Raw genomic sequence first — 59566 nt, 5'->3', positions numbered from 1 at the left:
AACATTCCAATTCCACTAAAAAGCTCTCCACATTATCCATGGACTTTCAAATATTAATTGGTATCAATGGATGTTTCAACTAATTTTAAGCACAAATAAGGACCAACTTTTTTCTCGGAGCTAATGAATTCTGAAAATGATCAAGTACACAATGTAATATAGTAAATGTTGACTTGGATGCAATCGTGGAAACAAGTAAGGCCAACAAATCTCATGCAACCCTCGCAATATAGGATAGTTAGCCCCATTAAATTTCCAACAAGTCAAAAGAGGTGGTTTGGGCCTCACAATCATCTGTTAATTACTGATCTACCTCTGTTTTGGTAATGGTAGATCCCAAGATGGAGGATGCTTGATCTCAATCATTGTACCATTATATCTCAACATTGTCATTATCATCATCTATGATCGTAGATGTCAAAGGAGCATATGTTCTCGGCTAGTCGTGGGAGAACCGAATGTCACATTAAATTTTTTATGCAAATCTACTAATAATTGTCTCATAGTCGACACTAACTCTTCAATCTGAGTCTCATCATGAATTTTCTTTAAGTGAAAATTAAAAAGCCCTAACTTGCTACATAGATCAAGCACAACTGCAATTAACATAAACAAACTTAGCTTATTTAATGACCCCCAATATTTATTATATTTCCTTCTCGTACTTGTAGCTCTGCTCATCAAACAATGATTATCAATCTAACTCAACCTAATCAACTCTTTTTTGGAGTTGACAAATCTCCTGAAATCTTATGTTGGTTGTGACATAAAAAGACCCAAAAAATTTCATAGTCGCATCGTCTCTTACTCTTCCACTCTAGGAGGCCCCATATGTCCATTAGTAAAGTAAGATAGGAAATTGTAATCCTCACTTTCTATATGCTTGAAAGCCTTTTCAAACTTCTTAGCCGCCTCCAACATTATGTATGTTGAGTTTCATCGAGTAGGTATATTAAGAGACAACATTTTCTTACAATCAGTTTTCTCTTCTCTGCATATCTGCTAAATTTATCTAATCCTGCAGGGAATGAATGCACATAACTAACTGCATTTTGAACCATTGTGATGATATCATTACACTCATTCAAACTTTCATTCAGAATAAGGTTCAAAATATGAGTAAAATATCTCATGTGCATATATTATCCCCCCAACACATTCCCTATAAAACAATTTCTCAAATTTTCAATTCTAAGATAATTCGAGCTTGCGTTATTAATAGTTACAGCAAATGTCTTCTCATGAAGTGTGCGATTAAATGCATATAATTAAGATTTTGTATTGATATCTATCTATCAGTATTCAATGAAATTCTCATGCAAACAACTTTTTGAGCTTTCCTTTTTCCAATGCAAATAATTTCATATAAGATCTTGCAATCGTGATGCGACCTAAAACTTTAAATTGAGGTTTAATAGACCAACATAAATTCTTAAAACCTTGTCCTTCTATAACTCTAAATGACAACTCATTTATAGTTACCATCTCTTCAATTGCCAACCTCACAGACTTTTCACAAAATATGTGGGTTAAAAGAGTCGTCACTGTACTCTGAACATTATCTTCAACCCCTCCTCTAGTGTTGCCTCGCCAACCAACATATTTAGATACTTATTTAATGGCCCACGTTTATGAAGGTTTATTTTGCATGATTGAAGTTTTGTTTTTCTTTGGAAGCGTACATATTGCCATAATAGTTATCACTTAAACTTAGACTCATCCATAGGACAACCCTCTACCTTCTTAAAACAGTTCCAAACAAATGAAGGATCATTCCCTTCTCTTTCTTAGGAAGTGGACAATACTATGGGTAGGAGCACTTGAGTGTCCTAATATTTAGGTATCTCTCAAATCATCTTCCAAGTTTGTGGTCAGTTCATATGAGTCAATATCAATTGGAGTTGATGAAGAATCCATCTAATGTATGAAAGATAAAACTAATTACAAAACTCAAAAATAAAATAGAAAACAAAACAAAAACACATGTCCCAAACACAAGAATAGAAACCACAATTACATTGCGGCTAGTTTACAACATGGCAAACATCACAAATTTAAGACTCTAAAATATAGGTTTTAGTTCACTCATCTTTTCACAATTCACATCGCAACATATTCAATGAATAATAATCTAATTTTTCAATTTTTAATGCAAGAAAAGTACAGTAAACTAAATATGTAGATCACCCATAACAGGAAATAGGCTCTTGGTTATTGTTCACGAACCCAAATAGTTTCTCCAAGATTTTGAAATGCCTATATATAAATAGATAAACAAATTAATCCTCAAGTAATAGGGAAAATACAGATCAAAAGTAAGAGAAACTAAGTTTGACACTTACTAATTACAAGGATAGGCACAAGTGAAGAGCAATGGGACTGGCGAGGAGCAAGTGCAAGTTGTGTGACTGTCGGTCAACAAAACTATTACTGACCAATAGGTTCTCCACCAATTTCAACCGGTTCTAGAATCCTCTGGCCGATTCTGGTTGGTTTCAACCATTTTTATCTATTAATATTCACTCATAATCTTGACCAAGAAAGTATTAATTACAATGGGATTTGAAGGGTGAAGCGTTCAATATGGAAGACATTAAACAACTTGTTAAGACCCTAATAAAACTGAAAATGTTTGGCATTCCTTCAAAAAATGGAGAAGAGACATTCAACGAGATAATACATACAGGCACTGTGTTAAGTGCCCAAAGTCTTGGCTAAAAGTTGGCTCCGATAAGAAGGCCCATTAAATTGGGTTGCAGAAGTACTTAACTACCCAAGTTCAAAGTCCAAAATAAAAAGAGAAGCTCCTGAACGTGTGCACATGAGGTAATTAAAAGATGAGATTTGAAGAAAAACACATTAAATATAAAAAAAAAACATAAATTCCAATAATATCTTTTTAATAAATAGCATAATCATAGATAGGGAACTATACTACATGACTAGGGACCTTCCTAATTTTATTGTATAAATGTTTTATACCAATGATTGGACCATGCAAACTATAAATACTCTTTTTTATATATAAACGAAGAGATTATTCGATCTATTTCTATATCACTCATGATATCACTCATGATATATATATATATATATATATATATATATATAATCATTAGGACACCCAATTCAAATGCATATCCTATTTTTGCTCGGTAGGGTTATGAAAATCCACGAGAACCTATTGGCCGTAATGTATGTGTCAATTATCATTTAGCTAAATAAAATGATCAATTAATATATTTATTTTTACTCTCTATTCAAAATATATACCATCTCCAGCAATACCTTTAATAATCTCAATGACAAGAGCAAACATGTGAGTAACACTAATAAGAACACAATAATAAGAACTCCAATGCATATTTCTAACAACTCGTTTGTTTTCACAATTTCTCTTAACTCATCTCATCCCAAATTATTACAACTTTTTCAAATTCTCATACAAAATAAAATAAAGAATTCAAAATTTTCAAATCTCAAAACAAAAATAATATTAAAAAATATATTCTAATTATATTTTATTCAATTTTTAATTTTAATTTCAAGGCATCTCATCTCATCTGTAAAAACAAACTAGGTATAAGTGTTTTTAGATTTATTTTTTTATCCAAGCAACGACCAGTAGAAATCTCACTATTCTATAGTGCTTTACGAATCCCTAAAGTTCATCTCTCACGGAGTGTTTCAAAACAATTTCTTGATGCTCCAACAACAAAACACAATTAGCCAAGCTAAAACATTTTGTAATTTGTATGTGACTTTAGCAACAACTAATATTAGTTGAAGCTGACATACAGAGCAATGAACATAATATGTAGACATATTATTATTCAAAATAAGAATTTTAAGTCCATTTAACTCATCATGTATATTACTAGCTCCATCATATTTTGCTTTGATTAGGATATTACCTTAGTTAGGAGATCTCGCATTTATTTACTTCCTTATTTCACTTGACCTCTTTCCCTATAAATAGGTCTTCTTATTGCACATAACATTCATTAAGAAAATATAGAAGTCTCTTTCAAATTCTGTTTTACTTATTTTCTTCATAGTGTTAGAGTGAGCAACAATAGACTGCTTCTTATTACGTCAACAAATCAGAGAAGTCCCTAGTAAGGCCTGGTTTGGTTTCACAAAGCTTTCAAATCATCTCATTCTATATCATCTTGTCTCAACATCCAAATGTCATTCAAATATAAACATTTTTCAATTTCAAGTTTTCAAATTTTAAAATTTTAAATTTAATCATTACCTAATAATTACAAAATTTCCAATTTCCAAACAACACACAAAAAATATATCAACTTTTTCAAATTCCAAAACAAAAATTATATTAAAAAATTATTCTAACCCTCTTTTAACTTTAATTTTTTTATTCAACTTTTTCTCTTTCCTTTTTAAAAATCTCATAAAAATCTTAGCTCTAACCATTTCACAACTATTTACAAATTATCTCACGACTATTCATAGATTTCTTATCCTATCTCATATCATCTTATCTGTGTAACCAAATAAGACCTAAGAAGCAATAACTAGTTGTAGATTAACGATCAGTGGGATTTCAAGCCCAATCAACATCAAAATAACCTTCAAGCTCAAGAGATAAGTGTGAGGAAAAATGAAGTCCATGAAGTAGAGTTCCCTTAATGTAATTATGTAATGCAAGATACGAAGACGGTAAATCTTGTTAACCAAATGTACCTCATAGGAAATATCTAGTCGTGTGACGGTAAGATAAATAAGACTATCGACCAGCTGCCTATAGAGAGTAGCATTTGAAAAAGGCTAACCATTGGTGCAAGAAGCTTGACATTGGTCTTAAGAGGAGTGTTAATAGCCTTTCTATCAATCAAACTAGTCCAAGAAAGCAAATCAGAAGCATATTTAGATTGAAAGAGGTAATAACCGTTTGTGCCAGAAGTAACCTCAAGTCCAAGAAAGTAGTTGAGTCTGCCCAAGTCCTTCATTTTGAAATTCTAACTCAGAAATTTTTGAAAACTTTGTATCCAAAAATATCATTCCCGATATTAATCATGTCGTCAACATATAATAATACCAGCATTAGTGGTCCGCAAATAGTGCATAGTCATTTGAGGTGAGAACAAAATCTTGTTGAGTGACCATAGAACTGAATTTGACAAACTACGCAAAGGAGTTTGCTTTAGACCATAAAGTGCACAACGAAGACAATAGACTTTGTCAGGAGGATGCTTATAGCCAGGTGGAGGTTACATGTAAACTTCTTCAACAAGATCACCATTCAAAAAACATTCTTAACATCCATCTGAAATAATTGTCATTGATGAACTGCAGGAATTGCAAGCAAAGATCTAACAAAAGTAAGTCATGCAACATGTGCAAAAGTTTCCTCATAGTCAATACCGTATTCTTGCGCAAAACCCTTGGCAACAAGGTGAGCCTTGTATTGCTTATTTGCTCTATCTCCTTTGAAGACAAGATTGCTGATGTTTTCACAAAATATCATCTAGGGGTGGGCAGCAGGGCACCGCACCCCGCTTCCCCGCCCCCGCATGGCGGGTCAGGCAACCCCACAATGCAGGGCAAGACACTGGCAGGGCGAGGGGTAGTATGGCGCCAGCGGGGCCCCGCCCCGTCCCCTGCCCTGCACCCAATTTTTTTTTATATAAATATCTATTATTTTTGCTATATATTAATATATTAATATGTATTAAATAGAACTTTTATTTAATACTTTGTGTAACTTGTAGTGCAGTAGGGTAACCTTTTTATAAATTGCATTAACAATACAAGTCTTACACTTAAGCAATGTGAGACTAATGTATTACATTATAATTTACACAAAATATGTACCAGTAAATTTAAATTATAGTCATCTTTATAAATTTAAATTTACAATTTGAGTCTAAAAATGTGTTTTTGATTACTTCTGGACCTAGAATAATTTTTTAATCTAGTGGACTGTAGTCTATTATTGAAGTGGGTGGGGGGCGAGAGTGAAGACCCCACCCCCGGCCCATGCGGCCGGCGGGGGGGGGGGCTAGTGCATTTAGCACCCCTAATCTCATCCAATTGGTCGACTTCGTGATCTTGTTCAACTCAAGTTTGTTCGACTATCTAGAGTTTGAGGAGATGTTGATGTATACTACTTGGATTAGAATAGTACTTTGATTATGAGATCTTGTATTTCTATACTTCATTATTTCACTTGGCTTCTTTCCCTATAAATAGACAGTCTTAATGTACATAACATTCATTCAAAAAATATATGTCTCTTTCAAATTTTAGTTTTATTTATTTTCTTCAGTATTCAAACCAATCTATATATATTCAAAAAATGATCACGCCATGTTTTTTCAAATTGTGTTTTTGGAAAATCGTTGTTAAGTAGTTGACAATGTCATTTTTGAAGATATGCTCATTAAATTCAATCTCTATAATTAGGATGGTAATCAGAGATTTCTTCCTTAAGCAAGGATATCATGGCAAATTTGATTAAGTCTATCTCAATATGAGCTCATTTGGAACTTGATTGGAACTCAATAAGATCATAATTAGTCTCCATAATCCGCTGCAATTAATAATTTAGACGATTAAAATATAAATTATAGATATCGATCACACTCATTCAAAAAAAAAAAAAAAATTAGAAGAACTACATAAATATAAAATGAGTAATCCTACATACAGTTGTAGATTGTGTAAGCATCATGCAATCATTTAAAAAAAAGAGTAAAATCTATTATTAAAAAATTAGTTTTTTTTAAGTGGGTCCTGTATTTATTTTTTTTTAAAATGACTGCACCGCACTTACGTACTTACGACTACAACGATCATTTCTCATATAAAATATTACTTAAATAATTCAGTATTTTAGACGTGATCTTTTCTCTGTGTACCTACAAAATTTAATTTGATTTGTTAAAAGGGATAGGATTTTTTTGAGGGAAACTTATTGTTTGACTATTTTTTAGATAAATTTAAAAAATCCATTCTAAGGATTGAAAAGAACTTGCGATTTCAGCTTCAAGCTGTATATATAATCTCAAGACTTGAAATCCTAGATCTAAGTCCTCATGTTGGAACGTGACTTCTAAACAAATCTTTACAGAAGTTTGGGATAGCATGCAGAGATCGAAGAAGAAACTGTCAAAGAAATAGCACTTGATAAATATATTTATATCAGTTCACATTTACCAGGCACAAGTCCTGTAATTTAGGGTCGAATTCCACTTTGTTGCGTGTTGATGACGTGCCTAGTTTCAAACCCTACCGATTTTCCTAGACTATTGCAGACTAAACTTCCATGCAAATTTATATGTGAAAGAGATTATTATATTATTAAAATATATAACGACAAGTACATATTGAAGGATTTTTGGGGCGAAAGTTACCATAATTTTTGGGATAAATTTAGTAACTACTTTGACTTTTTACTAGGAAATGAAGACTAAGACATTAATGACTAGTGGCATTGGGCAAGCTGGGTGGTAATATATGATATAAACTGTGAATCTAATAGGAATACCACAACTTTAGTTATAAATGGGTTTAGGTTAAAATAGATTGATTAGATAAGACATGATTAATAAGTGGGTCAATTACATGTCAATTCATGAATATTTGATTTTCTTATATATTATTAATTAATTTTAGATATTGATCATAAAATATTTTATCGTAAATATTGTTGTAATTGTGTATTATTTATATAGTTATTCATGTATTCTATCTGAAATTATATTCATTAAGTCAAAATAAATATATGGGTAGGCTCAACCCCCATTTATATGAATTGGGTTAAATAGGTCGGGTTCAAGTTGACACAATAAAAGAAGTTCATTATTAAATGAGTATTGCTACTGGGTTATCAACTTACCGCTTAGATAGTCTTCTTGATATGGCACCACCACATAGTGCCATGTATTTTATTTAAAAAAAAATAAAAAAATATATACAAAAGAAAAAGGCATCTGAAAATACAAAAATATCAAGAAGATTGAAACTCTAAGTTCCATCTACTCCTTTTATGTTTGCATTTTTAATTTTTTTAATAAATCATATGACATCACATGGTGGTGTCACGTCAAGAGAGATATCTGAGCAGAAAGTTTCAGATGACCAAGTAACATTAGTCTTATTAAATAAGTTATAAGAGTCGTATGACATTACCTATTATTTATACGGGTCATGTTCGGATTTTAATATTTGACTCAATTAATTAAATAGGTTGTGTTTGTATTAACTCGTATAGTCTAATATTTATAACTTGATGTGCTACAAACCTGTCAATACGAATTTCCACCAATAGCATAGGAGCATTGGGCTGAAAAAGTGAAAGGTGAGGGGGCATATGTCCCGCTCGACCCCTCTTCCACCTTTGTGTGCATGTCACTTATTTTTCCTTTTTTGTTTTTTTGTTTTGTTTATTTTAACAATATGATTTTAATTAGAGGTAAATTTAAATTAAGAAAACTTTATTTACAATCCAAGGTAGATAACACATATAACAAAACGCTTCTATAGCATAATTTGATTTGAAATAAAGATCTTACAAACTAAATCTTAGAAGTAATATAGAATAAAACTTAAAACTAATGTTACCAAGCTGAGGACTAAACTAATAATTTTTAAGGTGTGTTTGGATGTTTAATTGAGTTGAGTTGAGTTGAGTTGATAAAATATTATTGTTTATTATTATTATTATTTTAGAATTTAAAAAAGTTGAATTGTTTATTATATTTTATGTTGAGATTTGAAAAAATTGTAATGACAATTTGAAAAAGTTGCAACGAGAGAGAATCATAAGGTAAAATGTGATTTTTCCATTTTATTATTGAGTAATGCTAGAGATAATCTATTATAGTAATGCACAATTTGTACTTACTGCAGACTATTTTTAATTAATTATTTTTAACACTCACTTATAGAGATGTATGATTTAGATGATGTCATATTATGTATACAAAATAGATACTTTCAATAATGACTCCTATCTATATTTATTCTTTATTATTATTGTTTTCCGGGTCGATATGTAAAACTCCCGAGGAAAAATTTGAAGAAAGCAGAGTCCGGACCCGTTCTATTTGGACAACTACTGGGAACGCTTCCGTTAATTACACTGGTCGATACCCATCAATCATCATGTAAACCATCCTAAAAGCCTTCAATACTTTAGCAGCGAGAATCGATTATTGGGTTTGCTAAATTGTTGGTAGGAATCGCGTTTGTGTTGGTTTTGTTGTGATTGAAAGCTTGAACAATCCAACGTTTACAGAAATTGATTCCTAAAATCTTAAAAGAGACAAGGTAAGGGTCTTCAGGTTCTTCTCCTTTATCTGAGACTCCTTGTTTGAGTGGTGATGGTGGTGGTGGAGGAGGAGGAACTGCTGCTTTATCATCTTCTGCTATATTGGCCACCAAAACTCCCAGGTATTCTTTCTTTCTTCAATGTACTTTGTCAATTTGTTTTCTCTAATTATTTATTTCTCTTTTCACTAGGAAGCTTGGTTATAGTAGAAATTAATTGTATATACTTCTTATTCATTTGCTAAGCTTTATCACTTTGTCGATATGTTGGGAAACTATTGATTTTTTTGGGTAATATATGCAAGTAATATGTTGGAAAACTATAGTTAGGAGGCACTGTTAATGCTAAAAAATAACAAGCATTAATAGTATTTGTTACAAGTTAATAATTTATGGGAAGGTTGAAGGTTGTTAATATATCGTTAAATAAGCAGTTATCCTAGTAAATTTTGTGAAAAGTGTTGTAATAACCATTAAGGTATCTTTCATTTTACAATTGTTTTGTTTTATAGTAATCCATGAAGGACTACTGTGAGGTTGTTTTGATGTCTGTTATAGCCATTTAATGCAACTTATTTAGCCAGAAACAAATATGGGATGGATACGGCCATCAAGTTTTAGCTATTATGTCTTCCCAACTATGGACATTGGAAAAGTTTAGGTCAGTTGAACCAATTGTCTAAACTATGTACTAGAAATTTGTGTAGTGGCTTTTTTCTTCTCGTTTGGACCTAGAATGTAACTGTCAAATGTTTCTTTTTCTATTTTTCTGTTTTCTCTTCAAAAATGGCATTTATTGTATGTCTGGTTGTTGAGTGGCATCACTATGGACGTGCCATAGCTTTGTGCTATTTCCTTTACTGTTGGGATTGTATTCATTTTTACACTGAAGCGACATATTCAACATTGGGCTTCCAAAATCTTCAAGAGATTGAAAGATAATTGATTCCTTTTCATCTTAAGCCAACTTCGGTGTTATGATTTACATCTAAACTATTCTACTGATTTTAGCTGTTTACCTCAGAAGGATAAGAATTCTCAGCTCCTATACAGGCCATCAGTCTCTCTTCAAAAATACATTAGCGATAGTACGGAATCTTTTTTTTTTCTGGGATGGTGGGAAGAAGAGAAGGGGGAGAGCAATTTGCCATTGATGATGCTAGAAATCTACTATTTTCCTTTTCCTCCTTGTTTATGGAGTCCTCTGTTGTGTTGGACAGAACTAAGAACTAGTAATGTGGTAATACATAGAGAGATTCCATTTACATCTTGTAAGCTACTATAACATATACTCTATATCTTTTCCTATATCGTCATTTTGATAATTGGAAAACAATAATCTGGTATGGTGGTTGTGATTCCCTAAATCTCAAAAGAGAAATGCTATACATCAGCCACTATTCACTCTTACACCCCACACCTATAGCTTTTTTTTAATTTTTTATTTTTTTTAGAGTGTGGGGTGTGGGGTAGTGAATAGTGGCTGATGAGAAGAATTTTTCATCTCAAAAATACTCCTTGTGAAACTCAAAACGGGTCGAGGTCTTGTGACTCAGCTCACGAGATAGTTTCTTCAGCTCCTTGGCCAAAACTGGCATCCCACAGTAGAAAACCCCTGCAAATTAAAAATTCTCTCCTTTAAACCACCTTAAGATCCTGAAGAGCATTCATGTGTATGTACCCTAGAGTCTAAACCATTCTGGTCTATGCGAGTCATTTGATCAAATTTGAGGGTTGCCTATCTGGGCAACACTGGCCAACTTAGTTGATAGTTTTGTTTTTTATAGGTAACATTAATTGATGACTAGATGAATAACATAATCTAAGAAGACATACAACTTTATAGAGCACATAAATTTAGTCACTTTTCAAATTATTTAACATAACCCTTTTATTGCCCAATTTAAATCTTTAATTTACTTAAGACCCCTAAATGGTGATGTATGGTGCAAAACATGTTGAATAATGATAAAAACACAACCATAACTATTTTACAACCCATTTTATAAAAATGTCCTCTACTTTCTTTTATTGGCACCGGGTGTCCAAGAACAAAGTCCTAACTAATCCCGGGAATGCATAGGCCCTCAGCAAAGAGTTTCCCTCTAGTGCACCTCGGGTAATTCAAGAGAAAATTCCTCCAGTCTAATGGCCCCTAGAAATTTTTTGCACCCAAGATGACTCAGACCTTAGACCTGGAGGGAGCACACCCCCAAGACCAAGGCTCTTACCACTTGAGGCAACTCCTAGGGGTTTGTCCTCCATTTTAAAACAAACTTGTAAAAAAGGGTTATGTCTATATCATTTTCCAAACATATCAGGCAATCCTAACCCAAAAGTCAACTTAGTGGTTTTCTTAATGGCGCATTTGGATGGATGGATTTCGGGAGGAGAATTCGGATGTAGGTCTTTAAAATCCAAATCCCTTATTTGGATCATAAATTAAAATTTGGATTGGGATTTGCATTGAAGCCAAATGGCTGTCAGCTAAGTTATTTTGTTAACCTGTGGCCCTGGTTCCACGCTCAAGAGTAAACTTCTTGGTTCTCATGAACAATACCATATCAGTATGTAATTAACAATTCTTCGTTTTGGTAGAGTATCTTTACCTACTGTTGCATATGGATGCTTTGACGCTATTTTAGTGAACACTTCTTTCCAATTAGGCCTAGCAAAGTGCGTCCTTACCTGCATCAAATCAATATGAACTTTTAGATGCATGATTTATAGTAGCTTCAGTTTTGGCAGTCCATCATCTGTTGGTTTGCAAGTGACAGGATGGTAGAGTTGTTAGCTTAATGGAAAAACTATGTTCAATGCAAGGGTAATAAAAATCTTACTCGGGTTCCAGATAGGATGTCGACCCCATGTTTGGCATGGTTGAGAGCCTGAACCATTGTGATCAGTGTTGACCTCGCATCGTACTCTTCATAAACACTGGTAAGATAGTTGTGCAGCTCAATTTGGCCCTGTCTCAGTAAATATAAGAAGGGAGACAACAATTACATCCCTCCTCATTTGAAATAATTCAAAACACAAATAATTCCGATGCTAAGTGATTAAAACTTCCATGATAAATATTACTGGAAGTTGTGGGAAGTGATTTTATTTCTAATTATTTATATGCATGTAATATTCATTACTTTGTAATCTATTTCAGCTACTTCGTCCATTACTCCTTTAAACCATTCAAAGGACCCTGGCTCCCTAGTAACCCAGTAGAAATGAGCATTTTTACACCTCTGCCACTTCCTCTTTCCACCCGGTGTCAAATTTGAAGAAGTAAAGCTATTCAGGCTTTCATCTGATCTGCTGGTTTCCGTGTTTGAATCCTAGGCCAACAGTACGTGAAAAGTCAAATTCTTGAAGAAAAAACAAAACAAAGAAAAGAGAAGTGATGTGCTTGAAGTAGAATTCTACCAGTTGTTCTTCTAATCTTGTATTGTGTAGAAGGTCTCTAAGGATGCTTATGAAAGGAGTAGCTCCAATCCCAAGTCCAACTAGGAGCAAGACGTCATAATTTTTGTAGTCCTGTGCTGGAGCCCCATATGGGCCATCAACAAGCACTCTGGGTTGGCTGCATCAATATACTAAGTAGAGTTGACATTTTTCTAAGTATTCTGTATTCCAATCTAGGAAAGTATAGTTTGAATACAGTACCCTCTTTGATCCATTTGCCCAAGCAGACTAAATCTGGCTCGACTACTGATAGATGTTAAATAATCGCTCTCAGTGAAAATTCGCTTCAATTCTTGCGTCCAGTCTCCAACTGTCCGAATGTGAACACTTAGGTGGTCATCTCCTGGTGCTGAAGTGATGGAAAATGGATGCCTGGAATGACAAAGGATTATTCGATGCTTAAAAGTGCAATAATGTTTTGCAGGAATGTAAGGTCTGAGGTGGAAGCTTAAAGTGAGTCAGAGCCAATCCTTACCATTCAAATGGGGAGATTAATGGGCATTGTAGAAATATGTACTGCCCACTTTTGTACTTAAATCCCTGAGGCTTCGACATGATTAAACTAAAAACATTTCCTGGCAGTACCGAAACCTGCAATGATCATGAAAGTCTCAAAACTTCAGGTTTTCTGCAAAAGTTGTTTGCAGACTTTCTACTGTATCATATTCTGCAGAAGCCTAACATCAGTTGTTTGTGAGGAAGAAAAGAAAATTCTTTCCCCTCAGCCCATGTAATAAGGTGGGAGTTTGAAAGTAACTGATCAATTACCTTCAATACTTTAACTGAATAATGCTCTGATCTACAAGTTCGCACAGTCCTCTCTGCTACGTAGAGCAGCAAAGGAACAGAGATGTACATCCATGTCTGAAATGTTAGCAAAACACTCAGTTCCAACACTACTGGTTAGAAATCTTCTTCCTTCTTGTACATTAAAAGATCCTCATTCCAAGGTTCTTACCGTTTTTTGGTTCCACTGGTGTGCCAAGAACAAGCAGGTTCCATGAACAAGTAGCAAAACATAAACAAGGCCGAGAAGATGATGAGAGTACCAAAATGCATTGAAGCCTGTCAATCTGTTGAACGGTGCAGGCAGCCTCACCACATTTCTTCGAAAGTGACTTGTTGCTAGAATGAAGGAGATGGCCATTAAAACCACCATAGAAATCCCAGTCACGCCTTCAACACCACTCAATAGGTCTTTGTACGTTGGCTTTTTGTTTCTGTCGAAATCTGTAGATATCAAGGCAAAATCTTCTGGAGATGAGTTTACAAGGCGAGGAAAGTCACATGCCAGATGGTTTCCTGCATGAAGGAACACTCCAATGGCTATAGCACATGCAATCATCTGTCAAGTTAAAATGAAGAGGGAAGTCAAAAATTACGTGCAACTGTTATGTTATAAGTGTTTGCCCTCTAGTTATGAGGAATACTACTCCTTATCTCAGATTTTATTATCTTTAGTCACACCAACTGATGTGACACATTTTAAGTGGCTTCGTAACTTAACCACTCGAATAAAAATTCATTTCATTAATTTTGTGTAACTTGGGGTGACAAAATTCGAGATCTTTTGGTTTGACTAGCTGCTAAGGTTGCAGGCTACTGCTGCTGGTCGAATTGCCCTAAATACAGAAGCAGTCTGGATCAAATTTCATTAACTTACAATCTCTTGTTATCACTAAAATGTGATACATTAACTTTGTATACTGATGCTATAATATTTAATCAAATTCTATTTACAAACTTTAAGCCATTTTTATCCATTTTTCAGCACGCTACTCGGTGGTGACTCCAATTACATACCTTGTGGAAATTGATGTTGTCGTCAAAGGGGACAAAGGATCTGGCTCTTGTGGACCGAAGCCATGTCAGGGTATTTCGACAAACAGGTAAGAGGATGAGAGCCATGTTGAGTTTCAGAGTCTCTGCAGCCCCTTTGGCTGTCGCCAAGCAATATCCCATGACCTGAAAAGCAGCCCTACTCCTGTATTGGTTGAATTTCCAGGCAAAGAGACCTGCCATGGTTAGCAACCACAACAACAAAATCCAACCCCTCTGCCAATTCTCTATTATGAGACATCGGAGTGTCTCGGTTGCTCTTCGCATCACATTCTTTGGCCTCAAGGAACCGATGTTCTGACTCCAGCCTACACTTGCTGTGCTGAGTGGTCTGCTGTAATTCATGTAAGTGTCTCTTTGAAGCAGCAGTGTTTCCAACTGCCATAACTGAGAAAAAAGATCAAACAACAAAAGGAGTCAAACAAGCATGTTTTATTAATGCTTTAGGAAAAGTAGCTGGCCTCTTGTGTTAGAACAAGCATGCTTTAATTTACCTCAATGTATCCGAGGTTTTCTGGATCAAGCTCTTCCATAATCAATGAAGCGTATTCTTCTGCCTGTTCTTTCAACTTGGATAGTTTGTTTGCAGAAGCACTGAGCATTATAAGCTGTAATTACATGACAGAAACACATTTATTGAAGCTTAGTAAGTACTATACATCATGCTACGACACTGTCGATTATAAATTTTAATTTCAAATAATGCATTATCTATGGTTTTTATTATAGAAGTATTGTGAAAGAATTGTATCTGCGATGCCACCATACCATTGACGCATGGTGTATGTAATTTCTTTTTTTCCTTTTAATTAAAAAAAATACTCACCTCCTGTACCTCCTCCCTTGTAATTCTTCCATCCTCGTTGCTATCTGCCCTGCAAAAACGCATTAAAATGAATCGTACGTTGTACACATAAAACTAGAGACACAACCTAAGGAAACACATGAAATGGGTCTAACACATTTGTAAATTAAACAATTTGAATCATTACTTTTTAATTTTATGGAACACAATGCTTTTTTAAAAAATTAATACCGAGTTTTGTTACATACAGTCATTTTTGCGTATTCTTTATGTACTCTACTTATCTGATTGGCTAAATCAATTATTTTATATTATAAAAAAAGTGATTATGTAGCCAATCACATTAATAGAATATCCAAGAAATACGTAAAAGTAACTACTTAGTTTTTGCTTCCTCAAATGCTAATTAATCAGGAATAAAGTTTCATTAAAAATTCTTTTAATTGCAAGCTTTTCATAATTACGACATTAAATGAGTAAAAAATAAAAACTAACTTTCAGTCATTTAACGTCGCACTAAAAGTACAAGAAGATGATTTAAAAATAATTAATTATATTTAAAATATCAATAGCACTTCTGAAAAAAAGGAAAAAAACCATCAGTACCGTGATTGATAAATTTCCAACGTGAAATATTTGGAGCTCAGTAAAAGGCGCCAGGGGGTTCACGTTGTTTGAACCCAAGTTCTTTCCACTTCCCCACCCAAGATAATAAAAAAGCAAGAAAAAAAAATGTAAATATGAAAGGAAGATGCTAAATTACCTCAATTTTTTTTATTTTTTTATCTTTTATGATATATTATTCGATAGTTAAAAATTATTTATTATATTTCAAACTTATCATCTAATATCTTATGAGATGACGGGAAGATGATGAAAAAAAAAAAGAATAGATTTACTCTACTGATACGGCCCCCGAATGCACAGGGAAGTGGTGGAACTGTGCAAGGAAATCCCTGTAATGGACTTTCTGGATTCCATCGATCTGCGGCCAAGTGTGTGTTTGTATGTGTGTATGCATGAAAGATAAAATTAAGGAGAGAGATGAGAGAGGCGAAGAGGCATTGATCTACATGTCAAAGAATATCTGAAGCCGAGCGTCGAAGCTCTGGTCTGAAATCTGCAACCAGAAGTCGTAAAGCTCTTCTTTTGTAATCTTGGCTATCTTCTGTCTCCGCCTCCGCGCCAATGCATCGAATATCCCCACCGCAAACTCCTTCGACTCCCTGCCCATCCCTACCACACCACCATTTTATTATTTAGTTCAGCTTTCATTTCATTTTTGTTTATATATGTACGTTGTTAGAATATGATCAACTTCTTACAAGCAATATATACATAAGCAGATGATGTATATAGAAATATAATACATGTTATTTTCGTGTACGTACGAGTTACGCTAGCTATATACCTATGCATTCTCCGAATTCTTCTTTACCAAGCAAGCCTTCCTTGGCTAGTGACTCGAACCTCGCCTCAACTTTCCTCCATAACTCTTCTTCGCAAGCTCCGCTAATGGTACTGTTGCTAATAAATCTTAGTCCTTTGAGAGCCTGCTGTGCGCTCGATCTCGTCCGTTGAAGTCTCGCTTTCATCCTGCGAACGTCGCGAGCGGTTATTTTGTTATGCTCCTCCGTTTCCGACGTCGTCGACGCCCGCGAAAAGGACGGGGATCTCAGCCACGGGAATTTCCGGCGGATTCTGGACGTCACCGAGTGGCTCCTCCCAAAAACTCCTTCTGACGTCCCTGCCGCAGGCTCTGCTGTGGCCGTCGTCGGCGTAACGCTGCAGACAACAATGGAGTCGTCCTCGAGCTCTAGTGTGACTTCAACCGTGTCTTGGTCATTGTTTCGTCTCAGGTCGTTGAGAAATATCGGCAGCATTGCTCCACCAACGACTCCGCCTCCGGAGCGGTCTTCAAGGTCGACGTCCAGTAGCTCGAATGCCCGGCTGCAACTGGACCGTTTTGAGCTGCTTCTTCCAAAAGACGACGACGACGACAACTTCATCCTTAATTTTCTCTCTGACGTCTACAGAGAGAGAGAGAGAGGGGGTGGAAACTAGCTAGCTAGCTAGGCCTGGTTGACACGTTTGTAAGCAGCAATGGTATTAAGTGAAAAAATTGAAATAGAAAAACATGAAGACAGACACCTCTCAACCAATCTTCACCACGATTTCAACGCCTTGCTGCCTCGGTCTTGCTTTCAAGAGTAGTTGAGATTTTTGCTCCTATTAATGCATTTTTTTACCCTAGTAACTTCCTGATCTCTTACATGGATATTTGATGTTATATAACATTATGCGTACAAGTTTAAACTTGTACTTACATATATATAGAAAAATAATATGTACTACTACAAGCTTTCATCTTACTTTTATCTTATTTTAATTATTCTTTATAAAATAACAACGGCAAGAATTATGCTACCTAAAGGGAGGTACTCTAGACTCCAAAGAAAGAATACCTAATTTGTTAAGAGTAGTGCTAGCTAAGAACAAATCCCAAATGTACAAACATCACTAGCTAGGGCATTTTATAAAAGAGAACTTCTACAAAAACAAAAAAATTACAAAAAATTAAACCCACAAACTGACATAATTTCATGTAATCCATTATATCTATTTTACAATAAAAGTGACTTTATAATCTGATGCATCACAATAAGTCACATCAGTTTATGGATTTAGTTTTATGTAATTCTTTTGTGATTAAAGTATTTTCCTATATAAAAAAGGGGACTCACCAAGAAAAATTGACTTTTTCACATTTTTTTTTATAGTGGAGTACTCCTCTTTTTTATAAAGCATTTGCGTGAAACTTGTATATTTAGAGTTTGTATATATCATTATTCATTTGTTAATTATTGCAAGATCTAATTTGAAAAATAAAATGAAAAGCCGAATGGGAGGAAGGAGGACTAGTTAATTGTTCTTTCTACTTTGATGCAATAGAATAGAAGGTTATTATAAGTAGAAGAGTGAGCAAGCAACAACTCATGTTGATTTATAAGCAGAGTCCAATTAGAGGTAAGCCGGGCATTATATATCATGATCAGATTCATCTAAAGATGGTTTATAATTATTATATAAAAATTTTTGCGCATAGTATTCTTATTTTCCTCAATAAATATTGGAGGTGAAAGCTATTATTAGCAGATGATCAGATTCGAGATTCCTCGCATAATGCATGATTAATACTTATTAATTTGTATGTGTTTTCACCATAATAGCTACTTTATTTTGTAAATTTTTAACTAGTGGAGTATAGATTGCATGTTAAATAAATATAGTTCACGTGTCTACTGCCCGCGGTTTATTAAAATGTTGATTAACTTTTGAAAAGAAAGTAATGTATTTATTTCATTATTGGTCATGAGTACGTGACAATAACGTGACGATCAGTAAGTATCACGATTCACGTCAAACTTTTTATTAAAGAAGTAAATAATTTGGATATATAGAATATATATATATATATATATATATATATATATATTTATATGGGTATTAATTCAAGGACCGTTTTGAAACATTTTCTACCTAAAGGGACCAGTTAAGCTATATAAGAACCAGTACTATATATAATAATTTTATAACATCCCGACCTTTTCATTAGTAGCATATATAATTGGCTTAAATATTGAAAATAAATTGGTTTGGTTTTGAGCAGACCAGATTTATTATATAATGTTCATAATTTCCTTAGTATGATCATTAATTATAAGGTTTTTATGATTATTAATGTTTGAGTAATGCGCCTCGATCGATCGATCATTTTTTAGTGAAGAAGCTGATGCTTGCTCAGCTATTTGATATTATATCATATGGAATTGATTACAAATTTACAAGCAGCTAGCTAGCAACTAGCTCTCTTCATTTGTATATAATTCTTGAAATAATGGATCGGCTGCATGCGTTTTTTATGTCATATTAATTAAAACTTGACTGATGCAATCATTGTTAATGTAATCATTAATTAATATATTTTTTATGGGTATATAAAAAGGTTATCAAATTAACATTGTGAGAATTGACTTTTTTCCCTGCATCATGCGCACCTACAAATGAATTATACAGGTATTTGGTCCATCGATCATAATTGAATACCAAATTCCTGACTTTAGAAGGGAAATTACAAAGGTACTACATATATCTACACCCAGAACGATAAAAAAAGGGTCCATCATTAATAATGCAGGTAATTAAATAATGAGAAATGTTAGGTCTCTACGTACGTAAATTACATATATTTAATTAAATAAAACACATTAAACTTATTATATATTTATCATGTCAGTGTACATATATATAAATTTCTTTACGTATTAATATTCGTGTGTACGTACGTAGACAAAACGTACATTTCTCGTAAATTATTGAAAACGTACGTACACATGATATATATATATATATATATATATATATATATATAGTATTATTAGAAGATTTTGAAATTTGGGTAAATGAAGTAGTCACGTGAATAATGTTCCGCAAGCTTGGGTTGTTCATCGTAAAATCATTCAAGTATACTATTAAATTATTAATGCTTGGATTTGGGTTCCTCTCATTAACAATATCCCTTAGTAAATTCTAAATAAGCAGGATGCTCCCGACCTATATATATATATATATTGAAAACAACAGTACTACTACAAGATATTGGTAATTCCAAGTCAAATTCCAACGGCCAATTTTTTCCTACCCTATCTAATATGCATCTTTGGCCTTATATGAGAATCATGTTTGTTCGAAAATTGTCCTTTTTTATCTTTTTGGGTCTTTGGGATCATTAATAATAATGTCCGTTCTATCTTTTTGGGTTTTGGAAAACGTACGTACAGTACTTTATTTATAAGTTTGGTGGTCTTGCTTGCATGCATGGATGGTTGAAATCAATATACAACGACACGTAAGTGCCAACAAAATATGTGATCATTGACGAATTAGTAATATATAAAAAAAACAGATAATTACAAAATGGTCAGTAACTTTTCGATCGAATGTGGTTCCTTTTCGTTGTAGCACTCACAAGGATCATAAAACATAGACTTCGTACGTACATGCATGCATGGTAATCAGATTATATGTGTGATAGAGATCACAGTACGTACGTACACCACCCTCTAAGCACACAGTACGTACGCAACAAGAAGAAGCAGCTTAGAGTACTCAGATAATTTGTATATAATTAAAATATGATTGAATTTTTCTCTAAATTGAGTTGCCATGCATCTATCAAAATAAGAATTTTCTTTTAATTGATCAGTATATATATGACATGCACATCATTTTTTTAAAATCAGTAAAAAAACTTTCATGTATCCGTACAAATTATAAATTATGATGGTTGGTCGGCATAAAAATCTTATATACATAAGTTTACATATTGACGTGGTTTAATGTGATTGATCATATTATAAATTTCTATTTATTATAAAATAAATATAATATATTGTATTAATTAAGTCATATCAGTATGTAAAATTTCTTGTGTAATATTTGTATATACATCTAGGACTTCTTTATTAACATAAAAATGTTTATAGCTAGCTTTTATATAGCTTCATGATCGAGAGTATGTAATATTTGACTTGGTAGAAAGAAGAAAACTTGATCATATGTCATAGCTAGCTTTTATATATATATATATATATATATATATATATATATATATATATATATAGCTTGATTGCAAGATATATAGCTTTTGCTTTTCGTGCCTCCCACTAATTGATCTGCCAGCCATATTGCATTATTAAAGGTTGGTACGTAGTATTCTCATGACTCCTTTACACTTACGTACATGATATACGACACGTGTAAGATTGTAGTACGTACTTAATAATTACATGCAGGCTTGAAGTACGTAGTACTATATATATACGTACATGAGTCATTTGTTCTGAAAAGGATGGATAAACTCGAGAGATCGGTGGTTAGTACGTACTACATTAACAACATTAATTGGTTTAGGAGTTAGCTTGGCTTAGCATATAATATAATTAATTAATTGGTCTGCTCGTACGTACGTAAGGAACCCTGGCCACCTGCAGGCCTTCTAGAACATGTTTAATTACCATGACCATTTTATGTTTTATTTATGCACTACATTCATTACTAATTTATATAAATATATATTTATATATATATATATATTACGTGGGTTAGGTACTTCCATAATTATAATATGTCTGCAAAACTTTGGGTTCCTTAATTACCAACTTTTTGCTTTTTGTAATAATATATAATTAATCAATATATATATAACCAAAAAAAAAAATATTTGTAATTAGTTAATACTTATTACGAAAACGATAATTTCTTATCAAAATGATTATTCTCATCGTAATTAATAACTTGTTACAAATACTTAATTTTTCGTGATATATACATCTATAATTACCAGTTGATGTATTACGTTTTAAGTACTCATGATGAGTTTTCATTTTGTGTTAATTTATGAATAAACCACTTAATTAGACATAATATAAGATCATTACTTGGAGTAATTAAATAAAAACGATAAAATATTAGAAGAAGAGAAGATCATGATCATGATCATGAGTAGCAATTTAATAGATGTAGTACTGATCATCATGCAGCTTGCATACGTACTACGCCAATTAATAATAACAAATGAACGTAAATTAAAAAGTGAGAGATTAATTAAGACTGTTGACTGGCCAGGATTTGTGGTTTTAGACAGACAGACATGCACATCATCATCATGTTCATCATGTAGCAGTTGAGAGTACTACGCAAGTCACTGTCTACGACCCACCTACATGCCATGATTGAAATTTATGATCCCCTTGCTTAATTGCCTAGCTAGCTTGTCTAATTCATCAAACAATATTTATTTTAATTAAAACAATATATATGGCTCCGATGAATCACCTTCCTAATTAATGAATTATTTTAAAACATTTTTTATCCCCTTCTTGTGTTGAACTCTAATTCATGATCAAACATATATACCTAACCTTTCGATCAATTGAAAAGAATGACTATATATATATATATATATATATATATATATATTCTTGTGATAGAGAAAAGTATAATCTTTCAAATTAAACTCAAAATTAAATATTAAATTACTTTAAAATATTAGCATGCAATCGACTACTCCATCCGGCCGACAAGTATGGCCGGGATGTCCGACGTCCGGCCATCATGAAAATGCTAAATGATAATTAATATGTCTTTAATTTTAAGGTAAATACATAACATGACATGATACATATGATCTATCTCGTTCAACTTGTGACGGTTTTTTCAAGTCTCGTTCAACTTCTTTTTTCACTTTCGGGGTAGCAATGGGGTGGTTTAGATTGGTTTTGAATCATGTTTATTTAATTTAGGTGTTGAAAGTTGAAACTTCTTTGTAAGTCAGACATGAATATTAAAACTATATATGATTTCTTATTCAGATGACAAAATATATAACATATGCTATTTATTAAAATAATCAAAATTAAGAAAAATGATTAAAAAAACATGAATTAGTTGAGGTTAAGGTGGTTCGTGTACGAGGGGTCGAAGAAGTCATATATAGATATCCAAACCTGCTCAGTTCAAGGTTTATCCAGACTATTCATATCTCATGACCTAGCTAGTTAGTTAAATCCAAAAGCAGCTACAATTTTATAGAGATTATAAATAAATATAATTAGAAATTAACTCCTTCTTATGCATGCATACATATCGTCCGTACATTTATCACAAATGATAAACATATGGAATTTTGTGTGTATGAACCGCGGCTTATACATGAACAGTAAAATTACTGTTTATATGTCACATCTAACTCTTGTTAATTAAATACTCAACCATAGCATAATATATTTTATTTATTTGCTGATATCATGACTAGGTATGACTATCATTTTCAATCAGTATTAGAATCGCATCGCCGGGGGGGGGGGATGAGAAAAATCCTCATCTATCCCAATAATAATAATAATAATATTTTAAAAAGAAACTTAAAAATATATAGAATCTGATTTAATAGAACTCAAAGCGTAGCCCCAAATTTGATAAAAAAAAAAATTTGAGATTTTCTTAAAAATTTAAAGTTTTGGCTTTGTTTTGGAAATTTAAAAATGCAAAAGCTAAATATTAAAAAATAGCATATAATTTTTTTTTCTATATATTAATCTTCTTTGAGTACTCTCCTTCAAATTACTCTTCTTATTTTTTATACTGTATTTTTTATTTTTATGTATGACTAATTTTCTTGTTATGTTCTATCTAAAACTTATCCTTCTAGTTAATGAGAAATATATTAAAAAAAAATTCATTAAAGAAGGAGAACTCTTATCTATATATATATATATAATATATATCTTAATAACTATTATAAATATATATAATATTTCATATATCTATGATCTCTAATTGATAGATATATTAATAGTTTTTGTAGTAGTACTTCAAAATTATGTTCCTTATATATTTTAAAAATATATTATAAAAATATTTTTAATATTTGAATAATAACTCACTCTTCAAATTAGATAATTTTCTAGATATACCGGCCACTGACTAGAATCGAGCTGGGACATCGATCGATCGGTTTAATTGCATGAGTCTAACTTAAGTACTAGTGTGCATGCAATTGGGTAAAGGTATAATGAGGTTAGGTGTTACTTTATTTTGTAGAAAAACTGGAATCATTTGGTATGATTTGTTATAGAACGTTACCAAATTCAAGACTTGTTGTGTTCTCTGAAAGCCACACCTGACGCGACACCACGTCTGTCTTTGTGTAAAGAAATGTTAACAATTGAATTAATACTTGTAAATTAAGAAGATAAGGTTTTGAGAGGATCAGAAACGTCTCAACTAACTCACTTTTGACTTTAGATCCTATATATAATTGAGAAGAATAATTATTCTCATCAGCCACTATTCATTACGTACGTATCCCACACCTCACACCCTATGAAAAACACTCAACACTCTATGAATAAAAGGGTGTCAGGTTTGGAGTTTGGGGGTGAATAGTGACTGATGTATAGCAAAAACTCTCTATATGTAAGACTACTAATATTTAATGTGATTAATTAACAACTTTGAAAGTTATATTTTAACCAATTTTGGAGAATAGATATATGGTATTCTTATCTTAAAATTGAATTCTATTTAAGATATATAAAGTGAATTATTCGATAAATGCTTAATAAATGGTGTAAATTAGCCACTTTTTATTCTCTTTTTAAATAAAACCTTAAAATCCAAACAAAACCAAAGTTGAATATGTTCTGAATATTTAAGTGTTTTCATCTTTTTCTTGTTCTATTACATGACTTAGTCTCATTATCAAATGGCATAACTTTTTGAGGGATCTTCATGATCATCATGAGATCATGACCTAATTCAAATAAATTGACTCAATGATTTATTTATTGTCTTTCTTTATATATATATATATATATATATATATATATATATATATCCATGGGTGGCAAGGTGGGACTTGTGAAATGGTAAAAAAAAAAAAAAAAAAGTGAGAGAATCAAAATGGGCCTAGAATCTAGATTGTACTCACTCATTGTACTGAAGTTGTACTGGTTGGCAAAAGAAAAAAAAGGGCATGGGTTTCTTAAGCGGCAATTCGGCATGAAGGTGGAACCTACAAATCAAACAAAAAGAGAGGAAGAGGGCAAAATGTCTGTTGAAGTGGATCAATTAGATAGTGATGCTCATTGGGGGGCGTCCAAATCTATGAGACGAACGTTACCGAGATTAGTCCCATCTTGTAAAAATACCTTCTTTTCAAGCAAAGTGGCTTTTCATTCTTTATTTTGGATTTTCTGAGAATGTTCCTTCTATTTCACTGCTTTTATTTCATCCATTTGTTTCCGTTCCCATTTTCAACAAATAAAGCAATCGAATCAACAGATAATAATACTAAAGTTTTTTTTTTTTTTTGAATAAACCTCATAACTTTCATATATTAACTTCCTGCATACATCTTCTATCATATTCCAGACTATTTACAATAAAATCTGGAACAAATTCTATCCAAATTTTTTCCTCCACTATGTGTAAGGCAGATTTTGCCAAGTTGTGTGCCACTGTATTTTTTTCCCTGTAATCAAATTGTAAAAGTCAATCCTTTCTAAAACTCAATACATTCCTAATATCATCAATTAAAAAACCTAAGTAAGAAAAAATTTCTTCATCACCTTTAACTGCCATTATGACAGCTTTGGCATCTCCTTCAAATATAGCATTTTGGATATTGAGATCATTACACAGCTACATAGCCTTCCAAAGAGCATGACACTCTGCAATATCTGGTTTCAAGACATTTCTTCTGCTGTCACATGCTGCAAGCAAGGCTTCTCAATTTTCATCTCTGATTATCACCTCCATTCCCATTCTCTTCTCCTTTACATCCAAAGATGCATCCCAATTAACCTTAACAAAGTTTGCTGTTGGTGGAATCCACCTAGTCTTGTTTACTGCCACTATCCTCTGTTGAACTGCATTGTTACTATTAGTCAACCTGTTAGCTTGTTTGAAAGCCTCCAGTGACTCAATGGATGTTGTTATCAACGTTTTTGGGCATGTAAGTCTTTTTTCAAACACTACAGTGTTCCTTCTTAGCCACACTTTCCTTAGCTGGACAGCTATCTCCTCTAGTTTAGAGTTATCCAAACCTCCCATCAACCTCACCCACAAAGCCAGAAAATCTCCACCTTCCCTTTTCCACTTTGAGACTCCACTCAAGTCATTTGCCCAAACATCGTTAGTTGCTGGACATTCCCACAAACTATGTATGACTGACTCTTCTTCTTTAAAACACATTGGACAGAAAGGATCCTTAACTACCTTTCTCAGGAAAAGGTTCTTTTTTGTTGGAAGTAGCTCATTTGCTGCCTTCCAAATGAACAACTTCACCATGTTAGGAACTTCTAGCCCCCAAATGCTCTTCCATCTGCTATCACTCTGAGGTTCTATGGATGATTCCCCTTTCAAACTTTTCCTCTTCTCGAGTAAAAGATAGTATGCACTCCTCACAGTAAAAAGCCCTTTCTTTGTTGGCCCCCAAACTGCCTTGTCTTCGCTTGATCCTCTACTAATTGGTATGCTCAAAATCTATTATGTCTCTTCTTTCTCAAAAATGACATTAACCAATGCCTCATTCCACTCTCTTTTGTTCTCTACCATAAGCTCTGCAACCTTTGAGTCTATACTGAGCTTTGTGATAGGGGACTGCACTGTAAAAGAAGATTGTGAGTTCAACCATTTATGGCCCCAGATTCGGATCTTCTTACCATCTTCAACTCTCCACCTTATACCTTCCTTGATTACCACCCTAGCACTGCCTAAATTTCTCCAGATCAAAGAAGGTTTGGGCCCAAGCTTCACCTCCAGAAAATTAGTATTCTTAAAATATTTTTCTCTAAAAATTACTGCAACCAAAGAGTTAGGGGATTGAAAAAGCCTCCAACCTTGTTTGGCTAGGAGAGCTAGATTAAAGCATTCCAAATCCCTAAAACCCAGTCCCCTTTTTAATTTCTGTCCAACCATTTAATCCCACTTCCTCCATTGAATTCCTCCCTCCTTTTGATATTTACCCCACCAAAATTTAGAAAATATGGTGTTGATTTCACTGCATAACTTCATAGGCAACTTAAAGACATTCATGGTGTACGTTGGTATGGCTTGCAGCACAGCTTTCATCATCACTTCTTTCTCAGCTTGGGATAAAAAATTATTCTTCCAACTTGAGATCTTTTTCCATATCTTTTCTTTCAGTACTCTAAAAGTATTGTATTTAGATCTTCTTACAATAGTTGGAAGACCTAAATATTTCTCAAAACTTCCACATGCTACTGAGTTTCCAGCCTCCAGAATTATTTTTTTAGCATCTATCGAGGTATTACTACTGAAAAATATGAATGTTTTATCCTTGTTGAGAAACTGTCCCGATACCTCCTCATACTTCTTCAAAATCACTTGCAACTTGTTCCACTCCTCAAGTGAAGCTCTTCCAAACAATATGCAGTCATCTGCAAATAGTAGATGATTTATGGAGATCCCACCTCTAACCACTTGTATCCCTTTTGTAATTCCCCTTCTTTCTGACTGATTAAGTAAACAACTCAATCCCTCAGCACATAAAATAAACAGAAAAGGGAATAGAGGATCTCCCTGCCTCAAACCCTTTGATGGACTTATAACTGCTCCTGGCTTCCCATTAATCAACACTGAGTAAGTTACAGTTGAAACACACTTTATTATAAGAGACACCCACCTATCACAGAAACCTAATTTCTTCATCACAGCTTCTAAATAAACTCATTCAATTCGGTCATAAGCCTTTGACATGTCTAGTTTAACTGCCATGCGCTCCAATCTTCCTTTTTTCATGGTCTTCATAGAATGTATCAACTCATATGCTACCATGATATTGTCTGATAATAATACTAAAGTTATTAGCAGCGAAGTGAGTCGTCGTAATAACATAGCATTGATCATGTATGTTGAGTTCGGATAAAAACTTTAGAATATCAAAATCTCAATGAGTACACCGAATAAGTGGCGAGCTGGAAATGATGTGCCCAGCTCAAATTATGGACGACGCTTTTAGAGGCCGATCGATGATTAAAATTATAGGTCATATTGTGCCACACCAATTATATGCAATAATATTCGTGAGAGATTAAATGAAAGACTTTCGAAAGAAATTAAGAGTTAGTTTGTTTGGATAGTGAGATGAAATGATTTTAGATGAATTGAATAAAATATTATTATAATATTATTTTTTAATATTATTATTGTTTTAAGATTTAAAAATGTTGAATTGTTTATTATATTGTGTATAAAAATTTAGATAATAATGAGATGAAATGAAATAAGATGGGTTGAAAGTATTTATGTATCTAAACGGGCCTAACTCAATTGAACGAAAAAAAAAAAAGAAAAGTTCATTGAAATGGTGGCCTGCACCAGGGAAGAACAATATCATAACGACTAAGAACAAAATCTTTGTTACAAAGAGTAGCCTTTTTCTTTGACAACATGTGATGTGCAAAATTATTGTCAAACAGCTTAAAACTCAGCAACTTAAGCATGTCACCTATGGATTTATCGTCACCCAGGTTAACTCAGCATCATTATAAACAATAATGAATTGAAGAAAATCAGAGCTACAAAACTGGGATGATTGCATCCTTTATCTAGTGTGGTTTTGGAACAAAACCATCTACTGCAAAGTTTCGTGTGGCAGCTGGAATCGCCAATCGAATTCCATCAAGTTCAGGTTTTGCAATCACTTGACAACCCAAACGAGACCTGAAAAAAAATCCAAAACATAGAAATAAATCTTAGTTCGCCCCCCAGACCAAAAGAAGGACCAAAGGAAAAACAAAGCAATGCAACATATATATATAATCCGGATTGGACGAAATAAAAATCCTTTGTGCAAAAGGAACCAACGTTTCTGTAAGCCCAAAGGCAAGATCCAACATGTCATTTTCCTCATCTGTAGGGTCTTCTAACTTATTGTATTGCTCCATGTCCTAACATAAGATTCAATAGTTAGCCCCTCAAATTTCAGCTCAATAAAATGTAGAACTAAACACTGATGAAACTCCAAAACTACATTTGCTTTGGTACATGTAGCCAAAACCATACCATAACAATCACGTGACACGTTGAACAGGCAAGTGAACCTTCACATGCTCCTGTTATGACGAGGAAAGCAGAACATTAGATTTTGTAAAGAGGATCAAAGAAACACAAATCTGTCGCCAAGAAAATAACTCATCCATCAGTTTTGTCAAACTGAAATAAGTGAAGTTGGGGATGGGTGGTAGAAGAGGGAGGGAGGCCCGCGATACAGTTGCAAGGGCAGTACTCAAAAGTATATTTATCAGAATGCCCATCTAGAGTTTCAGTAATGTGTCCAAAATGCCAAGTTCTTTTATAAGCATCAGAATCCTTACCTTCAAGTTCTATATCGTTTTCATGAGCAGCTTGTAGCATAGACATTCCAATGGGGACCTTTATTTGCTTTTCCTCTCCATCCTTGTCAACAAATGTGACAGATATCCTACAAAATAAAGCAACTTGTAATGAGGAAATACAAATCGGGAATGCAGTAAAGGTAGAGCAATGACATCTCCTAGGATGGTGAATGCAATCTCTTCATAGATAGTGTACACTAACAATTAGAATGTGCATCTTCATAATGACTGACAGCATAATATGAACAATGTATGTAGTTAGCCACTAGAGACAACAATACAAATCCATAAATATAGAGATTGTGCACTCATATTGGCTACTTGTACAGTTGCATATTTGGGCTCCATTGTGGCCAATGGAGGCAATGCACCCAATGGAATTTGAAAAACATATAGTTTGTTCAGACTATAGAAAATCTTTTATAACATCTGGTATTGCGCCCACTAATACAAATAGGTGGTTCATTCCATCCCTTGAAGGAGACTGTCTTCTTATTAAGTAATCACCGGAATAAGACCAATTACAGGTCTATTTAAAAATTCAAAGGTCATATGATTTGAAACTTTAAAAGATTATGTGTTGAAGATGTTCATATTAATAAGGTCAATATAGACAGAAAAGAGATCTCACCTTTATTGGAAGATAAAGGAGTGGTCTTTTCTGCACGTTTAAAAAGTTTTGTTTTAATTAATAGCAAGTGACAGATGACCTGAATGACCACACCAGTGGATGAAACCAAGAGAAGTTTAGGAGAGCCTGAGAGAGTCTCTATCCCTCCTCCCTTGTGAGAGTTCCCCTATATGTGGAAACTAGGGTCTCTTTAATTTAGAAAGTAATTTTGTGATATGGATGACATAAGGTATACTTTTTCTTAATATTTTTTGTAGGTCTGTTTTTTTTTTTCCTTTATTTTTTATTTTCATCCTTTCATTTTCAATTTGTCACTTATGGTTAGAGCCACTGATATCTTCAAACCTGATCATTTTAAATTTCTTCACAAATCTTGGATCATTTTCTTTATTTTTTTTCTCTGTTGATTGATATTGTAATACGAAAATGATAGACATACAATTATGTATGAGGAGCATTGTAGTATCCTTGAACTCCAAAATCGTGAGGCTCTTTTTTTTCATGAACCGCTCTATCGTTGTATAGGAATTTATTTGTGTACAACCTGCTTTAGGAAAATGCTCAAATGGATAGGCTATAGCATCCTCTATATGCTAAGCAAGTCAATAACATGAGTGATATTGTGATCATCCATGAAAATAATTGTTACTCCACAGAAAACATAAGTACTAAGCAATGATCCAGATTTGACCCAAGCATAAAAGCATGTATAGAAAGTTTCAAACATTGGAAACATGTATGCAATGAATAGCAGTGATGACCATGGATACGATTATTCGAGTTGTCAAGGAAGCAAAGTAAGCGATCATGTATTTTTTTTCCAAAGTTAAAATGTACATTTTCAAAAATAAACTTCCAAGTTATGTTACGGTACTATTTTACTTAAAAAAGTTATGCTACGGTACTAGCCTTTCATCAAAACCTCTTTTTATGCATCTGTTATATGATATTTTATGAAAGTGAACTTTGCAAAATGATTTAATGTGATGCATGTGCTATAACAGCGTCTTGACTAATCCCAGGGATGCATAGGCCCTCAGCAAAGAGTCCGCAAGTGCACCTCGGGCAATCAAGGGGAAAATCTCCCAGTCCGATGGTCCTTAGAGATTGCTTGCACCTAGTGGGATTCAAACCTTAGACCTAGGAGGGAGCATACCACCAAGACCAAAGCCTTTACCACTTGAACCAATCCCTAGGGGTTGAAAAGGTTCATGTTATGGAAGTTATGAAATGAAATAAAGAAAGTATGGTCATGAAAGGTTTTAATATATGGCCATAGAGGATGCAATTGTATCAGATCTAGAGGGGTGGATATGTAAGCATCTGAGATTTTGTAGTCCACCAGGATGTTTTACATCCAACATGAGAAGCAGTTCTCCTAGTGGCCAAAGAACGTAGAACCAGAGCGGAACTTAGGCACACAAGGATTATAAGAGGTCAAAAGGAATTTTTTTTTTTTTTGCAACGATGTGCATGAGATAATTTAATGCTATTCCGATCATCATTTCCCACCTCAAAACCCGACAAGAACCTTCCTTCTACCACCACTTCAATCATTATACTCAATGCATCCATAACAAGAACAAAAAGAAAGGGAGATAGTAGATCTACTTGTCTTAAATTGCGAGAGCTATTAAAAAATCCAACCGGGGAACCATTCACCAAAATAGAAAATCGTGCCATCGAAATGCAATGCTTGATCTACAAATACCATTTCTCTCCAAAACCATACCTCCACGAGAGCTTGGAAAATGGTTGTGGATATACAATAAAGAATCGGAAGCCGCATGGAAGTTGGTGATTGAGAGCAAATATGGAGGCTTATGGGGGGGCTGGTGTACTAAAGAAGTGAGAGAGGCTTATGGAGCGAGATTGTGGAAACACATAAGAAGAGGATGGGGGGTCTTTACTCGACACACAAGATTTCTTTTGGGTGAGGGTTCTAGGATTAAATTCTGGAGTGATATTTGGTGTGGTAATAGTGTTTTAAATGATTTGTTTCCTTCACTTTTCCGGGTTGCAAGTGCCAAAGAAGTTTCAGTGGCTGAAGTCATGGTGATATCGGGGGAGCAAATCCAATGGAATAACAATTTTAGTAGGGCGGCACAAGATTGGGAAATGAGCAGCTTTGAATACTTTTTCAGCCTTTTGTACTCCATAAAACCAAGCAACCAGCGAGAAGATATGTTGCGATGGATACCCGCAGGTAAAGGTTCATTCTTGGTTCGCTCTTTCTACAAGTCTCGAACTCAAGAGCCGAATATTCAGTTTCCGTGGAGAAGACTTTGGAGAGATAAGGCGCCTCCCAAAGCAGCTTTCTTCGTGTGGACAGCTTCCTTGGGTAAGATCCTCACAACTAATAATTTGAGGAAACGCAAGGCGATCATCGCAGATTGGTGCTGCATGTGCAGCAATGGGGGCGAGTCTGTGGACCATCTCCTACCACATTGTGAGACAGTTAGAGTGTTATGGAATTAGGTGTTCAACAGACTGGACTTGGTTTGGGTTATGCCCGCGACAGTGGTGGCAGTTCTGGCTAGTTGGACAAATCTTTTTTTTTTATCGGTAAACAAATTTTTATTGATCAAAAGAGAGACGAAGCCTACCCAAGTATATAGGGCATATACATGAGCAAGTTTATGTCTTAGCTTAGGGATACAAGGAAATCATGAAAAGACCTGTCCTGAAAATCAATTACAATTAACCAATGTAGTAAAGTATTGAAAAACAAAATTCTAAGCTCTTCCATTGATCTCTCTTGATCTTCAAAACATCTTGCATTCCGCTCTCTCCAAATGCACCACCATAGACAAATAGATAACATCTTCCATATGGATACAGAATTGCCCCTAATACCTCTCCAAGAGGCTAAAAAATCACATACCCTTTCTGGCATTACCCACGCTAACCCCAACCGTGTTAAGACTTCGCTCCATAAGGTCATGGCAATCTCACAATGTAGTAAAAGATGGTCAACGGACTCATCGCTCTTCTTACACATGTAACACCAATTTATAGCTATAATGTCACGTTTCCTTAGATTGTCTATTGCAAGAATCTTTCCCAAAGAGGCTGTCCATACAAAAAAAGCTGTCTTTAGAGGTGCCTTTGTCTTCCAAATACTCTTCCATGGGAACGGGACTGAGTTGTGCATGTTTAAGGAATAATAGAAAGAATGGGCCATAAACACTCCCTTCTTAAAGGGACGCCAATATATCTTGTCTTCACCATCCCCCAACACACGAGTGGAGTACACAAGATCAAAAAAGGCCGAAATGTCATCCATCTCCCAATCTTGTGCATCTCTATGGAACGTGAGGTTCCATTGGGAAGAGCCATTGGAAAAGATAATTAGATCTGCAATAGATGCTTATTTCCTTCTTGCTATGCTATAAACTTGTGAATAAACATCCTTGAGTGCCCGATCACCACACCATAAGTCATGCCAAAATTTTACCTTAACTCCGTTGCCGACTTTGAAGCAAGTATGTGCTACATAGATGTCCCACCCTCTTCTAATATGTTTCCAAAGCCCTACTCCATGAGGTCCACTCACCTCATTAGAACACCACCCTCCCCATGATTCCCAGTGGTTCAAAGCAATGACGGTTCGCCACAAGGCCTCCCGTTCTTGGTGATATCTCCATAACCATTTGTCAAGCAAGGCTTGGTTGAAAGATCTCAAATTCTGTATTCCCAAGCCTCCTTCCTTGATGGGGGAGCAAATTGTGGTCCATTTCACCAAGTGAAATTTAAACTCTTCCTTGATCCCTCCCCAAAGGAAATTCCATTGAATTTCTCCATACGATGAGCCACCTTAGCAGGGAGCGAAAATAATGAAAGGAAATATGTTGGTAAGTTAGAAATAGTGCTTTTTATGAGAGTTACGGGCCCCCTTTGAATAATTACATCCTCTTCTAACCAGCTAGTTTCCTCTCCATTTTTTCTATTACATCATCCCATATAGATTTCGATTTGAACGCCACCCCCAACGGAAGACCGAGATATTTCATGGGCAAATGAGTTATCTTGCACTCCAAGATGGATGCCAGACTCTCCACATTGGGTACATGTCCCATTGACACTATCTCTGCTTTAGTCAAATTCACCTTCAAGCCTGACACGGCTTCAAAGCATAATAAAAGAGCTCTCAAAGCTCGAATTTGCTCATGTCTGGCCTCACAAAAGATAAGTGTGTCGTCAGCAAACAATAGGTGTGAAATGTTAAGCGAACCTGAACTTACCCCTCCCACTGGGAATCCTGATATGAACCCTCCCTCTACCACCCCTAAAATCATCTTGCTGAAAGCTTCCATCACAAAATCAAAGAGAAGAGGAGAAAGGTCTCCTTGTCGCAAACCACAGGAGCTTTTGAAAAAACCTTTGGACATACCATTCGCCAATATAGAGAAACAGGCAGTAGAAATACAATGAAGGATCCAGGAACACCATTTAGAGCCAAAGCCGCATCTCTCCAACATATAAATTAAGAAACTCCAATTGACGTGATCGTAATCTTTCTACATGTCTAACTTACAAAGGAGTCCAGACTCTCCCGATTTAATACAACTCTCTAGACATTCGTTGGCTATAAGTACCGAGTCAAGGATTTGCCTACCTTGAATAAATGCATTTTGAGGTTTCGAAATGAAGCTTTCCATCACCTTACTCAATCTGTTCGCCAATACTTTGAATAAAATTTTGTATAGACCACCCACCAAACTTATGGGACGAAAATCTTTCACTTCTACAACCGGGCTTTTTGGGAATGAGTGTTAAGAAAGTAGCATAAAGACTTTTTTCAAACCTCCCGCTTCCATGAAATTCATGGAAAACTTCCATGATATCATCTTTAAGCACATCCCAACAAGTCTGAAAAAAAGCCATAGAGAAGCCATCGGGCCCTGGAGCTTTATCACCCGCCATACCCTTGATCACCGACTTGACCTCCACCTCCTCAAAAGGCCTTTCGAGTCGTTCCGCAACCTGCGGATCAAGAACATCAAACACCAATCCGTCAAGTCTCAACCTCCACTCAAATTGTTCCGAGAACAACTTATCATAGAAATTGACAATGTGGTCTAAAATCTCGGTATGGTTGGAGGCCACGCCATCTATCAACAGAGTATCTATAGCATTGTTCCGCCTATGTGAGTTGGCCACTTGGTGAAAGAACTTGGTGCATCTATCCCTTTCCTTCAACCATAAAGCTCGTGATTTCTAACGCCATGATATTTCTTCCAAAAGAGACAGCCATTCAATGTCCGCAATAACTTGGGATTTACAGGCCCACTCGGTTTTAGAAAAAATCCTCTCCTCTTCCGCACCCTCCAAGTCCTTAAGCTCCTCCATTAAAACAGATTTCTGGCTTTTCACATTACCGAACTCGTGTATTCCACAACTTTAAGTCCTTTTTCAAAGACTTTAATTTACAAGCCATCTTATAGCTAGCATTACCATGGAAATTGTAAGAAGACCACCATTGTCTTATTCTGTCCAGAAAACCTTTTGACTTCAATCACATGTTCTCAAATTTGAAGTACCTTGGACTTCTTCTAATGCCCCCACAATTCAAAAGAATGGGAAAGTGATCTGAACACAACCTAGGTAGTCTCTTTTAAATAAGATCCAGAAAGTGCGCCTCCCATTCCGGTGAGATTAGAAATCTGTCTATCCTTGACCAAGATGGAAGATATCAGTTGCTAGACCAAGTGTAGGAACCACCTGCAAGAGGAATATCCTGTAAATTTTGTTCAACAATGAAGTCAGAAAAATCCACCATGGGTGGGTTGAAACCCGAACTACCCGATCTCTCACTCGGGAAATGAGTGACGCTGAAATCACCTCCAATACACCAGGGTAAGTCCCATATACTGCTAATACCGGCCAACTCATCCCATAATAAACTTCAAGACCGGTCAAGATTAGGCCCATATATACCTGCAAAAGCCCACTGATAGTCATCCATGACATTCTTGAACGAGCATGCCACCACATAATCCCCCAAGAAATCTTCCATATTTTCCACCACTCTTTTATCTCACATAACTAGTATACCCCCCGGATGCTCCATTAGACGGTAAATAATGCCACCTCACTTGCAAACAGCCCCACAAACTCCTAATGATACGAAGAGAAATAACAACTAGTTTAGTTTCTTGTAGGCAAACAATGTCTACTTTCCAACTTCGGAGAAGGGATCTAATACATAATTGTTTATTCACTTCATTGATCCCTCTCACATTCTAGGACAATATTTTAGGCTTCATTAACAAAAGAAACGTCCCTCCCTTTTGCTCTCTCTCTCCCCGAAGTTCCCTCCTTATTATCATAGTTAATGGAGCATTGCAACCATTTCAACTCTCTCTCCTTTTTAACGGTTGACTTCATTGCCGGGGATCGACCAGCTTCCATGGCTACTAGGATGGCCATAAATTGGTCTTCATACCCATCACAGGAAATTCCCACCCAACCATGAAGCTCCTCTACTTTTTTTAATACCCAATCTGATGCTCGAGGTGCAATATTGAGGTGGGAGCATTTGTAAGGGTGGCGGGCTCCCCATCTCCTCCTCCTCACTGCCCACAGAATCCACAAAAAGACTCGGTTGACTGGTACCCGTCTCCTTTCCATCAACAGAATCCACTCCTGCCAAGACAGGAATCACTTCCTCCACTCCCAACACCAAAAACCTCTCGTTTGACTCACCCATGGCTTCCTCAACATCGATCGGGACTATCTGTGTCTGATTAGAAGGCAAAGACTCGACAACAGTAATCAGAGTAGCCTCGCCTGATTGTTTCGAAACTTCCCCTTCCTCTAAGGGAGTGCTCGCGACCTTACCATTGCTCGCAGATGTCTCCATTGACATTGGCGAAGTTTTATGTGCGCCGATACCTTCTGTCGTGGTGGTCTGTGCAACTATCGGCCCTTCGTGAGCAATAGAGGCATTAGAGAACCCTCCTCCATGCTCTGGTACTGCAATCTTCGGCGACGGGACATCCATCGGAGTCTCTGCGACCTTTGGCGAGGTCGATTGAATCTTCGCCGGCGGCAATGGCTCAACCCCACCCCCTGATGGGCCAGCTTCCTCCCGAAGGGAGCGAGGGCTCGTCTTCCTCCAGAAGGATCCGACTTTCTGTTGGGCCTTATTGGGCTAAAGCCCATCACGGCCCGTTGCCTTTGTTTTCCCCTTGCTTACAATTTCAATTGTCTCCCTAGGCTGGGCTATAGCTTCCTACCCCTGGCCTAGGCCCAACCCCACCATCCCTTTTAATTCAACGCAACGTTTTAACCAACACACCCTATAAGTTAAATCTCCCAACTGCATCTCCATTTCACATATTCCTCTTTCAGCCCTACAAAATCTCTGCCACCTCCATCCCGCAACTGAGCACCACCCAAAGAAGTGACGGGACCTAACTTCAACAGACCTGCTTTCTCTGCACAGTTCACGTCTCGAGACCTCACCAACTCTCTGCCCCCTTGAAGAACGTCGTTGTACGAGCAGAAATTTGAATTCTGCGACGTCGTCGCTGGTGGTAACATCCGCCTTGAACCACCAATACTTCCAACTTCCTTCAGCACCAGCACAAGTTTTCTCCAACCCATTTTGTCCCTGTCCCCAGGAATGAAGATGAAACTCCAACGCCATATATTTTCCCCTAGAGTTTATACATCGTTGAGCAATATACCCCTTGTCCCCATCCCGATGGGCAGTGTAGAATCCCTTTCCCTCCACCGACAAGCACTCTTCCAATGCATTAGAGAACCAACGTACTGTCCCCAGCCCCAAGTTCAAGTTTTTTACTACTTTCCATCCCCTCTCAGAGGCATTTAGCAGATTAAAATTGTATGGAAGATGGTCTCTATATGCATCATGTGGTGTCTGTGGCAGGAGCGCAATGATCGAATGTTCGAAGACAATGAGAGATCGATGGAGGAACTAAAAGCTTTTTTTATTAGAACTCTGTACTCGGGCCATTGCTGTTGACTTTAATGGCCTAGATTTACATGATTTTCTTGTCTCTATTGCGCCTACATAGTTAGGGCATACCTTTGTACTTGGCTATGCCTATTCATTGATTAATAAAATTGTTTACCTATTAAAAAAAAGTTATATGACACTAAATTACTAGCGGCTGGTGCATGATATAAATTCGCAACAATTATAAATACGAAATTCTTGCAATGCATTTTAACAAACAGAACTTACTTTCCTTTCTCTTCACTCCCTTCCTTAGATGCATTGTCAACAATAGTGGTAGAAAAATGATGATGTTTCTGAAATATTGCTCCCCGGAATGTGTTAATTCTTGTCTGTCATTCAAAAGATTCAAAAAGAACAAGGAAATAATAGATCAGAACTCGGAGTGAAAATACTCTCTTATAAATTGATGAGTAATTTTCTCAAAAAAGTGTATTCCCAAAACTATGGTAATACGGATGGATGATTCAAATTATGGGAATAGACAAACATATCTCAATTTCAAAGGATCCCCAAATTTAAGTTTCAACATTATTTGATAGAAAGTGGAAATTTTACTCATTTACCTAAATTTGCAATCATCCGTACCCTCTCACATAAAAATCCTCTTGACTGAACCTTGGAATTAAATATATGTGAAGTCAACCAACTAAACCCAAGTATCATTCTCAAGTATAAAGTGTCCATCTCAACTCAACTAAGCTTGATTCTCATTAATTGCGTACAATTTTCAATTGACTCAAAACATTTGAAATAGTTTCAGGTACTTTCTTAATGAAAATCAAAACAGGAAGCGCTTTTGAGACAACCATTCACTCTTGAATCTCTTCCAAACTATATTCCAAATGCTTCACATATCCTGTCAATGTACCTTAGTAGTATTGTTACTCCTTTACCAAAGCAATTCAAACATTCTAAATAATTGTCTCAGCCAAATCTTGATATGATAGACAATAAAGCTGTTTCATTGTAGTATATAAAAAATTTCAGGAGAGCCAATTCCTTGCACGCAAACAGGAAAGAGTACAGCGTACAAATGATGACTATAATGTAGAACTGCATAAGTAAAATTTCAGTAACCACTGTAATATAAACACAAGAATATATACATAAATCCTCTTATGGACAAAAACCATGGTGTTGCAGTGCAGATCTACAAGCAGATTGCATTGTTTGCTGGCATTTCTTTAAATGATGCTCATCAAATTTAGCTACTCAATACTACAGGTAACTGTCTTATTCAATTAAATAACACCTCATGCAGCATAAGCATCCAAGATCAAACATCCCTGACTGCAAGAACAGGGTTAAAAAATAGCAAACCCGATTCAGTTAAAATCAAATCAGCTGCATGAAGTTTATTTTTCAAACACTCTGGTGAATATTCTAAATCCTCTCAATGGTCAATAAAGGGAGTAAAAAGCAAAGCAATAAACGCTGCCTTACAAACCAAGAGAGAAAGCACACAAATTAGAGATTTAAGAAGACACTGACCAGCGGTTGCAAATATTGGCTGTAAGGACTTTGTACATATCCCGCTCTCATGGGGCTAGATTTGGCTGCCAAAAATTATCCACAACTCAGAATCAACAATAATATCTCGTAATTACTGGAACTGATAAAATTGTCATAATTACTCATGTTCTTTCTATACTTTCCGATATTTTACATTGTTGATTTCACTTTAGAAACATTTAATATACCTCTCGAGAGCTCTCTGAGAATCCAAACACCAAGTCTTCTTGAAAGTTTAGGGATGACCATAGCGTTGCAACACACCAAAAACTGGCCGACTGTAAAATAACATGAAAACGACCATAAACATGTATACATCAAACTATTGAGCCTCGTAATACAGAATAAAAGGGGAAATCAATCAACGGAGCAACTCAAGCTTTTGCAATTATATTAAGATTTCATTCCTACCCAAAACCGACACAGGTGGTAGGGAGACAGCTTACCGTGGATGACGGCTAGAATGGAGGAGTTGAGTGCAAGATCGCTAAGTGGGTGGCAACGTAGCACACATTGGATCAGAACTGAAAAATAGGTGGCTGCGTGTCACACTCCGGTTGGCAAGACTAAGTCTAGCTTATATCGATAGTAGGGCCCCTGGGCCACTTCATAGCTTGTTTCGTGAATTCCATTTTATAGTTTGTTTTTACTGTTTAGTTGGAATTCTAGTTGTAGTCGGTAATGGGCTTGAGCCTAAGAATAGTCTTTATTTGAATATCTCATTATGGTGTTATTAGTACGGGCCCATATATGGGACAGCTTTGGTAATACTTCATACTATATGTACTGAGCCAAGGGCTCTAGGATGATTATTCTGGAATGATATAGAAAGTTCTTTGTCTTTCTCCCACTTTCTCTCATTTTCCCTCTCATTTTCTTGGAGGAGCTCCCCTCAAAGAGAGAAAATCAGTGTTACCCTATTTTAATCCTTGAGGTGTGTTAAAAGTGGTATTAGAGAGACACCAATCTCAGTGTTATCAATCATGGAATTAATTCTTCATGTGAAACAAAGCTGTGAAGTGTATTGACAGCAGTTATAAAAGTTTTGGAGAGAAGATTGCTATCATGAAAAAAGAAACCAGCGCAGCCATAGACGCAGCCAGGGATGAAATTTCTACAGCGATCGATAATATTATTCAGGAATCGACCACTGTTGATTCGATTTTTACCCCATCTGCCAAGGTTACAGCTGCGAGCGAAAATGAAGCAAAAGAGCCAGAGGATTTCTTTCAATTATCAGATCGAACTCTCCTCCTTCCTTTTCTTTCAGCAACCAGGATGAATCTTACTAAGGAATCTGCTGCTGCTGAGAAAATTTGCTTCATGGAAGGGAATCCAAGCAAAGCGCCACGTCTCCCATGGCATCCTCCATGGAAGACCTACATGGCAGAGAAATTAGCCCTTCCACTCCTCGGCTTGCATCTACCACTCGTACTCTCAAATTCGCCACCCTCAAGACCCTTATTTCCCAACAGCCACCCAAACCAATACCAACCTCAACCTAAAACCTTGTTCCAGACAAAACATGCTATACAAGACCCAATTTCACAAGAAACTCACAAAGCAAGTCCATCGGGACACTCAAGGTCCCTAGACCTGCAGTCTGTCCACCCCGTCGTCACCGGCGGCTGCATCTCCCTCGCCTTTTGTCACAACGACAAGTAGATTTTGTGGGGGTGGGTGACATCTTTCTCCCAACAACCCATTCTCCAATGCTTTTCCGCCCTCTCTAGGTTACAACTTCTTCACAACAATTCGAAATGTTCCAAACCCTTGCTAAAGCCGTCGGAAGTGAGGAGGAAGTGAAAAAGAAAATCTACAAGGTTTAGTGCAAGAGGTACTTTGGATTGGTCTGCGAGATTTACAAAGAGAGCCCTAATAAGCTTGTAGGGTTGCCCGGTGTTTTGTTTGTGCTTTCGGATTCTTATGTGGATCCAGAAAATAACGATTATGGGGCTGGAATCCTGCTATGCCTGGAGCTAATTTATGGTCAGATGCCTTTTATTTTAACTAATTGGAATCCAGCTACTTTTCTTCATGCATACACATGCCTTGGCCGTCATGTAAGGGTAAAAGAGAACGGGAAGATTGTGCCAAGGGAAACTTGTGGAGAGTACTCTTTTGTAGGGAAGCAAGATGGGACTGTGGTGGCATACTTGCGATATTCTGGTCCGAGGCAGTCATGCTGGAAGTGCAGGCTTATCGAATGAGGGGGACTGTGGTGCAGAGAATTTCTTTGAGAAATGCATTCGGCCCCTCCTCGAGCACAATATGTTTATCTGATTTACTTATTGGTGTTGTGCGTGTGGTGCGTGCTGCTGTTGATACTGCAAGACAAGAAGGCATGCCAAGGATAGTGAATCTGGTACGACGTTGCTGTGTCAATGTTTTTTCTATCAGCAGTTGATCTTCTTAAAATGTTTACTACAGATTTGGTGACAATAACGGGTCAAACTTACTGTACATGTGGCTATAATGACAAGAGCAGTAAAATGGTGCACTCATTGGAGTTGGGGCATCCCTACAACGGAAGGTACACTTCTCTTGCGAAGGTGTTGTTGAATTCATGTAATCCAAATGAGGAAGTTGTTGTTGAAGTTTTGGGCTTTGTAGAATGCACAAAAACATTGAGCTGGGTGAGGTTACTCATAGAAAATTGTTTCAAGTAGACCCAATTAATTATGGTTATTATGTCTTGCTTTTAAACCTATATGCTGAAGTTTTTGGGGGCTTTAGGAGAAAGAATTTTGACACAAGATGCTGAGATTGTGAAACCGAATAGGGAAGTGATTCTTGATGAAAAGCTTAGAAAGTATAGGGATTAGGCTAGAGCAGAGAAGCCCATGAAACGCTTGAGAGGAGGGTAAAATCTGATAAGGTCATGTTTGTTACTCTGATTACCTGTGCTAGGATGTGTTCTTTGCCAAATAAGGCTAAAAAGCTTTTTAAGAAGTTGGAGAAGAGGGATGCGAACCTACTTTGATAATTTGTAATGTATTTCTAAATGTGTATGAAAAAATGGATATGCCTTGGAGTAAGATTTTGGACATTGTGGCTGGCATGAAATGTGTTGAGGTTTACCTTGGTTTGTACTCCTATAATACGCTTATCAACTGCTGTTGGCGTGGCTCATTGTATGAAGAAGCAACTGGGATTTTTTAGGCCTATGTGGGGCTACTTTTGCTCAGGATTACATTGTGTGGGGTAAATCTTGAGAGGGGGGGGGGGAATTTTTTTATAGTGCCTATCTTTTTCCTCAAAGTCTTTATAATAACAACTCATTGGCCCTTTGATAGAGGAAAGGGGAAAGGACTTGAAGGAAATCATTGGGGATCAAATTTTGGGATAATATTTTTCATCTCTTTGGTTTTTATTTTAATCTTAACGGGGTTCTTCATGATGATGACGATGAGATCATTTATCTCCCAAATCCAATGACTGAATTTGGTGCACCTGTTGAACCATGCCAAACAACTTGTGGAACACGCCCAGAAGCAGCTGTTGGGCATTACTTGTTGAACTCGAGAAATGCCCTGCGTTTGCTTGAAGTTGCGGGAAGAACTAATATCACTGTTGCTGAGGGATCTCTTGCCACCATTACTAAAGGTATGAAACTTCGGGTCTCTAATTTTGTTCATGGTGCTGATGGACTGGACACCCAAAATTTTCCTCCACCAAACCTCTATCCTGGAGACAGTGGTGGCACTAGGCCCACTTACAAATATTGCATTAGCGCTCCAACAAGATTCTGCATTTTCTAAGAACATTGGGCAGATTGTTATTCTTGGTGGTGCTTTTGGAGTAAATGGGCTTGTGAGTTCAGTAGCAGAGACCAATGTTTTTGGTGATCCAGACTACAGCAAGTTCTACGAGGCATTCTCTAAGAATCTCAAACTCAGTATCCATGAGGATTCTCAAAACAAAACAAAGCTTGCTGAGCTGCTCCACTACCACTCCACCAAGAGTGGTGATGAGAAGACCAATTTGAAAGATTATATGACCAGGATGAAGGAAGGCCAGAGCGACATTTATTACATTACTGGGGAGAGTAAGAAGACCGTGGTGAACTCCTCATTCCTGGAAAAGCTGAGGAAGAAGGCTTATGAGGTTCTCTATATGGTAGGTGCCATTGATGAGGATGTTGTTGGTCAGCTTAGGGAAATTGAAAGTAAGAAGCCTGTCTCAGCTACAAAGGGAGGGTTGAAGCATAATTGCACCTTGTGGGCAAGGTGCTTTGAATGGGGTGGGTTTGTCACACTCCAGTTGGCAAGACTAAGCCTAGCTTATATCGACAGTGGGTCCCATGTACCACTTCATTACTTGTTTCGTGAATTCCATTTTATAGTTTGTTTTTATTGTTTAGTTGGACTTCTAGTTGTAGTCGGTAATGGGCTTGAGCCTAAGCATAGTCTTTATTTGAGTATCTCATTATGCTGTTATTAGTACGGGCCCATATATGGGACAGCCTTGGTAATACTTCATACTATATATGCTGAGCCAAGGGCTCTAGGAAGATTATTCTGGAATGATATAGAAAGTTCTTTGTCTTTCTCCCACTTTCTCTCATTTTCTCTCTCATTTTCTAGGAGGAGCTCCCCTCGAAGAGAGCAAATCAGTGTTAAATTATTTTAATCGTTGAGGTGTGTTACACTGCGACTGGGCTGTGCGGTGCTGGAAGTGGAAGCTGAAATCGCGTTAGCAGTGACCGAAATAAAATAAAAAGCGACGAACCCTCTCCAGGTTCTGTTCTAATGGAGATTACAGATTAGAGAAACTGATGGGCGAGAACAGCAGTGAGTTCACAAATCAATTTCACATAAAATGATCTCAGTTCAATCTAAATACAGGAGTTCACAAATGGGCACATAGATTCCCTCACAAATCAAGATTTATGGAAATCAAGTGGTTCAAATACTACTCAACAGGTATGAAAATAAAATTCAAAAGGGAGCTTTGTACCCAGATTAATCCAGACTGAAGAAGTCGCAGTCGTCGCCGTCGAGTGATGGGTTGGTGCGATTTGAGGAAATCGCCGTCGAGTGACCCAGCCTTGGAGTGATGGGTTTTTTTGGTTTGAAAAACGAAACCGTCGAATGAGGAAGTCGCAGTCGAGTGATGGGTTGCGGCAAGCTGAAGGAGTCGCCGTCGTCCAAACCTCGCCGTCGAACGGAGGGTGAGAGCAGAATTCCGTTCTGTTGAGAAATGAAGAAGTTTGTCGAGGAAGGCTGGGTCACTGGTAGAGAAGACGCAACAATAGTACATTACGATATATGGTCTTTTGGTCATTACAATAAATGGTCCGTTTGTCATTTCACATACTGCCGGAGGTGTGGCCAGTGTAAAAGAACATAACTTTCACCGAAAAGGGTAGGTGCCCATTTACAATTTTTTTTTTTATCATTTTTTAAAGTATTTTTTAAACATTTTTAATCATTAAAAAAATATAATTTTACTAATAATCATTTTCTTATCCATTAAATAAAATAAAAAATTCAAAATTTTGTATCTTTTTTATTTTTAATTCTTTTACTTAACGAAATATTTTTTAATAAATTTATAATTATTTTTTAAAAAAATATGTAGAAGTCCTCTGTGAATTTCTACCCGTATTAAAAGCAAGGCCTAGGAAGAAAATTTTCTATAAAATAAAAAGTGATGAACTCTTTTCGTATTCTGTTCTAAGAGCATCTTCATTGGATTATGCCAATATAAATTCATTGAAGAATTTGGTTAATAGATCTCAAAAATAGTCTACATTAGATTATACAACTTCAAAATGATATGATTTTTAGTTACAGTAATTTGAGATTGTTGGTTATATTTGGTGGTCACTATAGTTAGACCAAATTGATTAAAAACTATTTTCGGGTACTTTTAATTTTCTTTAATTTTCTTTTGCATCATTTATCCATTTCTTATTTCGTTCCTTTGCTTTTCTTATGCACCATTTATTTTGTTTCAAAGTTTTTTGTTTTTTTGTCCTGTTATTGATGGGTTCAATCTTTCAAATTTAATTTTTTTTTTTTTAGATTTGTGCTTTGTTTTTGTGCTCCCACGGCTAGGATTTGAGCTGGAAACGAAAAGAAAATTAACAGGTATTTTTTTAGGTGAAAATAATTGATAGATGTTTTTTTCTCAATGATGTTGTACTAAATATTTAGAATGTATTTGATGTACTTTAAAAATATTGCTCTACACTTGTATTAATGTTTTTCCATATAACTCTTAATTTAGAAAAAAATTTGAAAAAAAATTATTATTGAGTTTATTAATATTTTATTATTATTTTGACTAATAGATAGATAATCTAATGTAAAAATAAATTTTGAGTAGAATAATCAAATGTAAAATCATGTTATATTATACAAATTTTATATTTGTATTTGTATAATCCAAAAAGAATGAAGAGTTTGGATTAGTCTAAAAATACACTGCATTGGATTATGTAAAAAAAAAAAAAAGACTTTTAGCTACAGTAAATTAATGTTGCGGGTCATATTTAGATTTCACTATAGCTAGACCAAACGGAATAAAAAATACTTTCTTTAACTCTGAAATACTTTCATTTCTTGAATTCTAAACACACACTCTCTCTCTCTATCTGTGTGAACTCATTTGACGAAAAAAATTACGTTTGAGAAAGTTCCTTCAATGCAGAATTTCATCATTTTTTTTTTTTTTGGGTTATAAATGTGTGTTGATGTAATTTATTGACTTTTAAACTTATCTAGAAATAGGTTATATGTACGATAAATAAAAAGGAAAGAAAAACAATATATTCATGGAGCTCTTAATTTAGAAAAAAAATAATAGAAAAATAATTTAGAAAAAATATTATTATTAAATTAATAATATCTTATTATTATTTTAGTTAATAGATAGATAATCTAATGTAAAAATAAATTTTAAGTGAAATAATTACATTTGCATAAAGCATGCTCAAACTGATGGGCGAGATCTTCAAATTTTATCCGAATCAAAGCAGTTCTATCATACGAGTGTTCAATTGTCATTTGAGTTTTGGGCAGCCCAGACTCCCCAAGTGAAGATCAAGGCCTCAAGCTTTTTTCTTCGCCGAGCGCGTCGTCCTTCCCAAAATACAAGATTATATCTTTATATATATAAATTTATATATATAAAGTGGCTATCAAACGATAAATCTTTTTTAACCATTTTTATTGTTTTCTCGTTAAAGTTAATGTCGTTCGTACTGTGAATGTAACGGGCCTAAACCAAGTATTTAAGTCCATTAAACATTTTATGTGTTATCAATTCCTGTCGATACATCTGCATGCACATGCATTCTATCATTCATTGTATTTTCTCTATTAGATATCAATCTTGTCTAATTAACGTTACAATGGATTTGCAGCAAAACAGTAATAAGATCATAGAGATTAAAATGCAAGCTATTACCAGATGAAAAAGGAGGAGGAAAGCTGTGGCACAACCAGATTTGTAGATGAAGAAAGATGAAACCGAAAAGTCTTCTCAGAGCATGGGTAGAGGGAAAAAGAAGTGAAAATACAAAGACGTTTTTCACAAGCTTGAACCCGAAATACTAAGAGAACTACGAAGAGAGAGTGGCGAGCATAGAGGCTCAACTATGCTCACGGTTTGGGGTTAAAACAGGGCATGGGTTAGGGCCAAAAAATAGAACATGGGATGAGAGAGAAATGGAAGTGAGGGTAGATGGTGGTTCTCATCGCGAAGCACGGGGCACGAAGGAGAAATGGGGGAGAGAGAGAGAGAGGCGAGCAAGGAGGTTCACAGAAAAGGCCTGCAATGGAGAAAAACAGAGGAAACCAAGAAGAGGAAGAAGAAGGCAGCGACAAATAGTAGAAAAAGAAAAGAAGAAGAAAACCCTAAGGGCTGATCAAAACGGTGCTGTTTGAGGAAGAGAGAGTTGGGCTGAAAACAAGCCCACGGGCTGGGCTTCACCAAGCCAAACGGTGTGGGCCCAAAATTGATAAAACCCACTAAAAACAAGCTCTATCCGAAAAATACAAGCTCAATAAAATAACAATACACAAAAAAACAAAAACGGCGCCGTTTGAGGAAGAAAGGGTTGGGCTGAAAACAAGCCATGGGCTGGGCTTCACAAAGCCAAACGAGCTGGGCCCAAAACAGAGAAAACCCACTAAAAACAGGCTCTATCCGAAAAATACAGGCCCAATAAAATAAAAAAGACAAAAAAATAGAAAAAAGGCAAATAAAAGCACTACAACCAAAAATTAATAAAATAAAACAATAAAGCCCAACAATGAAATAAATTAAAATAGAGAGCAATTTAAATATTAAACATAATTAATATCAAGAAAGTACGTCAAAATAAATTTCACAACTTAGTTATCACAAAATAATACAACAAAAATCACATTAAATTTAAAACAAAAGAACCAATATTACTAATAAATAAACTAAGCAAATGTGCATTGCACGTTGCTTTTACCTAGTATATATATAAAGATATATATATATATATATATATGAGAAAAGATATTTGCAACTATGAATTATACAACCGTCGCATAATCGTTTTGAAAAAAGTGAATAAAACATGAGATCCACATTAAAAAAATTATTTTTTTTAATAGTGAATCCTATTCTTTTTCAAAACGATTACGTAACATTTATATACTTTATAGTTCTATGTAAAATTACTCATATATATATATATATAAATGAGAATTTGATGTAAAAATATAGGTGGATACATTCTATTTAAAAACTGAATTGGCAAGATTTCATTAAGCGAAAAGTAAAGTTGAATTGTCCATTAATTTTTTAAACTTATTCATTCACTTTTCAACTGGACATATTTGATGAATTTTTAATAGAAGATAAGCCAAACTTAAAAAGTAAATTATTGATGGGATTAACTATTTTTTTAATTTTTTATAAAAAAATTAAATTCATCTCAACATACTTCATATATTTTAATTTAAAAAGTTAAATTCATTTCAACCTAAAAAAGTTAAACCCATTTCAATGGATCTACAAGATACTACTATTTACAATTCAACTCAATTCAACTCATTTTAACATCCAAATGTAGCTCTTAAATTCCATTTATATTCTATTCACAAGAATAAAATCTCAATTGTGAAAATAAAAACTTGCTCGATTAATGGGTGATATATATTCAATTAAAGTTGGCCTGACCCAATTAAGACCAGTGACTCAACTTGATTTATATATATATATATATATATATATAAATATATATATATATATTAATGTAACATTAATATATATCTATAACTAGCAAGTAATATTGGCTGGGGGGGCGGGGGGAGGGATTTTGTAGTTAAATAATTTCTTATTTGAATTTTAGCAGGTGAATATGGATGTCTGGATGGATCATGTAGGATTGGTAAGACAACTAGAATTATACATGAGTCTTGCTAGGTACAAGCAGTTTGGTGCATCAAATCATGTACCAACACTTACATAGCTTTTTTTATTGAAAAGAAAAATAAAAAAAGAAAAATTTTTAGAAAAGAAAATGCCATCTGTCTCATAAAATAGATGTCTTACATGTCAACATCGATACGCGGTTTGGTGCGCGAACTCGCTTGCAAGAAGACTTTTCTATTAGCTTTTTTTTTTTTATTAATGGAAAAGGAAAAAACAAAAGGAAAAAACAATTACATGCAATTATCAAGGCATTTGACTTGAGAAATACAATCTAGAATACAATCCCACCACATATTAATAATTTCCACCTTACATGCATTTATAGCTAGCGTATGTGCTACCATATTACTCTCCCGATAAACATGTGAAAAAAGACAACTATCAAAGCAAGAGGAAAGCTTTTTAATTTCATGATATAACACTCCTAACACATAATTATCCATGCTTTTTCCTGCAAGGCTTCCACGATTAGCAAACTATCGCTCTCCATCATAAACTGTGAAATTCTCATACTAGCACACAATTGTAACCCTTTGAAAATAGCCAATAATTCTATAGCTTCAGTGTCTTCAACCTCAACCTCAGCTTTACTCGCAGCCATAAGCACTCGACCTGAATCATCTCTCAACACAACACCAACACCTGTATTTTCCAAAGCTGTAAAAGCTACACCATCAACATTTAACTTCAACCAGTTAGATTGAGGTGGTTGCCATCTGTAATGTTGCTTAATTTGTAAACGATTCTTCTGCTTCACTTGATCCTAACTTCTCAACAAAATTAAAGAATTATCAGCTGCATGTTTAGGACTAAGCATCAACTGATCATGCACATATTTATTTCTTCTATACCAGAAACTCCAAGCCAAAGCAAAAAATACAAACAACTTTTCACTCATTGTCCCTTCATAGATTTTCAGAGCTAACTCAAATATTGTCATCCTTTTGTCAATACTAACCTAGGTAAATAAGATTGCCAAATCCTCTGGAAAGAATCACAGCTCACCCAAGCATGATGAAGGTCCTCACTTTTTGATAAGTAGAACCTACATGTTGCATTAGTTAACCCATGTTTCTGCACTAAGTTCATTCCAGTAGGTAATCCATCTTTGGTGTATTGGATGCTCTTTGGGTCAAAAGTAAGTGACGTGGAGCTATCTAATATGATTTTTCTTAGGCCCTGTTTGGATAGTGATTTGAGATAAGATGAGACGAGTAGAGATGATTTATAAATAGTAATGAGATTGTTACGTTGAGATGAGATGAAATGATTTTTAAAAAGTTGTATGTTTGGATTTAAAAGTGAGATGAGATGATTTTAACTTTTGGGGATTTGATAGTTGTAAGTTCCATCAATTATTACATAGTGTTTGTAATGATTAAGTATTATTTATAAATATATTTATATTAAGTAATAGTATATAATAAATTACATATCCCAATAAATATTAAAATCACATAATTAAAATAAAATAATTTTTTGAGGTTAAATTAATCAATTATTCTTGACATTTTCAAAATTTATAGAAGGCTGTAATTCTAAAAATTGAAAATTACTTTTATAATATATATCATTATAATTATATGAGAGATTATTTAACGTGGTTTGTTATTGTATTTCCAATCCCAAAATATAAATAGGTCAATATTAACAATTATTGATGGGTCGGAAAAAAAAATGGACAATCTGCTCTTTGCATTACAGCAACAGAAATGTATTATCCATTTCAAAAAAACAAAAGTATTGTGTTTGGATTGAATTTTGGGAACGGAGGTGGGTTACAGGCATATGGAGATCAGTGAGGGAAAGGGGTTCGAAAAAGCCAAAGTGACTATGTTTTCTCCTTTCCACTGAAAAATCTCTCAATCCTGACAGTAAGTTAGCATCCGTTGTAACAAACCGATCTTAAGATTAGGCCATAAGATAAGTTTTATGTATTTTTTTCTTATAACTATAAATATTCTATTATTATTATTATTTTATAAGATTTTACATTTATTAATTTTAATAATTACTATTATAATTTTGTTGAATTTACTAGATTTTTGTTTTATTATTAATTCTGATAATTATTACTAGATTTTATTAGATTTTTCATCCCTCTAGAGTTTCGGTTTGAATTCAATTCTTAGCTCTTCCTATCTCCACCGAACCTCATCTCTTGTTTTTAGCATCAAAAATAAACACAATACACCTCCAAAACCCATACGTCTCTCAGTGTTAGTTGTTAGTATTCTAATGGAAACCAACTCAGTTGATGATCAATTTCTCCATTTCGCACGTCTTCACTCCCATGCACATGCACGTCTCTATTCCTCTAGGTTTCCTTTTGTTTCTCAATCGTCTACATATATATTTTACGCTTATCCCTTCTGCATGGAGAGAAAACTCCAAGCCACAAACCTCCCTTGAAGCTTTCCCCTCCATGTACGCTGCCTAGCCCCACAAAGGAATGCAACTGCCTTACAGAAACCATGTGCCACCCCACTGCTGAAACTCCTCCATACCGTGAGCCCTTCCCCCACTCTCAACCACCATGCAAGGCCAAGAGCCCCCCAACACAGTAAGCCTCACCGTGCACCACCCTCTTCACGGATTCATCTTGGTGAGCCTCTGCTTTCCACGTCCAAAATAGAGCCGTCGACTCTCTTCCACGGTAGCCACCTCAAGAGACACCGAACTACCTCTTTGATGACACAGAGTTTGCCGGCCATCTTTTTCTGTCGCACCCATTCCCTTCCGGTAAGCCCACGACCCCTGCTAGCCTCCTCTCCCTCTTGGTTGTTTTCGGTTTAACAGAATTCTCTCTCTCTCTCTCTCTCTCTCTCTCTCTCTTTTCTCTCACGACGTCGCACCTCCCCTGCTCAGGAACCCAGCCACATCACCGGTCACTTCTAGTCACCTCGCCAGCCACTGCGGTTTTCCCTGTCTAGGGCGCCCCTCATGAGAAGGGGATTTCCTTTCTGCCTATCTTAGTCGACAATGGCCCAAGAGGTCTAGTCTTCAACCTACTTGTCTGAGTTGAGTTCCTTGGGGGTGGAGGTTCCGCGGTGATACAGTCGATGAGGGTTCGCACGATGATCCATTCACCCAGGCCAAGTATCCAGCAGGGGGACTCCCTCCTGATGTTGCAACTGGCCCTCATCCAGGGGGTTTGAGCCAGGATCTGCTTGCTTCTCCAAAAGTTTCTATAGGTTTTCCTGAATTCAGAGGCCTTGCAGAAGCTTTTCCTTCTTTGTCCCGAGTGGCCATGGAGGGGAGTCGAGAGGAGGCCATCGGTCGAGTCGTTGAGTGCCTGTTTAGTTTTTCCCATGAGGTTCGATCACTGCTCTACTGCATTTTCCTATTTTTCTTTTTCTCTTCATTTTTCTTAGTCTTTCCTTTGTATTGCCAGGGTACTTCTCAACTTGCGGCTTTCATTGTAGATGACCTGGAGGCAGCCGTTCAGAAGAACTTGGATCATGCTCACTGTGAAAGGGAGGAGAAAGAACAGTGGAAGTGCAAACTTGAGAGGTCAAGACTTGACCTATCAGATGAGCGCAAAAGAGCGAAGAAGCTGGAGCGTCACCAGCAAAAGCACAAGCAGAAATGGGAAGAGGAGAAGACCCAGCTAGAGCAGCTCAACCAAAGTCTTCAGGACGACTTATCCCGAAAGCGAGAGGAGAAGAAATGGTTGGAGCAACTGAACCAAAGTCTTCAGGATGCCACCCTCTGTCTGCAAGGGCAACTGAAGTAGTTCCCGAGACTTCGTGATGAAGCATGGGGACGTGGGGTCGTTGATGGCCGCAGATCAATGTGGGCATTCCTTCTGATGAGTCCGGAGCTACATTCGAGATCCTTCACCAAGTACCTTCAGAGGCTTGTGCTTGCCAATATTCCTACCAACGAGGTAGCCTTTCAAACTAACCGTGACTTAGGAAAGAAAGAGATGCATGACGCTTTCCCCGGTCTAGTTGCTCCTGCGCTAGCAGTTGTAGAGCCGATCAATCCTGCTTTTGCTGCCGTTGAGATCGGTGTCCTTGGCTTCCAAAGTTGAAGAAGATTTTTTTTTTGGCACACTTATGTATCCGCACTCTGTCACCCATTGACTTGTATAAATACATACTGATTAGCATACATATCTTGTTCTTTATGTCTTGTCCTTTGCCTCTCTCTCTCTCTCTGTGTTTTGTTTTTGGTGGCCAACCTATGGAACCAAGGTGAAAGGGTCCGTAGAGCTCCTTCCTAGCCCGCTGGTCGGTTATGCTATGATTGCTTATCCTTTATGGATAGTTGTTCTCGTAACACGACCATCACTTTCAATTGTACTGTACTTTGTTATTTGGACGGTTATGCTTGATCGAGTTTTCAAAGATTCTCGACACATCCCGTTGGCATCCAGTTTTAATTTTTTCGACCCTGCTAGCCTCATAGCCTTTTGTTCGTTTCTTTAGTACTAGTTCCTTCCCTCCACGTTTCTTGTCGCGTTCTGTGTAAGTCTTTGGGTTCTGAAAGCGGCCATAGACTGTTAGGTTGATTTGCCCTATGGACTACTCGGCACCCTTCCCTAGCAGATGTTTCGTCCCTCGAGCTGGGTATTGGCTTGAGGCCCAGTGGGCTTTATGCAGTGGGGACAAATTCATTGTAGTTATCCCGCCAATTCTTCCCAGATGGGTCTGGGAGGAATTCTTCTTATTTCTTTTGACCCCACCTCTTGTCAAGTTCCCGGCCCGCCATGCTGCATGCTGAGTGGCCGCTTGTATCTCGCCTACATGGCAAGACAATGCCAGTTACGCTTCCACATTGAATGGTGCCCCTTCAATTTCTGCGTCATCGCTCCGTTTTTCATAGCCATTAATTTGGCACATCGTATCAGTAGATATGCTCTGCAGCGGTTGTGATAATTAAGGGATTCTGGTTCTATAGGGGGGCACGTGGTGATACGTGATGTTATGGCATCTTGGGAGGCCAAACGTTAACCCCGTCTATATGAGGACCCTCCTCTGCATTAGGAAATCCATTATACTCATTCTGTCTTTTCTCCTTTATTCTGTGACTTTTGCTCTGCTGCTTGAGTTCTCACTTCCTTGTTTTCCTTTGCTTTTCTTCCGAGGTTCCTTTGCATTTTCTTTTATCTTTCATGGCTTCGACGAAATCTTGACACCTTAGTGGGCGATAAGTCCTCTGGTGTTGCTAAGGCCGTTGTTGGCTATGGTAGCTTGAGTGCCATAGGGTGGAACCGCCAATCCTCTGTTTTTGGGGTCTCGGACTCCTTATTCTCGTTCTTGCCTTTTTACTTACTATGCCTCACTTGTTATTGCCTTTTTGCTTATGGGGCTCGACTTCGAAGCCATTCTCTACAACTTGCTGCTCGCACATAGCATAATTTGATCGGGCTTGGTTACAGTGGTGAATGACCTTCATTGCAGTGGTGAATGGCCTTCGTCGGGTAAGCGGTTCTCAACGTTGAAATCAACTCTGAGATTTTCTGATTCTTGGAGGTATCTTCATCGTTGTCAAAGAACAACTTATCCTGTTTTAGATGGGTCTGAGAACAATGAGGTCTTTTGGCTGCTTTACGATCTAGGTTCCCTGGCCGTTTTACAGTCTAGGTCTAGGGTCAAGTACTGAAACCTGTTTTGTTGAATATATAAGCTTCATGGTGTAACTTGTTTTTTTGTAGTCCCGCAGCTTTATGTGGCTTTATGATGTAACTTGCTCCTTGTTATCCTACGGCTTTATGCAGCTTTATGATGTAACTTGCTTCTTGTAATCCTGCATAATTAATAAAATGATTTTGTGTATTTGGTTGTATGGTTTCCGCATTTTCCTCGCTATATTTCTATTTTTCACCCCCCCTTTTTCTTATTTTTTATTTTGTTTTGTTTCGTTCTTATTGCCCTCTGTTGTGTGCTGTTGTTGCTTTTGCTTGTATCTTTTGTCTCGGTATTTTGGGGAGTTTATCACCTCGATTTGTTTCTTGCTTACTGATGCTTGTGCAGCCTTTTGCGGGTCCTTGATTTCCTTCTGGAGATTATTCTTTTCCATTGGGGAGGGGTCAGGCTACCTCAAATTAGTCCGCCATTTTTTATTCGCTAAGGAGGTAACTTCTTCGGGTCGCCATTGGGGCAATCTGCTCTTTCACTATGATAGGAGTAGGCTAAGTTCTTCGAGCCACCTTGAAGGCAAGACACGCTCTCTTCTGCGGGGGGGATAAGGGCCAAGGCTGCCTTTAGGCCAGCCTTTTTTTGTTATTGGACCCACTCCCGCTCGTTGACATCATAGGAAAATGTAACATTTTGGGTCAAGCTGGTGCTAGACCCACTCTTTGCTTGTAGTGGAGGTCAGGGTAAGTTTTTGAGTCACCACAAGGGCTAAACCTACTCTCCTATGCGGGGGAATAAGGTAACCTTTTAGGTCTACCTTTCCCCTTATATCCCGTGGGAAGGTAAGTTATTCAGCCAGTTTGTTACTTTACTCGCTCCCGCCTGTTGACACTTACAAGAAATATATAGTTTTTGATTTCGGGTAGTTGAGGACTAATCCGCACTCTGTCTCGAAAGAGATAAGGCAACCTTAAGGCCTATCTTTCCCTATGGTATCTCACAGGGATGTAAGTTCAGATAGTGAGTTGGCTAACAGCTCTTCACCGTGATTGGAGCCAGGGTAAATTTTTTGGGCTGACTCGAAGGCAGGACCTGCTCTCCTCTGCCGGAGGGATAAGGCCACCTTTAGGCCGACCTTTCCCTATTGAGTATCGCAAGGAGATAAGTTTTTCGGGCAATCTGTCATTGGAACCGCTCTTGGTTGTTGATATTACAAGAAAGGTAAGTGCTGGGTCAGGCTGTTGCTGATCCCACTGTTGGTCACGGTGGAGGTCGGGGTAATTCATTCAAGGGGGCCATGAGGCCGATCCGACTCTCCTCTACGGGAAGGATAAGGCCACCTTTGGGCCGACCTTTTCCTATAGTGTTCCGTGGGGAAGTAATTTCAGGCAGTTTGTGACTGGCCCCGCACTCGCCTGTTGACATCCAAAAGGAGGGTAAGTTTTTATCTTTGGGAAACCAAAGGCTGACCCCCACTACGTTGCAGGAGAAATAAGACAACCCTTGGGCCTACCTTTCCCTACGGTGCCCTGTGGGGAGGTAATCTGTTGATGATTTTGTTGTAATAGATTTCGTTAGCTGTGCATTTTATTGTTGACGCCTTATTGGTAATATGAAAGCATGGAACAGATGTTTTGCATTGTCCTGAAAAGTCACTTTTTTATTAAATAAAAATGAAAATACAAACTAGATGAAGAGGTGTTACAACATTTAGGGACACAGAATTTTGGTTCGAGGAGATCGTCGCCCATTCTTCATTTCAAAGCCGTGCGCCAACCACCCCTTTCCCCCCTCGAAACTGGCAGGGTGAGTTGTAGATGAAGGCCTGCCGCAGTTTCTTCGTCGGTGTGCAGCCTACTTTGTTCTATTATTGTCGTCCGAGGTGGGCCCTTCATCTTTCTGTTTTAGCTCCTAGACGTAGCATTCTCTTGCTGAGACCTGCTCTCCTCGGACATCCACTACTCCTTGGAAGTTGGAAACTTCATTTTGAGGTGGTAGGTCAACGTGATGGCCCTTAAGCTATTGAGGGTGGGCCTTCCAATGATGGCGTTGTACGCCGATGGAGTCTTCACTACCAAGAAGTCAACCATAATAAGGGTTGTGTAGGGGCTACTCCCCACCAGGACGAATAGCGTGATGGTTCTCACAGGTTGGACAATGCTCCCGAAGAAACCTTTCAAGGGCATGGGGGCGGGCTGCAGCTAGGCGGTCTCATTACCCATCCTGGCGAAGGCTCACCAAAACAGGATGTCCGCGGAGCTCCCATTGTCGATGAGGATTTTGCAGGTAGTGAAGTTGGCGACGAGCATAGTGACCTCTAAGGGATCGTCGTGGGGGTACATGACCCCTTCTTCATCAACCTCTGTGAACGAGATTGCCGAAATAGGGTCACCCCTCCATTGTTTGGTGGGATGATAATCGGCCGAGTACACTTCGTGCCATCGGGCTCGCTCGACGTGTGCTTTCCTTCTCAAAGAGGTAACACCCCTGCCTAGAAATCCTCCTACTATGGTTCGATTTTTCCCAAGGGGGTTCCTGCCTTGGTGGAGAACAGGGGCGACCGGACGGTGGTTCTCTTATTGCCATTTGTTGTTGAAGATTGCTCACCCGTCTATTTCGGTCACCTTGGTCCCGACTCCTTTTCCTCCTCTCTTGCTCTTGCCTTCTGGCTGGGGAGTGGCATTGTTTTTGCTGTTCTGCATATTTCTTCCTGCCTCCAGGGGAGAAGCAGTATTCGGTATTGTGTGAGGTGGACCGATGGTAAGTGCAGTAGTAGCGCATTGTTCCCCGGTTGTTTTCCATTTGATTGGCAAACGTGGTTTAGATCCCTTTGGCAGGATTTCCTCTCGCCTCTTCTCTTGGGTGCCCTTCTCCTCTTTTTTCATAAGGCTTGGCCTTGGTTGAGACCTTCTCCTTTCTCTATGCGTGCTCTACTTCATTCCTTTGTGGCTCTGTCAACGAGAGTGTCTTACACGTTGATGAAGTTATCAGCCAAACTCTCGCAATGTCGCAGGAGTCCTTTGGCTAGCTTTGCCATAAACTGGGAGCGTGGCCAGACCCCCATAGAAGCATCACTAAGGTTATTTTCTCATCTTGGTCATCGGTGGTCAAGCGCTCTTTGTTGAACCAGGCTAAGTAGGATTTCAGGCTTTCATCCTCTGTTTGTTTGATAGTGAGGAGGTATGCAGCCAGACGCCGCCTCCTCCGACTGGACATGAACTGGGTTAGGAACAGTCTAGCTAGTTCGCAAAGCTATCCACCGATCCAGGTGCTAGTGATCTGAATTACACATGTGTTGGCCCTTCCAGAGTTAGTGGAAATGCCCTACAAGCTATTTCCCCTGAGAAGCCATGCAGCATCATGTGAGCCCTGAATGTTTCCAGGTGCTCGAAAGGGTCTATTTCTTCATTGTAAATCTCCATAGTGGGGACTTTAAACTTTGGTGGCAAAGGCACCACCATTACATCTTCAATATAGGGTAGACCCGTGCTTGTGAGTAATTGGTCTACCATTGACTTTCTTGCTATCTCCTCGTATTTCCCTTTGAGGCTGTAGAGTTCATCCTGCATTTTTTTTATGCCTCTCCCTTTTTAAGTCCCGTTTGGGCATTTCGAGATCCTTTTTACTCATTGTTGCAGGATCTTTCCGTGTCGTCTTGCTCCTGTTGGGGTTTTCTGAGCTCTTCGTTTTTCTTGCTGAGTGTCTATACTTCATCGGTTAGTTTCGTTACCCAATCCTCCATGGTTTTTAACCTTACTTCCATGGCGTCTACCATGTCTCTCCTGAGTTGTTAGGAACGAGTTGTCACAGGCATGAGAAGGACACGCAAGATTTATTACGATCCCACAAATGACATCATTGTTAACGTCGTGTTTCACACACCTTTGGGCCAGGCTCTGACAACTAATGTTTTAAAAAATGGGCCTTGCACAAGGTAGAAATGGCTGCTGCTTTAAGAGAGCTGCCTTGGGGCTAGGTAACCTCCGATGTCAAAGTTAGTAAATATTCTTAGAAGGTAGTAAATAAGTAAGAGAGTTTAAGAATCAGAGAGATATTCTCGTACCTAAGATCTACTATTTATACTACAGGCCTGAGAGCAGATAGTGCCTGCTACCATGACGTCCGTGTCTCCCTTACTATTCCTTGCATCAGAATCTTTAAGTGCAGCGTGGCTCTACGATGGCGTCATTAATGTGGTGTGACTTTGTGACGGCGTCATTAATGTGGCGTGTTGTCCGGGTGGTAGAGCCATTAATGCGGCGTGATTATCTGACTTCCTTCTCTCAACCTATCTTCCATTTGGTCCTTTAATCTCTTCTCTGTCAGTAGATCAAGGGCTCCCCATATATCACGTCTGCTGTGTGGGCACACACTCAAGGACTGTACATTGCTCGAGGGGGCCTCAGATCGACGAGTCCCATCCTTTATAGCACAATCCCTCCTGCAAGTTGTGTACATAGGAGCCTTCTTGTCGACTGGATTAGGGGCTAGTTACTCTGGGCCAGACTTTTAGTCTTACTTCCTTCCAATTATGGACTTCTTGAGCTTAGTGGGAAAAATCCCCCTACATGTTTGTTATTATTTAATTTTCTTTATTCATTTGTTTACATGTTCAATCTCAATAGAAAAGTTTGCAATTGCTTGATTCTTTTATTCTAATGTGTTCGACAAGTTCTTTTTCATTAAAAAAAGGATCTATAATTTGAAATATTTATTCATTGTTTACAAAAAACAAGGTATGTTATAATGGATTTGTTTTTTTTGTAATTGAATTGCTATTCTTAAAAGCATGCTTGAAAAATGTAAAAAAATGAAAAGGATTTCCATAGCATTTTTCCATTATTTTATAAAAAAAATTCTTTTATGGACGCTTTAAAGCATTGTGAAAGAATTACTTTTTGGACTAAAAGAATTTTTTTAATAAAGAGTTTTGATTTTTTTTTTTTTTTGATGAAAGAACTGATCTCATTAATCAAAGATGTCAAATACATCAAACTTCAGGAAACATAATCGAGTAAAAGAAACACTACAACATTTCTTTTG

At 36.7% G+C, this 59566-nt stretch overlaps 3 protein-coding genes and 1 long non-coding RNA gene across 6 annotated transcripts; 1 reads left to right on the top strand and 3 right to left on the bottom strand.

Annotated features, from left to right (window-relative positions):
• The first annotated feature begins 9042 nt into the window (after window positions 1–9042).
• LOC118343977 lies at window positions 9043–15164 on the top strand. Its single transcript, XR_004797787.1, has 3 exons — window positions 9043–9420; window positions 13181–13658; window positions 13752–15164. It is a non-coding gene; the product is annotated as an uncharacterized LOC118343977 (long non-coding RNA).
• Window positions 10725–17458, bottom strand: LOC108991095 (respiratory burst oxidase homolog protein E). Its single transcript, XM_018965237.2, has 14 exons — window positions 16812–17458; window positions 16474–16636; window positions 15422–15470; window positions 15090–15203; window positions 14560–14982; window positions 13715–14101; window positions 13525–13620; window positions 13232–13347; window positions 12958–13128; window positions 12718–12874; window positions 12441–12629; window positions 12138–12266; window positions 11907–11985; window positions 10725–10912 (listed from the first exon to the last, which is right to left on the bottom strand). The coding sequence occupies exons 1-14, from the start codon at window positions 17407–17409 to the stop codon at window positions 10803–10805; spliced, it is 2781 nt and encodes a 926-aa protein (XP_018820782.1). The 5' UTR covers window positions 17410–17458; the 3' UTR covers window positions 10725–10802.
• An 8295-nt stretch (window positions 17459–25753) lies between these two features.
• LOC118348717 lies at window positions 25754–26314 on the bottom strand. The gene has a single exon (XM_035690906.1). It carries the CDS (start codon window positions 26312–26314, stop codon window positions 25754–25756), a length of 561 nt encoding a protein of 186 aa, XP_035546799.1.
• Window positions 26315–28343: 2029 nt separating this feature from the next.
• On the bottom strand, window positions 28344–44779 carry LOC108991099 (2Fe-2S ferredoxin-like). Of its 3 annotated transcripts, XM_035684262.1 has the most exons (10): window positions 44562–44778; window positions 44478–44524; window positions 39965–40042; window positions 39707–39796; window positions 39498–39562; window positions 38232–38335; window positions 29365–29471; window positions 29054–29103; window positions 28856–28938; window positions 28344–28711 (listed from the first exon to the last, which is right to left on the bottom strand). In XM_035684262.1, the coding sequence occupies exons 4-10, from the start codon at window positions 39765–39767 to the stop codon at window positions 28597–28599; spliced, it is 585 nt and encodes a 194-aa protein (XP_035540155.1). In that variant the 5' UTR covers window positions 39768–39796; window positions 39965–40042; window positions 44478–44524; window positions 44562–44778; the 3' UTR covers window positions 28344–28596. The 3 variants fall into 3 exon arrangements, with proteins under 3 accessions (XP_035540155.1, XP_018820786.1, XP_035540153.1); XM_018965241.2 differs by lacking the exon at window positions 39965–40042 and having other exon boundaries at window positions 44562–44779; XM_035684260.1 differs by lacking the exon at window positions 39965–40042 and having other exon boundaries at window positions 44478–44779.
• Between the last annotated feature and the right edge of the window lie 14787 nt (window positions 44780–59566).

Source organism: Juglans regia, chromosome 1 (genome assembly GCF_001411555.2).
Source record: "Juglans regia cultivar Chandler chromosome 1, Walnut 2.0, whole genome shotgun sequence".
Taxonomy (NCBI): Eukaryota; Viridiplantae; Streptophyta; class Magnoliopsida; order Fagales; family Juglandaceae; genus Juglans; species Juglans regia.
The sequence above is the reverse complement of the archived record's forward strand: the minus strand, read 5'-3'. Positions and strand labels throughout refer to the sequence as shown.

Coding starts and splice junctions, on each gene's coding strand:
- LOC118348717 (XM_035690906.1), bottom strand. CDS start 26,314: ATGGTGAAGTTGTTCATTTGGAAGGCAGCAAATGAGCTACTTCCAACA.
- LOC108991095 (XM_018965237.2), bottom strand. CDS start 17,409: ATGAAGTTGTCGTCGTCGTCGTCTTTTGGAAGAAGCAGCTCAAAACGG. Junction 13,348..13,524: donor ATTCAGTTAAAGTATTGAAG/GTAATTGATCAG, acceptor TGATCATTGCAG/GTTTCGGTACTGCCAGGAAA. Junction 11,986..12,137: donor ACATCCTATCTGGAACCCGA/GTAAGATTTTTA, acceptor GATTTGATGCAG/GTAAGGACGCACTTTGCTAG.
- LOC108991099 (XM_035684260.1), bottom strand. CDS start 39,767: ATGGTCATCCCTAAACTTTCAAGAAGACTTGGTGTTTGGATTCTCAGA. Junction 29,472..38,231: donor GGGAGTGAAGAGAAAGGAAA/GTAAGTTCTGTT, acceptor TTTATTTTGTAG/GATATCTGTCACATTTGTTG. Junction 28,939..29,053: donor CGTGTCACGTGATTGTTATG/GTATGGTTTTGG, acceptor ATCTTATGTTAG/GACATGGAGCAATACAATAA.